Source organism: Pelophylax lessonae (genome assembly GCF_965119305.1).
Source record: "Pelophylax lessonae genome assembly, chromosome: 11".
Classification (NCBI taxonomy): domain Eukaryota; kingdom Metazoa; phylum Chordata; class Amphibia; order Anura; family Ranidae; genus Pelophylax; species Pelophylax lessonae.
Window position 1 is genome coordinate 135,125,875 of NC_138778.1, and position 72,089 is coordinate 135,197,963.

General features: G+C 45.5%; 2 protein-coding genes across 2 annotated transcripts in view; one reads left to right on the forward strand and one right to left on the reverse strand.

Moving 5' to 3' along the window:
• Nucleotides 1-23,994: 23,994 nt before the first annotated feature.
• On the reverse strand, nt 23,995-29,689 carry LOC309567573 (cis-aconitate decarboxylase-like). The gene is made up of 5 exons (XM_082272967.1): nt 29,620-29,689; nt 28,514-28,701; nt 27,613-27,717; nt 27,325-27,530; nt 23,995-25,110 (listed from the first exon to the last, which is right to left on the reverse strand). Exons 2-5 carry the CDS (start codon nt 28,589-28,591, stop codon nt 24,189-24,191), a joined length of 1,311 nt encoding a protein of 436 aa, XP_082129093.1. The 5' UTR covers nt 28,592-28,701; nt 29,620-29,689; the 3' UTR covers nt 23,995-24,188.
• Nucleotides 29,690-71,261: 41,572 nt separating this feature from the next.
• LOC309566230 (putative alpha-ketoglutarate-dependent hypophosphite dioxygenase) overlaps nt 71,262-72,089 on the forward strand; it is a 5,406-nt gene continuing 4,578 nt past the window's right edge. Inside the window, exon 1 of the mRNA XM_082271333.1 lies at nt 71,262-71,531. Within this exon, the coding sequence (XP_082127459.1) occupies nt 71,276-71,531 (256 nt within the window). The 5' untranslated portion in view covers nt 71,262-71,275. The remainder of the gene's footprint in view (nt 71,532-72,089) is intronic.

A 72,089-nucleotide genomic window follows, 5' to 3' on the forward strand; every position in this document is an offset into this window, starting at 1 on the left:
TCCCTTTTTCACCCTTACCCATCCATTTTTACCAGGACATCCACTCTCAGGCTTGAGAGTCTCTGTCTCGGCAGACTCCGAGGACGTAGTCTCCTTGGCAGGGGGAGTGTGTAGCACCCTTGTCTTTATGCAAGGTTGCTGTTAAATTTAGTTTGCTGAGCCTTAACTAGCTTGGTTGTAATTATTCTGTGATTAATTGGACTTCCCTTCTTGACCTGGTTTGACTGTGTTTCTCCCTTCCGTCAGTAGGTGGCACTGTAGCCTCTGGCACTAGAGTGAGAATTACAGTTAAACAAACTGTTAATGTCCATGTGTCCCTCAGCCAATCACAGTGTCACTACGGCATTGTGGGGGATCTTATTTAAAGGATGGGAGGTCCAATGATCGGTCTCTTCCTGCCCGGACCCCCCTTGGGGGAGGGTGTGTGCTGCTGTTTGCTGCTGACTAGGCCTGAAGCCTGAGGCCTGGTCAGATACCTGGGATTCTGCTGAGGAGAGCCAGCGACCCACAAGGGAAAGATCATCCACAGACATCCAGTAACCTGTGTGAGTAACCTGCTTGTATCTTATGGAGGACAGCTGTCCAGACAGTACAGACCACCAAAAAGGGATTGTGTCTAGTGGAGAGAAGATGTCTCCCAGATCAATCTGAAGCTCATGGATACCTAATAATTCTCAAGGTCTGCTATCCTGTACCGCTGTCTGAGTAACCTGTCTTTTGCAATAGGAGTCTGCCTAATAGACTGTTCTTAAAGGGTGTCCTGGACCCTACCCCTCTCTCCCCCGGTTTATTCTTGTCCTGTTGAGAAGAAATAAACTATTCCTTTACTTCAGCATAAAAGTGACTGGTGCCCAGCATTTATTTTACCTGCATCACTGCCCACCATGCCTGACAATCCACACCCACAGGAGGTATGTAGCCCTCTCTGCCTCTGAAGGTCATCACTAGGCCCTAGGGGGTTCTGGGGGTCCGCTACACTACCATCTTTTCACACCACCCTCCCTCCCATCACCATATACAGTATGTGGTAGTGAAAGAGTGGTGATGGGAGGGAGGGTGGTGTGAAAAGATATGTCCCTCACTGTCTATATCAAGCCTGCGACCTGCCCATCCTGGTCATGATCATCCCTCCACCACCTTACCAGACCCCAATTCTTGTCCTGATCTCATCACTGTACCTCATTTCCACTCCCCCCTTATATTGCTTTTATCCCTGTTTCTGCACACCACTCACCTGCTTTTGCCATTTCACCTGCCTATCAGTCGCCTACTCTTGTCACCATGCATGCAAGTCACCCACCCAGGGCCGCTGATAAGCAAGTACAATCGGTCCTCCTGTACCGGCCTGGCCCCCCTGTTAAGTCGATGTTAACCCTCAGCCGCCACTGCCGTACTGCATACTATGGTGTCAGTGCCTTTGTAGCATAAGGGGGAGTGGTTGAGTTGTGATAAATGTGGCTCAGCCATGCATTTTTTACTGCCCTGAAAACATAAATGAAAACAAGACCTAAAAGAAAGCATCTCACTTACTATGTATAAACCTGATAAGCCAAGTGTTGTCTGTCATATGGAAACAATCCATCAGCAGTGTAGCCACCAGATCACTTCCACACACCCCTGTTAGTGCCAGCCACCTCCTCTCCACACACAAACGCACCTCAGCCATGTTTCCTGGGCTCCATGCACCCATTTGCAGACCTGGGACTGGCATGACAGGTACCAACAGGTGGAGGGAAGGGAGATCAGCGAACGCCTGTTTGCTGATCTCCTCTTCCTGTTTGATGACCCAAAAGCAACATGTAAAAGGTAATTTCCCATACTGGTGTGTAATTGGCACTCCATTGGCTTCAGTGGAGGGCAGGTTAAACATCAGGAGTCTTTTAGACCCCTGATGTTGTATTTAAGAGGACCTGTCACCAACTAAATGCATCACATATGGGACTTTTCGTCCCACATGTGATAAAAAAAGTTTATTACAAAAAATGTAAAAATAGTGTAAAAATACATTTACACACAAACAGTTAAAAGCCCTCCACACTAACAAGCCCCTCCCATGTATGACATCATCAAAAAGGGGCGGAGCATGGGTGACCCTAAAATAATGTCCCCCACCCCTGAAATGCCCATGGGGTGGGGTATGAAGGGAGAGGATAGGAATGGGTGGGGTATGAAGGGAGAGGATAGGAATGGGTGGGGTACAAAGGGAGAGGCTAGGAATGGGTGGGGTATGAAGGGAGAGGATAGGAATAGGTGGGGTAGGAATGGAGGGGATGGATGGGGTAGGAATGGAGGGGATGGGGGTGGTTGGGTTAGGAATGGAGGGGATGGATGGGGTAGGAAAGAAGGGGATGGGGGTGGGCAAGGTAGGAATGGAGGGGATATGGGGGTGCGTGGCATAGGAAGGGAGGGGATATGGAGGTGGGTGGGATAGGAAGGGAGGTGGGTGAGATGGGAATGGAGGTGGGTTGGGTAGAAAGGGAGGGGAGGGAAGATGGGTGGGGTGGAAAGGGAAGGGATGACGAAGGGTGGGGTAGGAAGGGAGGGGATGGATATGGAGGATGGGTAGGGTAGGAAGGGAGGGGGTGGGCTGTGTAGGAAGGGAGGAGATGGGGGTGGGCGAAATAGGAAGCGAGGGGATCGGCAGGGTAGGAATGGAGGGGAGTAAATGTCATCTAATGGAATGGCATTGTGTCCTCTCAGATATCGTAAGCCAAGTCGGGAGAAGTTGGAGGCCCGAGCCGGAGGTCAGCTGAGGCAGAAGTCCTTGTCAGAAGTCAGTGTTCACATCGGGATCTCTGAGAACCGGCGGAGCTCCCCAAATCTCAGCCTGTTTGACCGCTTAATGAACTACAGCCATGCGTCTCTGAACTCCATCCTGCCCGACAGATATTCCCTGCAGAACATTCCGCTCAATGAGCCGGACAAACACACACTGCTCATGGAGGAGTTGAAAAGGGAGGAAGAAATCGACACATGACCACCCACCAAAGGAGTTCCGGGGTCATAGAGAGCTACCTAAGAGCCGGGGTCACCGGCCACTTATACTCCTCATAGTGACAACGCACCAATGAGCCTTTTGGCAGCCATGAGCAACGATGCTAAAATCCACCGACATGCTTCATGTGCCTTACTACCTGAGACAGCTTCTCCATCGGAGAACATTAAGAGTGCCGCTCGTTTTTCCCCTTTCTATGATTTGCCTTATTATTTGCTTTATTTCCCTATAAATGGGGGCAAATTCCCTCCACCATTCTTCCATAATACTCATATTCCACGGTCACCCCCGTGTGTGACACCTGAGATGTCTGGGCTCAGGGCTAACATATAATGCTGTCCACGCAGGGACACTAAACACAATGAGAAGATGATATCCATGCAGGGACACTAGACACAATGAGTAGAGGATGTCCATGCAGGGACCCTAGACACAATGAGAAGGTCTGTGCTCCAATGCTGTCCACGCAGGGACACTAGACACAATGAGAAGGTCTGTGCTCCAATGCTGTCCACGCAGGGACACTAGACACAATGAGAAGATGATGTATACGCAGGGACATGACACAATGAGAAGCTGATGTCCATGCAGAAACACTAGACATAGTGAGAAGATGATGTCCATGCAGGGACACTGGACACAATGAGAAGATGATGTCCATGCAGGGACACCAGACACAATGAGAAGCTAATGTCCATGCAGGGACACTAGACACAATAAGTAGATGATTTCCACCCAGGGACACTAGATATAGTGAGAAGATGATGCCCATACAGGGGCGCCGGACACAATGAGAAGATGATGTCCATACAGGGACGCCGGACACAATGAGAAGATGATGTCCATACAGGGACGCCGGACACAATGAGAAGATGATGTCCATACAAGGGACACTGGACACAATGAGAAGGTCTGTGCTCTGATGATGTCCACTCAGGGACACCGGACACAATGAGAAGATCTACTCGCAGATCATGTCCACGCAGGGAATGAGAAGGTCTGTCCTCAGATCTTGTCCATGACGGGACACTGGACACAATGAGAAGATCTACTCTCAGATCATGTCCACGCAGGGAATGAGAAGGTCTGTCCTCAGATCTTGTCCATGCAGGGACACCGGACACAATGAGAAGATCTACTCTCAGATCATGTCCACGCAGGGAATGAGAAGGTCTGTCCTCAGATCTTGTCCATGCAGGGACACCGGACACAATGAGAAGATCTACTCTCAGATCATGTCCACGCAGGGAATGAGAAGGTCTGTCCTCAGATCTTGTCCATGCAGGGACACCGGACACAATGTGAAGGTCTCCAATTAGTGTCTATGCAGACAGAGGACAGAAGATCTCCCTGAAGGTCACAAGTGTTGTATAAAAGGTGAAGCAAAAGTAATGTGAGCGCGTTCACTTTGTATGTAGGGGCGGGGCTTGTGTGCAATAGAATGTTCTATGTCTGGTGTTCTATATTCTAGTGGAATGTTTTAGGTTTTTCGGAGAGACGACACATTTTGCGGGACCTCGTCACCTTTCTCAGTGCTGGTTCTGGACTTTATTGGTGCCGACGGAGTGGAGAGCTTTCGGTCGGTGTCTTTGCTGATACCGTAACACGGAATGAGGGGAAATCTTTATGAAAAGCAGTAAAAAGCTGATCTGGATTCTCACCTTTCCCAGCTCCATGTAAACCCCGAGGTGGCTGAACTTCCAGAGAATCTTCCCTCTGCTGTACCTTCCATCCTTCCAGGGATTGATCCCTCCACCTGCCAGCACTCTGCTAAGCCCTTTTCACTGACATAGAAAACCCATCATGTCCAATCAGACCCTTGCTCCTGTTGTCTGCTGTCTCTCATTAGTTGGTTGAAGAAGACACACCCACTTTTGTCCAGTTTCCATTCTCAATACCTCCCTTGTGACTGGTTGGATCCGGTCTCTGACACACGGTCTGGCCTTCATCGCAGTCCAGTGATGGGGAAATGAACTTCCAGGTGGATTGTATTTATTGGAGACGTTTATGGTGTGTTGTCGCAGTAACACAACCGCCTTCCGTGCGTTTAGGATTCCGCTACCTTGTCTCAATGTTAGAGTTTAAATCCCAACTCCGGGCACGATTGCCTTCACAGCATTACAGCAGTCAAACTTTCATGTTCCTCAGGAGTACATCGCGTTCTCCTACGTCCTGCAATCCATTCACATGCTAGATTAGTGGAGCAACCCACCCCCCCCCTGTACTTCCTGCATTCAGGTCTCATAGCTCCACCCCATATCTCCAAACCCCCCACTTCGGCCATTTATAAATCAGAGCCTGGGGCCATGTGTTTGGCCAGTTGCAGAGGGGGGTGGAGACATTGCATCAGTGTTATGAGCTCTGCAGCGCCTGCATCTGGAGTGAGCAGGAAGTACAGTGGGAGCTCTAAACATCCCAGCATGTGAACTGAATGGAAGGACGTAGGAGAATTCCTGGATAAGGTTCTTCTGAGGGACACAATGGTTTGCCAGATGTAATTTTTCTCAGTTGGGCTTTAAAGGGCGACTTCTAGTAATGTCCCCTCCCACTTCCAGCCTCCTCCCAGTGCAGCCCTGCCCATTCACACCTGTATGTATTACAGAATTATTTTATATTGAGTGGTCCTCCAACACAAGAAGGGCGAACAGCCGTACACAATATACAGAGGTGTCTGGCACTGCTCTACAAGCATGCTGGGGCACCCCAACCGAAGATGTACCATGCATGGCAGTCACCCACAGTGTCATGTCAGGCTTCTTCTCTGCAGGCCCCGTGACTGAGCTGTCATTGTATTATCAGTCAGTTGTATGGACTCTGACATGGCTATTTACTACCGGGCTGCCGAGGGAAGCTGCACAGTACATCCAACGTACCCATCAGTCCCATCTCATGCCATGTAATTGGAGAGCGATTCTCTTTTAGTTCTGCAGAGCAGTATCTGGTGGGCCCGGGGTGCAATGTGTCTGAAAGGAGAAGATTTCCTTCTTTTGCCTGTAGAAACAAATCTTCATGTTCTTTTTCTACACTGTGTTGAAGTACGGGAGGTAGAACGGTCCATGTGAATCCACCCTAGCCCCGATGAGTCCCTGCATCGTCTTTTCTTGCATCCTCAATCCCTACTGAGCCCCCCAACACTGGTATTATGCAAATGCTGACCTCACCCAGGTGGTGCACTTTGCCTGACACCCTCCCTTCTTATGTGATCATGGTTGGCCACCCTGGTGACTGGCTGCTCAGTCACAGAGAACCACATTGGGGCAGAACATGCACTTGGTGCCCCATACCTGAATATGCCAGAGCTGCAGTGTGGATCTGGACGAAGAATGGAGGAAGGGTGGTAAAGGCACCAGAGGGCACCATCTACATTGTTCATTTTGGAATTATTATCTTTTCTACAGGTTTCCTTAAAGAACAATAAAATCCTTCTACAAAACACTGCCAAGAGTCTGTGGACATCTGACCATCACAACCGTATCCCCTTATTGGACATTCCCTTCCAGAACCATACTCATTAATATGGAGCTGACCCCCTCCTCCATGGCCATTAATATGGAGTTGTCCCCTCCTCCATGCCATTAATATGGAGCTGTCCCCCTCCTCCATGGCCATTAATATGGAGCTGTCCCCCTGCTCCATTGCCATTAATATGGAGCTGTCCCCCTCCTCCATGGCCATTAATATGGAGCTGTCCCTCTCCTCCATGGTCATTAATATGAAGCTGTCCCTCTCCTTCATGGCCATTAATATGGAGTTACCTTTCACTCCTCCATGGTCATTAATCTGGAATTGCCCCCTTTTGTGGCTATAACATCCTCCTATCTTCTAGGAATCTGTGCCCAATCAATCAAAGGAACTTTTGTAAGGACAAGTACCAATGTTGGATGAAAATACTTCTGTCTCACAAGCCATTCCAAAGGTGTTCAGTAGGGATTACGTCAGGGCTTTGTGCAGGCCACTGATCCATGATCTCAAACCTACTGAACACCTTTGGGATGGAAAGGCCTCATCCCAAAGGTGTACCGAAGGGTTAAGGGCAGGTGCTGATATTGGATGAGAAGACCTTAATACCAAAAGCCTTCCAAAAGTAGGGTTAAGGTCCAGGATCTATGCAGGCCCGGCCCCTTAAGTTCCTCCACACCAAGCAGTCATGTTTTGTACACGGGGTGGGGATTTTACAGTCATGTATTGTACACAAGGGGGGGGGGGAGGGGCACAGTCATGGGGGAACAAAATAGAGTCTTCACCAAACTTACCACAAAGTTGAAAGAGCACAATTGTCTCCAATGTCTTTGTATGGTGGAGGATTTCCAGGACCCTTCACTGGAGACTCCTGAACTCCATCACCTGGGATGGGGGGACCTCATACTTTTGGCCATACAGATGAGTGTGTTGGTCGGGTGTCCACAGACTTCTGTACGTTGAGACTCGTATACAAAAGGCCAATGGTATTCTTTACATGGAGTTGTAGCATCTGTTTGTAATGCATATTTATTTTACTTTTCAGGTATATGAGTACTATAGCTTTAATTATTTTTCATGATGTCATTTATTTTAATTTAAATTTTTATTCCATTTGCCTTAATCATGTCCAGATATTCAGAAAATATTTTGAGTAACGATAAAATTGAGATTACTCTGCTGATGGCTTTCCGGCATTATTATTATTAAAAATTCTTTGGGTCTGAGTGATCAGTTTATGAAAATACAGTAGTTCTGAAAGTGCCAAACCGTTGTGTGTTCACCCAATATGGGTAATAGAGGGACTCCTCCATTGTGTGTTCACCCAATATGGGTAATAGAGGGACTCCTCCATTGTGTGTTCACCCGATACGGGTAATAGAGGGACTCCTCCATTGTGTGTTCACCCGATACGTGTAATAGAGGGACTCCTCCATTGTGTGTTCACCCGATACAGGTAATAGAGGGACTCCTCTATTGTGTGTTCACCCGAGACGTGTAATAGAGGGACTCCTCCATTGTGTGTTCACCCGATACGTGTAATAGAGGGACTCCTCCATTGTGTGTTCACCCGATACGGGTAATAGAGGGACTCCTCTATTGTGTGTTCACCCGAGATGTGTAATAGAGGGACTCCTCCATTGTGTGTTCACCCGATACGTGTAATAGAGGGACTCCTCCATTGTGTGTTCACCCGATATGGGTAATAGAGGGACTCCTCCATTGTGTGTTCACCCGATACGGGTAATAGAGGGACTCCTCCATTGTGTGTTCACCTGATACGTGTAATAGAGGGACTCCTCCATTGTGTGTTCACCCGATACAGGTAATAGAGGGACTCCTCTATTGTGTGTTCACCCGAGACGTGTAATAGAGGGACTCCTCCATTGTGTGTTCACCCGATACGGGTAATAGAGGGACTCCTCCATTGTGTGTTCACCTGATACGGGTAAAAGAGGGACTCCTCCATTGTGTGTTCACCCGATACAGGTAATAGAGGGACTCCTCCATTGTGGGTTCACTCGATACGGGTAATAGAGGGACTCCTCCATTGTGCGCTCACCCGATACGGGTAATAGAGGGACTCCTCCATTGTGTGTTCACCCGATACAGGTAATAGAGGGACTCCTCTATTGTGTGTTCACCCGAGACGTGTAATAGAGGGACTCCTCCATTGTGTGTTCACCCGATACGTGTAATAGAGGGACTCCTCCATTGTGTGTTCACCCGATACGGGTAATAGAGGGACTCCTCTATTGTGTGTTCACCCGAGATGTGTAATAGAGGGACTCCTCCATTGTGTGTTCACCCGATACGTGTAATAGAGGGACTCCTCCATTGTGTGTTCACCCGATATGGGTAATAGAGGGACTCCTCCATTGTGTGTTCACCCGATACGGGTAATAGAGGGACTCCTCCATTGTGTGTTCACCTGATACGTGTAATAGAGGGACTCCTCCATTGTGTGTTCACCCGATACAGGTAATAGAGGGACTCCTCTATTGTGTGTTCACCCGAGACGTGTAATAGAGGGACTCCTCCATTGTGTGTTCACCCGATACGGGTAATAGAGGGACTCCTCCATTGTGTGTTCACCTGATACGGGTAAAAGAGGGACTCCTCCATTGTGTGTTCACCCGATACAGGTAATAGAAGGACTCCTGTCATGCCTCCAGCATAAGGAAATAATTAATGCTATTGGAACTTGTAATACCAATATTGGCCACAAGATGCCACTGTGACATAGACTGTTATACAGCACTTTATGGTACTTCCTGTTATCTATTGCTGGATTAGTTCCACCCCTCTCTGAGAAAATCTCCATTTTAGAACACCTTGTGACACAGCCAGACAGCATCTGAGGTTCCTGTGGGAAGATTTCTGAACCCCCCTTTGAAGCATCGCTGGTATGCCTATGAACTGTTGGTTATATACTCAATGCATATACTGTTTGTTTGTATACTGATTATATGCCTTTATATGTTTATTTACAGTTTCACCTCTATTCACAATCCTATTCACATATCCATTCTGACTTGTAACCTGTCATGTGACCACTATTCTATCTCTGGAATAAAGCCTTAAGTTACAAAAGGACTGGTTATTGCAGGATTAAAGGTTTAGCTGTATGTTGAGCTGCACACGCCTGGGGCATACGTGTAGTGAGAACAGAACAGTGAAACAGCGGCTATCCAGCAAGTGGGGTTTAGGACAGAGACTATACAGAGGCCTGCTACCCTGCCAGCGCAGTCATCTGCATATGCAATACAGCAGTCTCTACACAGTCAAGCATTCCTGCACGCAACATGTCACATAGCCAGACATCCTCACTCAAGACAAGGTCCCGAGTTTCCGGCTCCTCTAGATCTTCCTCCGCAAGCAATGCACTTGCCATAGCACGTGCAAAAGCTGAAGCCGCCAAGGCCCGTGCAGCCTTTGCTGAGCAAGAAATGCAGATTAAACAGGAGAAAGTGAAGATAAAGATGCAAGAGGCACAGTTAGAGGCCGAGGAATCCCTCCTAGAAGTAGCTCTCGAGAAACTGACTGTAGAGAAGGAAGTAGCAGCAGCCATAGCTGAAGCAGACGCCTTAGAATTAGCTGTATACCCGAGAAGTGAACGCAGCAGACGCAGCAATATTCTCGATCCAGCAGCTGAAACTCCAAATTCTCTACAACAAACTTCAGATTACATCGATCAACATTTTAAAACAAGCAGTGTCAAAGATGACGTCAAAGAGACAAGCCAAAGACACTCCACGATACCGCCGCAAGTCAGTGACAAGCCTAGAGCCTGCAAACGGGAGAAATCCGTACAAAGTGACGTCTCCTATGACAGACTCCTCATAAGTGAGATAATAGAATCACCTTCTAATCGCCCTCCAGAACGGTACATCAGAGGACAGCTCGGTGCCAGCAAAAGGTATGACTACACACAGCCATCTTACCATGACAACACACAACAGGCTAACCAAGCCACCATAGACTTTGCAAGGTTCTTTGCACGACGCAAGTTAGTCACCAAAAGACTTGAAAAGTTTAATGACCGTCCTGAAAACTACAGAGCCTGGCGGTCATCCTTTCAAAACACTACCAGAGACTTAGGGCTATCTTGCAGTGAAGAGATAGATCTCCTGATCAAATGGCTTGGAAATGAGTCTGCCGAACATGCCAGGCGAATCAGGACAATAAATATAAACTACCCAGACACTGGTCTTAGAACAATCTGGGATAGACTTGATGAGTGTTATGGTTCAGTAGAAGTAGTAGAAAATGCATTATTCAAAAGACTTGATAACTTTCCCAGAATACCTAGCAAAGCCTACCATAAACTTAGAGAGTTAAGTGACTTGTTAATGGAACTTCAAGTAGCTAAATCCGAGGGAAACTTACAAAGACTTGCATTCCTTGACACAGCCAGAGGTGTCAACCCCATCGTGCAAAAGTTACCCTATAACTTGCAAGAGCAGTGGATTACACACGGATCCCGATATAAAAGACAGCATGATGTTCCATTCCCTCCTTTTTCTGTTTTTGTGGACTTTGTGTGCCAGCAAGCTAAAACAAGAAATGATCCAAGTTTTGATTTTACGCTGTTGTGTGCTGCTCCTGTGGAACTTAACCCTCGCAAACCTCCAGTAGCAGTACACAAAACTAACGTGTCTCCTCCAGGTTCCTTTCACAGGTCTGCCAACTTCTCTAACTCAGAGACAAAGGTCAATGATCCTGGTAAGCAGTGTCCCTTGCATCGGAAGCCACATCCTCTCCTAAAATGCAGAGCCTTCAGAGAGAAAAACCTGCAGGACCGCAAAGCCTTCCTCAAGGAGAACCACATCTGCTACAGGTGCTGCTCTTCAACATCTCATCTCGCCAAGGACTGTAAGGTCAGTTTGAAATGCACAGAATGTGACAGCTCAGATCACAACACAGGGTGGCATCCTGGGGCAGCTCCATGGACTTTACAACACACCCTCAGCACTAGTGAGCACGGCGGGGAGGAGGAGCACACCACCACAACTACACCAGAGGTCACTTCACAATGTACAGAGATCTGCAAAGGAGCCATAGGTGGTAGGTCCTGCTCCAAAATCTGCCTAGTCAGAGTCTACCCAGCAGGCCAAAAAGACAAAGCTAGTAAGCTTTATGTAATCCTGGATGACCAAAGTAACAAGTCATTAGCCAGCTCAACTTTCTTTGACATGTTTGGCATTAAAGGCCCCAGCATTCCCTACTCCTTAAAAACTTGTGCAGGAATAGTGGAGACGGCTGGTAGGAGAGCATCCGGCTACCAAATCGAGTCCATCGATAGGCGATCTCGCTTGTCTTTGCCAACTCTTATTGAATGCAATCAGATCCCTGATCATAGATCTGAAATTCCTACACCAGATGTAGCTGCTCATCACCCACACTTGAAACGCATAGCACATCTGATACCAGAACTTGATCCTCAGGCTCAGATTATCCTACTCCTTGGGAGAGATATCTTACAAGCCCACAAATCAAGAGCTCAATTAATGGTCCCAATAACGCTCCTTATGCTCAGAAGTTAGACCTCGGATGGGTCATCATAGGAGATGTCTGTCTAGGAAGCGTGCACAAACCTAACTCCGTTAGCAGCATGCTCACAAATACCCTAGAGAATGGACGTCCCTCTCTTTTCCAGCCATGCCACAACCATTTCCTTGTTAAGGAATCAGCCTACGCCACCCACTCATCTTGTCCCTTCACAAACCCCACTAGTGACAACTTTGCCTGTGACAGCGACCAAGACCATTTAGGGTGCACAGTCTTTCAGAGAACTAAAGACGACAATCGTGTGGCAATGTCTATCGAAGACAAACTCTTCTTAGAAATAATGGAGCAAGGTCTAGTCAAAGACAGCACAAACAGCTGGGTCGCACCTCTCCCCTTCAGACCACAGAGACGCACAACAAAGAACAAGCGCTACAACGTTTTTCTTCCCTTAAACATAATTTGCAAAGAAAGCCAGAGATGAGGGAACATTTCTTTTCTTTCATGGGGAAGATCTTTGAGAACAGTCATGCCGAGGTGGCTCCCACCCCTAAAGACTCTGAAGAGTGTTGGTATCTCCCTATATTCAGAGTGTACCATCCTAAAAAGCCAGGTCAAATCAGAGTAGTGTTTGACTCTAGTGCCAAATACAAGGGTATCTCCTTGAACAATGTCCTCTTGACAGGCCCAGACCTCAACAACAAACTCCTGGGAGTGCTCTTACGCTTCCGCAAAGATTCTATTGCCTTCATAGCTGACATCCAGCAGATGTTCCATTGTTTCTTGGTCAGAGAGGAAGACAGGAACTTCCTAAGGTTCCTTTGGTTCCAAGACAATGATCCTTCCAAAGATATCTCAGAGTATCGCATGAGGGTACACATCTTCGGCAATAGCCCTTCACCTGCAGTCGCTATCTACGCACTCAGACATTCCGCCCAAGAAGGTGAACTTGAGTTTGGCTCAGATGCAAGACAATTCGTAGAGAAAGACTTTTATGTGGATGACTGTTTAAAATCCTTACCTTCCAGTGAATCTGCAATCTGTCTTCTTAAAAGAGCACAGGAAATGCTCGCTTGTTCCAATCTCAGGCTTCACAAGATTGCTTCCAACAGCAAAGAGGTAATGGAAGCTTTCCCCGCTCAAGACCATTCCAGTGATCTAAAGGACTTAGATCTGGGTACAGACTCTTTACCTGTACTGTGCAGTCTAGGTCTACTTTGGGACTTGAAATCCGATTCCTTTACCTTCCAAGTAAATGGAGAAGAAAGACCCTTCACTCGCAGAGGTGTCTTGTCTACAATCAATAGCCTGTACGACCCATTAGGATTTGCGGCACCTGTTACAATTCAAGGCAAAGCCTTACTTAGAGACTTGATTCGTGAAACATCCGACTGGGATGTCCCACTACCCCTTGATAAGAGAAACTCTTGGGTAGAGTGGAGGGACTCTTTATCAGTCTTATCTGATCTCCATGTTTCACGCCCATATGCTCCTGTTCCTTCTACAGACATACAGAGTCAAAACCTTTGCATATTCTGTGATGCTTCTGTCAAGGCAATAGCTGCTGTGGCCTACTTAAGGACTGTTGACACTACAGCACGATGCCACGTAGGATTCATCATGGACAAAGCAAAGCTTGCTCCACACCCTGAGCATACTATACCTAGGCTAGAACTTTGTGCTGCAGTACTAGCTGTTGAACTAGCAGAGCTAATAACCTCAGAGATGGACATTGACCTTAAAGATGTTCAGCTCTACACAGACAGCAAGGTAGTTCTAGGCTACATCTACAATGAAACCAGACGTTTTTATGTTTATGTCAACAACAGAGTGTTGAGGATTAGGAGATCCACCATTCCAACACAATGGCACTATGTACCTACTGACTATAACCCTGCAGACCATGCTACAAGAGCTGTTGCTGCATGTAACCTGAAAGACACAACATGGTTTACTGGACCTGCATTCTTGTACGATGCAGAACAGACTTTTCCTAAAAGTGACACTATTGAACTAGTAGATCCAGACTCAGATACTGACATCCGTCCTGAGATCTCAACATTTCATACTACAACTTCAGACTGCCAGCTTAAATCTGACAGATTTACCAGATTCTCAAAATGGAAGACACTTGTTCGAGCTATTTCTTGTCTTATTCACATAGCTCGCTCCTTTAACCACTTGCCGACTGCCTAACGCCGATCTACGTCGGCAGTCAGCCCCTCACAGGCAAAGTGACGTAGGGCTACGTCACTAGCTTGTGAGGGTCTAGGGAGCGAGCGCGCGCCCCCGGAGGCGCGCTCCCGCTCCCGCGTGGTCACGGACTCCCCCGCGCGTGTGACCGGCGGACCCGATGTCCGCCGGTCACTCGGCGATCGGCGGGGGAGAGGGAGAATGTCAGGCAGCTTGTGTAAACAAGCCACCTGTCATTCTCCTTGCTGTTAGGATACTGATCACTCGGATCTAGTATGTAGATCCGTTGATCAGTGTCCATACAGCTCAAGCCCCAGCCAATCACAGTAGAAAGCACGCCCCTAGGGATACACACAGCCCCTCCCTCCCAAATAAAGTTAACCCCTTCACTACCAGTGTATTTTTACAGTAACAGTGCATATATATAGCACTGATTACTGTAGAAATGTCACTGGTAACCCCAAAAGTGTGAAAAATGTCTGTCAAGGGTCCGATCTGTCCGCCCCAATGTCGCAGTACCGCAAAAAAAATCGCAGATCGCCGCCATTACACGTTAAAAAAAAAAACAACAAAAATGACAGAAATCTTTCCCTTTGTTAGTAAACGCGATAACTTTTGCGCAAACCAATCAAAATACGCTTTTTGCGATTTTTTTACCAAACATAGGTAGCATAAAACAAATTGGCCGAAAAAGTAAAAAAATTTTGATTTTTAAATTTTTTTTTTGGGGAATTTCATATAAAAAAATGTGAAAAATATTGCTATTTTTGCAAAATTGACGCTCTTTTTTTGTTTATAGCGCGTGATCAAAAAATCCCACAGGTGATCAAATACCACCAAAAGAAAGCTCTGTTTGTGGGAAAAAAAGGACGCCAAATTCGTTTAGGTACAGCGTCGCACGACCGCGCAATTGTCCGTTAAAGTCACGCAGTGCCGAATCGCAAAATACCCCCTGGTCGGAATGGGGGTAAAATCTTCCGGGGCTTAAGTGGTTAAAGGTGACTCAAACACCTGTGACCGCAAGGGATGGCACCATTGTCAAAAGATCAGTTCAGTATTAGAGCTACAGCAGTCTCAGAATCTTATCATCCGCACTGTACAGCATGAAGCATATGCTAAGGAGATTGACTGTATCTTGAACGGGAAACCTATCCCTAGAGACAGTGCCCTGAGGAAACTTGACCCATTCCTTGATCCAAATGGACTACTTAGGGTAGGTGGTCGTCTAAGGCAAGCCAACCTAGATCTACACATAAATATCAATCAAGTCCATATGTAGAAATTTTGCAAAAAAAATATTATCAAATAGTCCAGTGAATAGTGTAGATTTCAAACAATTAAATCAATAAATGAATAAAGTGCCAGTGTTCCTTTTTTCTTCTTCCCAATAAAATGTAGCCCTTCACCGTGGAGAATAAGTGAAATTCAGACTCACCAGAAGACGTAGGTCCTATATGCCTTACGGCATTAGGACCAACCTTGCTTTGGAGACAATCTCCAGATACAGGAACGTCCCTCCTGGCGGACCCAGATATCCCTTCTACAGTGCCACTTCCGTTGCTAGCTCTTTCCGAGGGGGTATGGTCCCAGCACGGCTCAGCGGGTAGATGGTCCTCCTGTGTAGGGTCAGCTCCAGCCACGGGGTAAAAGGGAATAAAAACCCGGATAGTGCAGTACTGTATATAAATATGATTTATTGCACACCCCCGGTTTACTTCAAATACATGCAGTCCCAAAAGGTTAAAAGTGTAAAGTGGGTAAAAAGTTACAAAAAAGTATCAAACCGTGGTAAAAAATCCAAACCAGCGTGATAAACCAAAGAGTAACAGTCCATACACATGCAGAAACGCCGTCATACACGAGGGCTTGTAGTGGAGAGCGGTAGTTCCGGCTTGCGTTCCACCAAGCGCCGTATGATGTCACGACGTGCGTTCCACCTAACGCGTTTCATCATTGGTTAGACGTCTTCAGAGGTCCTCTGAAGACGTCTAACCAATGACGAAATGCGTTAGGTGGAACGCACGTCGTGACGTCATACGGCGCTTGGTGGAACGCAAGCCGGAACTACCGCTCTCCACTACAAGCCCTCGTGTATGACGGCGTTTCTGCATGTGTATGGACTGTTACTCTTTGGTTTATCACGCTGGTTTGGATTTTTTACCGCGGTTTGATACTTTTTTGTGACTTTTTACCCACTTTACACTTTTAACCTTTTGGGACTGCATGTATTTGAAGTAAACCGGGGGTGTGCAATAAATCATATTTATATACAGTACTGCACTATCCGGGTTTTTATTCCCTTTTACCCCGTGGCTGGAGCTGACCCTACACAGAAGGACCATCTACCCGCTGAGCCTTGCTGGGACCATACCCCCTCGGAGAGAGCTAGCAACGGAAGTGGCACTGTAGAAGGGATATCTGGGTCCGCCAAGAGGGACGTTCCTGTATCTGGAGATTGTCTCCAAAGCAAGGTTGGTCCTAATGCCGTAAGGCATATAGGACCTACGTCTTCTGGTGAGTCTGAATTTCACTTATTCTCCACGGTGAAGGGCCACATTTTGTGGGGAAGAAGAAAAAAGGAACACTGGCACTTTATTCATTTATTGATTTAATTGTTTGAAATCTACACTATTCACTGGACTATTTGATAATATTTTTTTTTGCAAAATTTCTACATATGGACTTGATTGATATTTATGTGTAGATTTATGTTTTAGCCTTACACGTATTATATATATTTTTTTACGCATATTTATCACCATTTACTGATTTACAGCAAGCGCTATAGGTAATCGATCTATATTGATTACTATTTTCCACATTTGCACTAGCACTTTCTATAGCATCTGCTACTTATTTATTCATTCACTTATTTTTATTTATTGAATATCAACTAGGTTGTAACACTTTCACTTATTTAATTTTAATGATCTACTGCTCACCACAGAACTAGGCTCCTATATTTATTTAGATCCCCCTTTGGCGCAGGCAATATACTTGTATATTCTTGTATATTTATCTCCATACAAGCCAACCTAGAGTCAGAAGAGAGAAACTCTCTAACAGTTCCTGGTCACCACCACATTGCTGTTTTGATTGCATCACATCATCACTCCCATGTAAAGTAGAATTCAAGATCCACAGAAACAAGGAGACAAAGTTGTTCCTCAGACCAGTTTCTGAACTGATCTTGCTGTTATCATCTGAGGAATAAATAGTGGTATCTGATGATACCAGACGGGGAGTGTCATGCCTCCAGCATAAGGAAATAATTAATGCTATTGGAACTTGTAATACCAATATTGGCCACAAGATGCCACTGTGACATAGACTGTTATACAGCACTTTATGGTACTTCCTGTTATCTATTGCTGGATTAGTTCCACCCCTCTCTGAGAAAATCTCCATTTTAGAACACCTTGTGACACAGCCAGACAGCATCTGAGGTTCCTGTGGGAAGATTCCTGAACCCCTCTTTGAAGCATCGCTGGTATGCCTATGAACTGTTGGTTATATACTCAATGCATATACTGTTTATGTTTGTATACTGATTATATGCCTTTATATGTTTATTTACAGTTTCACCTCTATTCACAATCCTATTCGCATATCCATTCTGACTTGTAACCTGTCATGTGACCACTATTCTATCTCTGGAATAAAGCCTTAAGTTACAAAAGGACTGGTTATTGCAGGATTAAAGGTTTAGCTGTATGTTGAGCTGTACACGCCTGGGGCATACGTGTAGTGAGAACAGAACAACTCCTCTATTGTGTGTTCACCCGAGATGTGTAATAGAGGGACTCCTCCATTGTGTGTTCACCCGATACGTGTAATAGAGGGACTCCTCCATTGTGTGTTCACCGGATATGGGTAATAGAGGGACTCCTCCATTGTGTGTTCACCCGATACGGGTAATAGAGGGACTCCTCCATTGTGTGTTCACCTGATACGGGTAAAAGAGGGACTCCTCCATTGTGTGTTCACCCGATACAGGTAATAGAGGGACTCCTCCATTGTGGGTTCACCCGAGACGGGTAATAGAGGGACTCCTCCATTGTGGGTTCACTCGATACGGGTAATAGAGGAACTCCTCCATTGTGTGTTCACCCGATACAGATAATAGAGGGACTCCTCCATTGTGTGTTCACCCGATACGGGTAATAGAGGGACTCCTCCATTATGTGTTCACCCGATACGGGTAATAGAGGGACTCCTCCATGGGCGCTCAACCCGATATTAGTAATAGAGGGACTCCCCCATTGTGTGTTCACCCGATACGGGTAATAGAGGGACTCCTCCATTGTGTGTTCACCCGACAGGGACTCCTCCATTGGACATTCACCAGATATTGGTAATAGAGGGACTCCTCCATTGTGTGTTCACCCGATACGGGTAATAGAGGAACTCCTCCATTGGACGTTCACCCGATACGGGCAATAGAGGGACTCCTCCACTGTGGGTTTTCCCGATACGGGTAAAAGAAGGACCCCTCCATTGGGCGTTCACCCGATACGGGTAATAGAGGGACTCCTTCATTATGTGTTTACCGGATATGGGTAATAGAAGGACTCCCCCATTGGACGTTCACCTGATACGGGTAATATAGGGACTCCTCCATTGTGTGTTCACCCGATACGGGTAATGGAGGGACACCTCCATTGTGTGTTCACCCGATACGGGGAATAGAGGGTTTCCACCATTGGACATTCACCCGATACTGGTAATAGAGGGACTCCTCCATTGTGTGTTCACCCGATACGGGTAATAGAGGGACTCCTCCATTGTATGTTCACCCGATACGGGTAATATAGTGACTCCTCCATTGTGTGTTCACCCATGTCATAGAGAAGGATACAAGTAACAGAGGGATTCAGCTGAAAGAAGCAAACTTGATTTCTTCAAGGTAAGATAAATATGGGCTGGATGTCAATTGAACATCTATGAAGAGTCCTCAGAATTTTCATATGCATAAAGCAACAAATAGGCCTGTCACTTGAACATTGCCCATCAAACCAACAACACCTCATGCTGTTATCACATGCCTAGCTAATTTAAACCTAATAAATAAGTGGGAGACCCCACTACAGAGGAGGATACATCTCCTGGAGATTCCCTTTCACAAATAAGGCCGCATCTTCTGCGGTTCCACCTTCTGCAGGTGAAGACACATCTCTCAGGGATCCCCTAGTCCAGGGCAGGATTTATCTCCCGGAGATCTTTCCACTCCAGGGCAGGACTCATCTCCTGGGGCTCCCCCTACTCCAGGGCAGGACTCAACTCCCAGCGATCCTCCTACTCCAGGGGAGGACTCAACTCCCAGGGGATCCCCCTACTCCAGGGCAGGACTCAACTCCCGGGGATCCCCCAACTCCAGGGCAGGACTCAACTCCCAGGGGGAACCCTCAACTCCAGGGCAGGACTCAACTCCCAGGGGAACCCTCTACTTTAGGGCAGGACACAACTCCCAGGAATCCCCCTACTCCAGGGCAGGACTCTACTCCCAGGGGAAACCCTCTACTCCAGGGCAGGACTCCTAGGGTTCCTATATAACTCTAACCCATAAATTTTAGGGTTCCAACTCCTAATGCTAAGGTTCCTTTATAACACTAACCCATATTCCTAGGCTTCCTTTATAACCCTAACCATATCCCCAGGGTTCCTATATACCCCCTAACCCAAAGCCCCAGGGTGCCATTATACCCCCTACCCCATATCCCCAGGGTTCCTATATACCCCCTAACCCATAGCTCCCGGTTGCCGTTATACCCCCTACCCCATATCCCCAGGGTTCCTATATACCCCCTAACCCATAGCAGCAGGGTGCCATTATACCCCCTAACCCATTTCCCCAGGGTGCCATTATACCACCTAACTATTTCCCCAGGGTTCATATATACCACCTAATCCTAGAGTTATGGGTTAGGGAGGGCATAGGATTTGTTTTCTGTACATGTCTGAATGTTCATTTCTTCCCTTCCTCTGGTTTACATACTCATGCGGCAGGCTGAATGTTGGTGGGTTGTGTTTGTTTATGGCCTCAATGTCTCTCAAAGTTTTGAATATATTTAAAGTGGATTTCTAGTCCTCCTAGGCAATTTCAGGCTGGCCCTTTTGCACATATAGCTAAAACATATCAAATAAGTGCCTATATTGTGTACAATCCAGTAACATATTGTATCACCCTGCTCTGCACATGCTCAGTTGATCTTTATTTTTAGGCACTGTGCCAGAAATGTGGAGTCCGATCTGCTGACAGCCTAAAAATTTACTGCTGCTCAGGGGCTCTGGGCTTCAGCAAAATGGCCCCCTCTAGCAAGAAGAAATAGGAGCAATGCTGGAGTCAATTTACATCACACAGATTCTGGTAGAATTATTAATGAGGAATGGATCTTCCTTGCTAAAAAACATTTTTCAGTGAACTCTAGACGTAAAGAGTGCCCCCTTGTCCTCTGTGATGACCGTAAAGTGAACAACTCAACACCAAGTTCACTATATGGACCCCTTATGTATTTATACATGCAGATCATATCCCCCCTTAATCTCCTCTTTAAAGAGAGAATAAATTCAGTTCCTGTAATCTCTCCTCATAGCTGAGCTCCTCCATGCCTCTTATCAGTTTGGTTGCCCTTCTCTGCACTTTCTCCAGTTCCCGGATATCCTTTTTGAGAACTGGACACCAAAACTGAACTGCAAATTCCAGATGAGGTCTTACTAATGATTTGTACAGATGATGTCTCTCTTTCTGGAGTCCATGCCTCTGCTATACAAGAAAGGAAACTGCAGCCCTGCATTGCATGCTATTATTAAGCTTATGATCTACCAGAACACCCAGATCCTTCTCCGCTATGGATTCCCCCAGATCCTTCTCCGCTATGGATTCCCCCAGATCCTTCTCCGCTCTGGATTCCCCAGATCCTTCTCTGCTATGGATTCCCCCAGATCCTTCTCCGCTATGGATTCCCACAGTTCTACTCCCCCTAGTATGTATGATGCATTCATATTCTTACCCCCCAACTGAATAACTTTACATTTAACCAAAAAATAAATAATTCTATAAAAGGACAACATAAAAGTACAGCAGATAGAGAGGCAGAGGGTTACAAGGAGCCAAATGTTGGGCATCTGTCAGGACAGGCAACCATACCGGCATGAGGTTCATATGACCACTAAATGGCCCAGCTAGTCCTCGAAGAAGTCCTTATACATTTCAGAACAAACAGGATCATCTCTTATAAAGAAGAAATACCGATCTTCAATGAATTGTTCATCCTCAGCATGAACACAATCCTCAACCATTATGACCTGAATCCTCACGCACCATTAACCCAATCCTCACCCACCATACCCCGAATCCTCACCCACCATGACCCCAATCCTCACCCACCATGAACCCAATTCTCACCCACCATGACCCCAATCCTCCCCACCATTAACCCAATCCTCCCCCACCATGAACCCAATACTCACCCAGAATTAACCCAATCCTCCCTCACCATGAATTGAATCCTCACCTACCATGAACCCAATACTCCCCCACCATAAACCCAATCCTCACCCAACATGACCCAAATCCTCACCCACCATGAACCCAATCCTCACCCACCATGACCCAAATCCTCATCCACCATGACCCGAATCCTCATCCACCATGACCCGAATACTCACCCACCATTAACCCAATCCTCACCCACTCTTAACCCAATCCTCACCCACTATACCCCGAATCCTCATCCACCTCGACCCGAATTCTCACCCACCATGACCCCAATCCTCAACCACCATAAACCCAATTCTCACCCACCATGAACCAAATCCTCCCCACCATTAACCCAATCCTCCCCCACCATGAACCCAATACTCACCCAGCATGAACCCAATCCTCCCTCACCATGAATCGAATCCTCACCCACCATGAACCCAATCCTCACCCACCCTGACCCAATTCCTCACCCGCCATGAACCCAGTTCTCACTCACCTTGACCCGAATCCTCCCCCACCATGAACCTAATCCATCCCCCACCCTAAATCCAACCCCTCCCACCATGAATCAAATCCTCACCCACCATGACCCGAATCCTCAGCCACCATGAACCAAATCCTCACCCACCGTGAATCAAATCCTCACCCACTAAGACCCAAATCCTCACCCACTAAGACCCAAATCCTCACCCACCATGAACCAAATCCTCACCCACCATGAACCAAATCCTCACCCACTAAGACTCAAATAGTCACCCACTGTGATCCGATTCCTCACCCACCATGATCCGATTCCTCACCCAGTAAGACCCAAATCCTCATCCACCATGACCCGAATCCTCAGCTACCATGAACCCAATCCTCACCCAGCATGAATCAAATCCTCACCCACTAAGAGCCGAATTCTCACCCACCATGCCACTAATCCTCAGCCACCATGAAGCAAATTCTCACCCACCATGAACTGAATCATCCCTCACCATGAGCCCAATCCTCAGCCATCATGAACTGAATCCTCCCCCACCATGAACCCAATCCTCAGTCACCATGAACCCAATCCTCAGCCATCATGAACCCAATCCTCACCCACCATAAACCCAATCCTCAGCCATCATGAACTGAATCCTCCCCCACCATGAACCCAATCCTCAGCCATCATGAACCATATCCTCACCCACCATGAACCCAATCCTCAGCCATCATGAACTCAATCCTCAGCCATCATGAACCCAATCATCACCCACCATGAACCCAATCCTCAGCCATCATAAACCCAATCCTCACCCACCATAAACCCAATCCTCACCCACCTTGAACCCAATCCTCAGCCATCATGAACCATATCCTCACCCACCATGAACCCAATCCTCACCCATCATGAACCCAATCCTCAGCCATCATGAACCCAATCCTCACCCACCATGAACCCAATCCTCAGCCATCATAAACCCAATCCTCACCCACCATGAACCCAATCCTCAGCCGTCATGAACCAAGACTGTCTGTACCTTCCAGGTAATAAAAAACACCAATACGATTTTTTCTTATTCAACAAACATTTAATTATTGCATTCACATTGAAAAAGTTGTACACTGCCTTGTGTTCTTGTTCTTTATAGCTATCAGAGGTCATAGTGCTGGGGGTCATGGTGCAGGGGGGGGGGGGGTACTTTTGCAGATTGTGGTGGCTTAGACCAGACATCCACCTCCCCCAGCATTGATCACTCACCCTTTTTTTGCAATACATTGAGAATAGGAATACAGATTTTCAATTGATGACAGGCAGGAATCTATAAAAATATATTTAAATATAAATAGACATTACAAAATATATAATATATACAGAAGACAAATGAGTCCCAATAAATATTTGGCCCTACACCACTCTTACCATTCTGGTTCCCAATATTGGCATTTTTTTAAAATACTAATTGTTTTTTTTTCTGATCAATTAACTAGAAAAGTAAATTTTTTAATGTGACTTTTACATCGAATAATACCATCCCAAAGTCCAGCTTTAGAATTTTCAGTTGCCATCAGAAGAAATGTTCACGTTTTTTTAAACCATAATGAAGCTTTGGATGTTTTTGCTCCTAGATTGTTGTATAACAATTTTTTGGTAGTTTTGGGTGAAGTGTGGAAGGGTTTCCTCTGTCAGGTTTTTATTACTGTCTGGGTCCCCACTATGGAGATTCTCCCTCCCCACTTGTCCTGGTGACCACTATCACTTTGACTTTAATTGATGGGAAATCTAAAGTTTTGAGTTGTCACCAGAAGAGGAAGAGAGGGGAAATCTTCCAATAAGGACAATTGTTCTGGTGACACCTGTCTAAGAGGGAAGTCCCCTCATTTTGTAAGGATTTTTATCTCACTTTCTGTTGTATCTACAGGAAAAGTTTTTCCCCCAATGAGATGCTGATGGATAAATGAAAACCTGACGGAGGTTCAACCATTTCCCTCTCCACCTAAAACATAAAAACAGTTGAATGTTTAATGAGTGTCCTTTTCCTGGCTTTCACACACAGACATGTTCATGTTGACCACACAGAGTTATTGAAGTAGCAGAGGTAGCTGTGAACTGTCTGTGACGCTCTCCAGGTCGTCCACCATCTGGATGACACCTTGGATCTGGTCATCCTGCAGGACCTTTCTGGCATTGGTCACAAACTTCTTCAGCAGGGACTCTCTGCTCAGTGGCTTCCTCCAGTGGCCGTAGAAAGTGTCACATTTACCGACCATCACATCCCCGTTCTTCAGCAGCAAAGCCACTTCACCGTACATCTTGTCAAAGTTGGCTACATTGTCCTGAGGATGCTCCACCACCACCTTGCTCAGAAGATGCTGAAGGTCTTTGCGAAACATGTGATCATCATTGAAGGAAGCAATGGTAACCTCGCCATCAAGGAGAGCTGTGCAGGCGTTGAACTGGAAGGAGTGACGTGCCTGGTGCTCTGACTCTGGATAAGGCCTATTGATGTATTTGGAGATCGGGACTCTGAGAACTATAGATTGGATAGCAGATGGGTCAAAAGAACCATAGTGCTCCTTATATCTATTTCTGACTGAGACTGCAGCATCGGCTACCCAGTGCATCCCCAGATGGGCTGGGAAAGACTTAAAGGCAATGTCTTGCTTGGCTAGAAGGAACTCATAGTGTTTACCAGGCAATTCCAGTGACTTAGGTTGGTAGTCACCATAAAATGCACTAAACCCAGCGCAACCTGGGACATCATCCAATATGAGGGAATTGGCCTCCATTCCTTTACCAGCCAGAATAGCAGCTTCCAGGCCTAACCTCGTAGCATTGCCAATGTGTAAAGGCTTGGCCAGAGTGGCAGCATTGGCCATTGGGGCACCAGCAAGAGAGGCAGCAATTGCCAGGGCATGCATGCATTGTTCCTTATCTAATGAAAGAAGCTTGGCAGAGGCGGCAGCACTTCCCATGGTTCCAACTACGGAAGGTGGATGAAATCTGTAATGAGAAAACATTTCCAGTTATTATGTATTAAATAATACAAGATAGAAAAGCAATAGAATTGAGTAGAGAAGGGCTAAGGTTTTATTTCTTCCTTGGAGTGTATGAAGAAATAGTCTAAGGAAGGACCTTCTATTCTATTCCACCATGACTGTGCCCCCCCCCTCCCCATTTTCAAAGCCAGCTCCATAAAGGCATGGTGTGACCAGTTTGGTGTGGAGGAACTCCAGTGTCTTGCACAGAGCCCTGATCTCATCCCTATTTTTGGAAGACCTTTGGGATCGAGTCTTCTCATCCAACATCAGTACTTGCCCTCAACCCTACTAAACACTTTTGGGATCAGATTTCTTTCCAAACATGTTTAGTAGGTTTGAGGTCATGGAGGAACTTGACTGTCATGCACAGAGCCCTGACCTCAACCCTACTGAACACCTTTGGACCTCTACCCTACTAAACACCCTTTTCTGTTCCAGCATGACTGTGCCCCCCTGTGTACAAAGCCGCCTCCATAAAGACATGATGTGACCAGTTTTGTGTGGAGGAACTCGAGTGTCCCGCACAGAGCCCTGACCTCAATTACCTTTGGGATGAATTGGAATGCCGATTGTGAGCCAGGTCTTCTCATTTGACATCAGTACCCAACCTCACCAATTGGCACAAATTTCCACCAACACCCTCCAAAATTTTGTGGAAAGTCTTACCAGAAAAGTGGAGGAATTTATAGCATCAAAGTGGGGGCAACTCCATAAAGACATGGTTTGACCAGGTTGGTGTGGAGGAAATCGAGTGTCCTGTACAGAGCCCTGACCTCATCCTTACTGATCACCTTGGGGATGAATTGGATTGTGAGCCAGGTCCTCTCATCCAAGATCAGTACCTGACCTCACAAATGTGAAAAGTATGTCACCAGCGTACCAAGGATCTCCAGAATGTAGTGCTGGTGACATCCTTCTCACCTTGAATGTCTTTGGTTTCCAGCTGGTAATTGCTGCAGCACCCATTTACATTTACAGCCACTGTCAGGAATGTGTGCTTTGGGAATAGTATGCTTGACCTCATAAATGTGCAAAAATTCCTACAGACACTCTTCAAAATTTTGTGGAAAAATCTTCCCAGAAGATTGGAGGATGTTATAACCACAAAGGGGGCAACTCCATATTATTTTCCATAGGGGAATAGGGACAACTTCATATTAATGGCCATAGTTTTGGAATGGGATGACCAACAAGCCCATATAGGTGTGATGGGAGGAGGAAATTGAGTGTCCTGTACAGCGTCCTGGCCTCATCCCTACTGATCACCTTTGTGTTGAATTCGAACAGCGATGGTGAGCCAGGTCTTCTCATCCAACATTAGTACCTGACCTCACAAATAGGCACAAATTCCCACAGACACTCTCCAAAATCTTCCTATAAGAGTGAACAATGTTCTAGCTACAAAAAAGGGCAACTCCATATTATTGGTCAAGGTGTTTGGAATTGGATTTCTGACAAGCACATATACTATAGGTGTGATGGAAAGAGGGACAAGAGTGTCCTTCCTGTACACTCCTGACCTCAAACCTGCTGAACACCCTTTTATGTTCCAGCATGACTGTGCCCCCCATGTACAAATCCAGCTCCACAAAGACATGGTGTGACAAATTTGGGTGGAGGAACTCCAGTGTCCTGCACAGAGCCCCAACCTCATCCCTACTAACCACCTTTGGACTTGAACCCTACTAAACACCCTTTTATATTCCAGCATGACTGTGCTTCCTCCCTGTGTACAAATCCAGCTCCACAAAGACATGGTGTGACCAGTTTGGTGTGGAGGAACTCCAATGTTCTGCACAGAGCCCTGACCTCATCCCTACTGATCAGCTTTGGGAGGAATTGGAATGCCAATGATGAGTCAGGTCTTCTCATCTAACATCAGTACCTGACCTCACAAATGGGTACAAATTCCCACAGACACCCTCCAAAATCTTGTAAAAAGCCTTCCTAGAATAGAGGAGGATGGTGGAAAAGGATGTTCATATACAGTAGGTGTGATGGTCATTTCTACAATATAATGTAATTGTGGCATGAAAAAAGACGCCCTTGGTGACTACTCTTGTCTGAAAATAAGTAGGATAGGACCATGCCTGGGTGAAGATGCATTCACATATTAAATTGTAACAGAACAGTGATGGATACTTATATAAAAATGATGAATTTTGTACCAACTCACTTTTTAGGAATGTTATTTGCTTCCTTGGAAAAGCCCATCAGTCTTCCTTGAATCTCAATTCCAACATTGAAAGCCATCAGAAGCTCCTCTCCAGTGACTCTCCTTTCTTGGGAAACCATCTGTGTCAGTGCCAATAGAGCTGGAAGGACGGCACCGGATGGGTGGGTGGCAGGGTGCCACGTGTCATCAAAATCCATGGAGTGAACCTGAAGCAACAAAGACATACTTAGACACCTTCCACCATCTTCTGATCTCCAGGGCTTATTATTAGTGGTCGGGTATACTTACAGCCACTCCATTAGCATATGCGGCCATGGTGGGGGAGAGCTTCAAACCTTTCTGTCCATAAACTGAGCAATAAGCAGAATTTCCATACGTGGAAAAATGCAGATCCTGAAATAGAATCAATATGAAGGCTGAATATTTCCTGTGAGCTTCTCCTCAGACATAACACTGAACACAGGGATAACGTGAATCTGCAAAGTCTATATTCTCAAAAAGACCCAAAATAATCCATAATCTTTGGAAAATGGGGATTTTTTTCAACCTTTGATTCCACCTGGAAATTGGGTAATAAATGTGATGGTGGGGTTCTGGATGTCCCTGAGAATGAGTATCCATACCATCCCTTGGAGGCTGGAGGTCCCCAGAGCAATGTGAAAGTCTATATAGAAGGATGAGTGCCCCAAAACTCAAGATTTAGTTCTGGGAATGTTTGTTATTCATAAGCAAAAGATCAGAAATTATAATCAACGCGTTTCACAAATCCCTTCATTGGGGCCTAGGAGACAACCCATCTAGGGCCGGACTAAGAGGATCATGGGCCTGGTGCTGAGGATTTTGATGGGCCTTTTTATGTAAATAAATAGAATGAAAACACAATTGTTTGTTAAAAAAGATACTGGGGGTACCAGGAGGTTCTCATGCAGTGCAGTGCGGGATGGAATGTTCAGTCTGTCCCTGCTGGGCCTATATTAAGGTAGGGGCCTGGAGCTGCAGCTCCAATAGCTCCTAAGTTACCCGACCCTGAACCCATCATACTGTAAATGGAAGACATAAATACAATGGCCTATAAAAACATTGATACATTGTGTGTAAGTATATAAAATGTATCACACTGTGTATCAATACTCTATGTTTCTTTAGGTCATGGGTGGGGGGTGGGGTGGGCAGTAATATTGGGACATACCTGACAATATTTCAGGATGATGTTGAAGACGTGCGTTGTGCTTCCGATTAATCCAACTCCAATGCTGTCCAGGATCATGCGCTTACTTCTGTGGCGCACTATATTGGAGAGGTGCACGGGGCGGCTCCCGTGGATAAACGATGCAAAGCTGTTGGTGACCGTCTCCTCATCCTGGCTTCCGACAACCACTAAAACAGACCGAAGATAATTATCAGTGACAACTCTTTCTCTGACCTCTCTGATATCAATCTGTCCCTTTATATCACATGGGAAGAACCGGATAAAACCGGAGCAAGGAAACGGGAACAGACATTTGGCGGCTGCCCAAAGTAACCAATCCCTGTTTGTCTCTTGTGAGATGAAGTGTGATTGGTTGCTGTGGACAGTCTGTCTTTTCCACAGGGCCGGGACAAAGGGTAGGCAGGAGGGGCAGTGGCCCTGGGCTCTGGGGTATCATGTGAGGTGGGGGGGGGGGGGCACCATGAGAAGATTATGGAGGATTGGATGTGTGTTGGGAGGGGGAATTTGGTGGGGCAGCAGGGCGTAAGAATTGTTCTAGTAGGAGAAATTTGGGGGGGAGGTTGCTAGGAGTGGTGATTTAGGGGAATTTGTGTTTGGAGGTGAGATGGGGAAGAGGATTTGTTGTAGGAGGGGGGATTTTTGTTAGAAGAGGTGATATGGTGGGGGGGGAGCGGAATTGTGCTAGGAGGGGACCTTTATTTTGGGGTGGGGATTTGTGTTAGTAGGGATGATATGGGGGGGGGGTAGAGGATATGAGGAGGGGTTATGGTTAGAGGGTAAGCATGCAGATTAGTGCTCGATTTTATTTATTTCTTGGGGGGGGGGAATTTTTGTGTTGGGAGGGGGGATTTGTTCTAGGAGTAGAGATTGGGGGCGGGGACTTGTATGGTAGAGGATAGGAGGAGGGGTTATGTTAGTAGGGATGATTGGGGGGGTATTTGTGCCATGAGGTAAAATCTTTTGTTTGGGGGTGGGTGGGATTTGTGTTAGTTGGGATGATTGGAGGGGGGGTGCAGTTTGGCATGTTTGCCCGGGGCTCTAGGTGACCTTGTCCCGGCACTGGTTGCCCGGACTCAGAATATTACCTTTCACGGCTGACTGGTGGAGGTGTCTGGACAGAAGGTGGATCTTCTTGGTGTTCTGGAGGAGTAAAACAGAAAAGTTTGTTCAGATTTCATCGTCTGGCAAATGATTTCAGTTCTGCCATCAATTGATTTTCTTTTTTAATGTCTGGAAAGAGGTCATGCCTGGAAGGAGGTCACATAACCCACACAGGAATTGCAGTCAGGAGAGGGCCATAGGCTGAGCAAAGCTGTGAAAAAAATGTCTCAGGACGAGGACGGCACGGGCCTGCAGAGAAGATTGACCCCAGTGATTACAGAGGACATCCTTCTTTAAAGGTTGGCCTGATCACTCGTTTTGGGTTTGTCTGCCTGGCATTGGAGAAGTGGTCCATACACATTAACCTGATCCTCCAATTCCGATGCGGCTGAGAACTTATACAGTTGAGAACTCATGGGGCTTCCACATATCGATTTGGCCCATCTCTGGAAGTCAGGTTCTTCCTCCAGACACAGTGGTAAAGTGGGCCTTCAGCAGTCACAGCATCTGGTTTAGGGGTTCATCTCTGTTCCTCCTTTATGAACCTTTCATATTCATAATTTTGGCCTGCATCCAGGGGCGTAACTACAGGGGTTGCAATTGCAACCGGGCCCCATACTCCAGGGGGCCTGTGCAGCTCCCCTGTACACCTGGATAGGAGGGGCGGGGGGCACATGTAGAGAAACCACTGTCCTCCTTTTCCCCCTTGTTACTGCAGGAGGAAAATGGAGGATATTGGTTCCTCTGTATGCTGCCCTCACCACTCCTCCTATCCAGTTCCCTTGTGTTCTGCTGTCTCTGGGCCCCACTGTGCTGTGCTGCCCCCCCCCCCCCAATGTGCTCCTTCCCCTCTCCTGCCGGCTGCTGCAGGGGATGTGTCACAATAGAGATCAGGAAGGGGTCGGCAAATATGTAATTTACCAGCCCCTTCCTTTTCTGAATGGACATAGTCAGTCACATTGCAAAAAAAAATAAAATAAAATGATAAAAAATAATACAATACAATTAAAATACCAAAAAATAAAAACTACTGACACCAGTGGGTGAACTTCCAGAGTCACAAAGGTCACACTTGCGACTGGGCCCTGGCATTCCACCACCGTGGGGAGGCCCCAAGATGTGAAAGGGCCCTGCTGTAGGACCGTTTTAAAGGGCCCCACAATGACAGTAAAGGGCCCCAGGGTCAGTGAGAAGGGCCCCAGACTTGAAGTGAAGGGCCCCGGCCAGGGGTCAGGGGGGCTCTTCATGGTTTCTTGCACCAGGGCCCTGAAGGTTCTAGTTACGCCTCTGGCTGCACCCCTTTTGTTTTTATAGTGCTTTCTGTGGGTTACAATCCTATTGGTGCTCACAGCCTTTCATCTATTGGACTTCATACATTATTTCAGTCACTAAGCGCAGATATTATCCTTGTTTTTGATGTTTGTAATCTATAAATATTATGTACACCCAGGAAAGAATCCAGGACTTCCTTATAGCAATCTACTGAGCTGCCAGAACCACCTCTGGAGGGAGTCTATTCCACATTTTACAGCTCTTACTGTGAAGAAACCAGTGGCGGCCCGTCCATTGGGGGCGCAGGGGCGCCCCCCCTCTAATCTACATGCAGGGCGCCGGACGCATGGATTCCACTGGGGTTTTTTTTTTTAAGCACGTGATTAGAGCCAGAGGCTCTAATAGACTTCAAAAAAGGGTGGGCTTGGGGCTCAGAGCACTGCACCCTGAGCCCACCCAGTTGTGTGACAATAGCGAATGAATATTCGCTATTATATCACTGATTCTCCTCCCAGTCAATCAGCAAGCGGGTCCTGAGACCCGTTTCCCGATTGGCCAAAAGGAGAGGCCATGCTATTGGCCAAGGAGGAGGAGGAGGGAGGAGACGCAGGGGAAGCCGCCGCTGCCTGCCCTCCACGTCAGTCCAGGGTGAGTGAGCCGGCGATGGGAGGGGGGGCGGAGGGGGTGGTATGGCATGCGAGCAGGTGTGGTCCAGGGGGGGGGTATGGTGTGGTCCGTCTTCCCCCCTCCCCCCCTTACCCATGGAGCACCAGCCACCACTGGAAGAAACCTTTCCATATTGTTATATATTTATAAAGAATTTGGGTGCCAAGAAGTAAAATATTCTGTCCGCTCAGCATTACAGTGATTCTGATAAATTCTTCCCTTTACAGACAGGAAATGATCTGATCCAGAGGTGTAACTAGAACCTTCAGGGCCCCGGTGCAAGAAACCATGAAGGCCCCCCCCCCTGGACCTCTGGCCGGGGCCCTTTTCTTCAAGCCTGGGGCTCTTCCCACTGATCCTGGGGGCCCTTTACTTCGGTCTCAGGGCCCTTTATTATGGTCCCGCAGCGGGACCCTTTCACAAATCCTGCAGTGGGTCCCCTTCCTGCCATCTTGGGGCCTCCCCATGGTGGTGGAATGCCAGGGCCTGGTTGCAAGTGTGACCTTTGTGATCCTGGTAGTTCCCCCACTGGTGTCAGTAGTTTTTATTGTTTGGTATTTTCATTTTATTATTTTTTTAAATCTTTTTACAATTTTTATTTTTTTTTACAATTTTATTCATTCATAAAAAGAATGAGCCAGTAAATGAGGTATTTACGTACCCCTTCCCGGCTCTCCATCGTGACACGTCCCCTGCAGCAGCCGGCAGGAGAGGGAAGGGGGGAAGCTGGTAGCGCTGCAGGGGGGGGGACCAGAGGAGCACACAGGGGCCCAGAGACAGCAGAGGACAAGTGAACTGGATAGGAGGGGTGAGGGTGGGGTGTGGCAGCATATAGAAGAACCAATCTCCTCCTGCAGCTACAGGAGGAAAATGGAGGACATTCGTTTCTCTAAATGCTGCCCCCGCCTATCCAGGTGTACAGGGGAGCCGCACAGGCCCCCTGGAGCATCGGGCCCGGTTGTAATCCCCCTGTAGTTACGCCCCTGGTCTGATCTACAACAATGGTGCGGATTTGGATCATTGAGCTGTTTGTAATGCTCAATACATCCACTAGAGGGCTCTCTGACCTCAACCTCCTCTTACCGTCCTCCCGCCCGCGCTCAGCATTGCATTACTACAGTTTGTGACTTTATTGTAAGGGAAAGAATTCCGTAGAGAAATTCTTGTAATGTGATCACATTTAGCGGTAATCAATAATCAGAAATTTGTTTATTTTTCCAAAGCTATAAAAATCCTCCAACAATTCTTATCCTTGTTATTATCCCGACTCCAAACCGGATTATTATTTGTATGAAAAAATCAGGGAAACTCAGATTGTCAAACTCATTTCCGGATTGTAGGAAAGAATGAGCGACGCATTTCGGAGATTTCCGGGAGAAATTATAGATTTCACATCTGCCAAAATTTTACTAAAATTGGCTAGAATTTTCCTGGAATTTGGCTAAAATTGCCCTTTAATTTTGCCATGCAGCACTGCAATATAATCACCGTCAAGAAGCCAAAAAAATGTGAAATCTTTCCTTTCCTTTCCTTTGTCTTTTTTAATGCTGATGATTTTGTAAACTTTGTTATTTAATTTTTTTAGGCAATCGAGAAAAAAAAAAAGAAACTATGACTTGAACATAAGAATGTACCAATACAAAATGTGTGATTTTTTTTTTCTTAGCTTTTTTTGTGTAAGTTACTGTTAAAATATATCACATAACAATAAAGTACACTAGAAAAAAAGGAGAAAAAAACCCACAAAAAATGTTGTCTCTTCAAATATTTTAAATTCCTTTTTGTTTTATTTTTTTTATTACTCAGAACGCCTCAAAAACACCCAGGAACCATTAACGCTCACTCCTGCCTTAAAAAAATTCCTTCATTTCATTTTATTTTGTATAAATTCACTACATTTTTGTAAAAAATGTTGGTAAAATTTAATCAATGTGAAATCAGTGAATCTCACTCATTCGTACTTAATAAAGTAATACAAGTTAATGTCGTACTTATTTCCTTTTTCCCGTCCACTTGGAATTATTTTAAAGTTTTGGAATTATTTTGGGACTGCTGGAGGTGAGGATGTTTCTTTATCACCTTATTAAAGTCCAAAAAATAGGTCACTGAGGTTTTTTTTTATGGATTTTTGCATTTTTGGTTGGAATTGGGTATTACTGAATTTTTATGTACAACACAAAACATGCAATTTCATTTCATTTATTAATATTTTCTTCTTATTTTTACATTTTCTGCCAATTTTCTTTTTCTCTCATAATGATCATTTATAATGACTTAAGTGATACAGATAAAATAAATGGATGTGTTTGTATTTGATATAATGATAGAATATAAATTAATTATCATAACAATGATTAAAATAATAATAAAAATACAACAAGTAATAATAAATAATAACAAATAATAATACAATAATACTACCACTACTACTTTGAATAATAGAAATGATAATAATAGTAAACAAAAATAATACTACAAATAATAATAAAAAAATACTAATACTGCCACTACTACTGCTACTACAAATAATAATAATAACAATGATAACAATACTACAAATAATAAAAAAAAAAAGAATACTATCAATACTACTGCTACTACTACTAATAATAACAACAATACTACAAATAATAATAATACTATAAATAATAAAAAAATAATAATACTACCCCTACTGCTACCACTACTAATAATACTAACAATAGCAATAGTACAAATAATAATAAAAACAGTAACACTACCACTACTACTACTACTACTACTACTAAAAATAATAATAATAAAAAGACTACAAATAATAATAAAAACAAGAATACTACCACTACTACAAATAATGATAATACCAATACTACGAAAAGTTATAAAAACAATAAAACTTCGACCATTACTACTACTAATAATACTAAAAATAATAATACTGCAGATAATAACAAAACACTATACTACCACTACAACTGATAATAATAATAACAATACTAAAAATTATAATAAAAACACTAATACTGCCACTATTGCTACTACTACAACTACTGCTAATAATAAGAACAATACTAAAATTAATAATAAAACACTAATACTACCACTGTTGCTACTACTACTACTAATAATAATAATAACAATACTACAAAAAATAATAAAAACACTAATACTACCACTACTGCTTATAATAATAACAATATTAAAATTAATAATAAAAACAAGAATACTACCACTATTGCTACTACTACTAATATTAATAATAATAACAATACTACAAATAATAATAAAAACAAGAATACTACCACTACTACAAATGTTAATACCAATACTAAGAAAAGTTATAAAAACAATAAAACGTCTAACACTACTACTACTATGAATAATAATAATAATATTAATAATAATAATAACAATAACAATACTACAGATTATAAAAAAACCCACTAATACAACCACTACTACTGCTACTACTACAACTAATAATAATAATAATAACAATAACAATACTACAGATAATAAAAAAAACACTAATACAACCACTACTACTGCTACTACTACAACTAATAATAATAATACTAAAAATAATTATAAAAACACTAATACTACCACTATTGCTTATAATAAAAATAATACTACAAATAATAAAAATAATAATACCAATAATAATAATGAGAAGAAGAAAAATCATAGCAACAACAACATAACAAATAATAATAATAATAATAATATTTGGATGCAATCTCCTGCCTTGTTCCCTCAGTGGACATGCTATAATAATTATCTCACCTGAACGGCGGTGGAGAACATGGCGTGTATTGTGTGGTTGGTATCTGGGATGGATTCTCTCTCAGATGATTGTAAGCTTCCTGGGTCAGAGGGATATTTATTTGGCTTTCCTGACATCATCCTCAGGACTCAGGAAGTGGGAGGTTCTCAGGTGACACCCAGGAAATAAAACGTTGAATATTTGTTGGGAATTTTTGGCAGAGAAGAAGGAGATGAGAAGGATGACTCATTGTACAATGAAATCTTTTTATGTCACAGAAATGATGACTTTCTACATCTATCAGTCTATGGGGATGAGGATGGAGATTAAATCTGTCGTTACATTTTATCTTTTTCTGGGTAAACAGGAAAGAAAATTCCTCAGAAGTTTGCAGTGAAAAGGTCGTCACATTTTATTTGGATGAATAAACTTCTTAGATTTCATAAATCTGATCTGTTAATGATTACCTGAAACTAGAAATAGATTTTATTGTGTGTGGGCGGAGCTATGGAGAGATCATCCACATGGAAATTATTGGATTTTCACAACATGATTTAACCCTTCAAACTCCTCCACCTGTTACCCCCACCCTCCCCCTTATAGACCAGAGCGAGGGTCACAGTACTGCCATCATGGGCCCATTAATTAGTGATAACATTGATTAGCAATAGCATTGATTAGTGATAACATTGATTAGCAATAAGATTACCATCATCACTTATGGACCTTGCTTTGTGCACTGGTGTGCAGTCATGTTGGAACAGGGAGGGGCCATCCCCAAACTCCTCCCAAAAAGTTGGGAGCATGAAATTGTCCAAAATGTCTTGGCATGCTGATGCCTTAAGAGTTCCCTTCACTGGAACTAAGGGGCCAATCCCAACCCCTGAAAAACACCCCCACACCATAATCCCCCCTCCACCAAATGATTTGGACCAGTGCACAAAGCAAGGTCCATAAAGACATGGATGAGTGATTTTGGGGTGAAGGAACTTGACTGGCCCGCACAGAGTCCTGACCTCAACCCGATAGAACACCTTTGGAATGAATTAGAGCGGAGATGGGGTTACAGTACTGTGGGGGGTGATGTGTAGGGGGTACGGTACTGTGGGGGGGATGTGTAGGGGGTTCAGTACTGTGGAGGGTGATGTGTAGGGAGTACAGTACTGTGGGGGTGATGTGATGGGGGTACAGTACTGTGGGGGGTGATGTGTAGGGGGTACAGTACTGAGGGTGGTGATGTGTAGGGGGTACAGTACTGTGGGGGGCGATGTGATGGGGCACAGTACTGTGGGGGTGATGTGTAGGGGGTACAGTACTGTGGGGGGTGATGTGTAGGGGTACAGTACTGTGGAGGGTGATGTGATGTGATGGGGGCACAGTACTGTGGGGGGTGATGTGTAGGGGGTACAGTACTGTGGGGGGGGGGTGATGTGTAGGGGGTACAGTACTGTGGGGGGTGATGTGTAGAGGGAACAGTACTGTGGGGGGTGATGTGTAGGAGGAACAGTACTGTGGGGGGGGGGGGTGATGTGTAGGGGGAACAGTACTGTGGGGGGGGGGGGGTGATGTGTAGGGGGAACAGTTCTGTGGGGGGTGATGTGTAGGGGGAACAGTACTGTGGGGGGGTGATGTGTAGGAGGTACAGTACTGTGTGGAGTGATGTGTAGGGGCATTGTACTGTGGGGGGTGATGTGTAGGGGGAACAGTACTGTGGGGGGTGATGCATAGGGGGTACAGTACTGTGGGGGGTGATGTGTAGGGGGTACAGTACTGTGGGGAGTGATGTGATGGGGTACAGTACTGTGGGGGGTGATGTGTAGGAGGAACAGTATTGCGGGGGGGGGGTGATGTGTAGGGGGTACAGTACTGTGGGGGGTGATGTGTAGGGGGAACAGTACTGTGGGGGTGATGTGTAGGGGGAACAGTACTGTGGGGGGTCATGTTTAGTGAGTACAGTAGTGTGGGGGTGATGTGTAGGGGGCACAGTACTGTGGGGGGTGATGTGTAGGGGGAACAGTACTGTGGGGGGTCATGTGTAGTGGGTACAGTACTGTGGGGGGTGATGTGTAGGGGGCACAGTACTGTGGGGGGGTGATGTGTAGGGGGCACAGTACCATGGGGGGTGATGTGTAGGAGGTACAGTACTGTGGGCGGAGATGTGTAGGGGGCACAGTACTGTGGGGGGTGATGTGTAGGGGGTACAGTACTGTGGGGGGTGATGTGTAGGGGGAACAGTTCTGTGGGGGGTGATGTGTAGGGGGCACAGTACTGTGGGGGGTGATGTGTAGGGGGTACAGTACTGTGGGGGGTGATGTGATGGGGCACAGTACTGTGGGGGTGATGTGTAGGGGGTACAGTACTGTGGGGGGTGATGTGTAGGGGGTACATTACTGTGGGGGGTGATGTGTAGGGGGCACAGTACTGTAGGGGTGATATGGAGGGTACACAGTTTTGTTGGGGGGTGATGTGAAATTGGCAGAAGACAGTACTGTGTGTGTGTGTGTGTGGGGGGGGGGTGATGTGATGAGGGTACAGTACTGTGGGGGTGATGTGTAGGGGGTACAGTACTGTGGGTGGTGATGTGTAGGGGGTACAGTACTGTGGGGGGGGGGTGTGATGGGGGCACAGTACTGTGGGGGTGATGTGTAGGGGGTACAGTACTGTGGGGGGTGATGTGTAGGGGTACAGTACTGTGGGGGGGGGGGTTGATGTGATGGGGGTACAGTACTGTGGGGGTGATGTGTATGGGGTACAGTACAGTGGGGGTGATGTGATGGGGGTACAGTACTGTGGGGGGTGATGTGTAGGGGGTACAGTACTGTGGGTGGTGATGTGTAGGGGGTACAGTACTGTGGGGGTGATGTGATGGGGGCACAGTACTGTGGGGGTGATGTGTAGGGGGTACAGTACTGTGGAGGTGATGTGTAGGGGTACAGTACTGTGGAGGGTGATGTGATGTGATGGGGGTACAGTACTGTGGGGGGTGATGTGATGGGGGTACAGTACTGTGGGGGGGGGGGGTCATGTGTAGGGGGTACAGTACTGTGGGGGGTGATGTGTAGGGGGAACAGTTCTATGGGGGGTGATGTGTAGGGGGAACAGTACTGTGGGGGTGATGTGTAGGGGGTACAGTACTGTGGGGAGTGATGTGTAGGGGGCACAGTACTGTGGGGGGTGATGTGTAGGGGGAACAGTACTGTGGGGGGTGATGTGTAGGGGGTACAGTACTGTGGGGGGTAATGTGTAGGGGGTACAGTACTGTGGGGAGTGATGTGTAGGGGGCACAGTACTGTGGGGGGTGATGTGTAGGGGGAACAGTATTGTGGGGGGTGATGTGTAGGGGGTACAGTACTGTGGGGGTGATGTGTAGGGTGAACAGTACTGTGGGGGTGATGTGTAGGGGGTACAGTACTGTAGCGGGTGATGTGTAGGGGGTACAGTACTGTGGGGGGTGATGTGTAGGGGGAACAGTACTGTGGGGGTGATGTGTAGGGGGTACATTACTGTGGGGGGGGGTGATGTGTAGGGGGTACATTACTGTTGGGGGGTGATGTGAAATTGGCAGAAAACAGTACTGTGGGGGGTGATGTGATGTTATGGGTGTACAGTACTGTGGGAGGTGATGTGATGTTATGGGTGTACAGTACTGTGGGGGGTGATGTGATGGGGGCACAGTACTGTGGGGCGTGATGTGGAGGGTTTTGTTGGGGGGTGACATGAAATCGGCAGAAGACAATACTGTGGGGGGGGGAGTGATGTGGGGGGGGGGGGTGATGTGTAGGGGGGGGAACTGAGGACACAGAATGGAAGTATTGGGATATGGAAGGAGAGGATTCGGTTTGGATCTTTGGTGAAAGAACATTTTACTGTTTGGATTTGCATGAATTTGAATTGAATTCATCCGATCTCCATTATTTAAAATGATCATTTTATATTCACACCAAATATCTGTACAACCAATCAGAAAGTTCCCGACAACCGAGAGAAAGATTTTATTATTTTGTGTTTTTATCTCAATGTGTGACTGCAAAACATCAACAAAATGTGGAGGGAATCTCTGGTAAGAGAAGAAGGGGAGGAAGGAGTGGATTGTGCGCTGATTGGGGGTAATATGGAGCTCTTTGGGGGTTTTCCTCCTGTGGGATGAACATTATGGAGGGAATAAAAGTGTCTGAACCCGAGATCAGCCAATCCAAGCAGCTTTTACAATTTCATAGAAGCTGGTCGGTTGCTATGGGAACCCGTAGATACTTTTTATTCATTTCTCCAATGTATCAATTAAATGAAACTCAGCTTTGATATACAGTGGGTACGGAAAGTATTCAGACCCCCTTACATTTTTCACTCTTTGTTATATTGTAGCCATTTGCTAAAATCATTTAGGTTCATTCTTCTTCCTCATGAATGTACACATAGCACCCCATACTGACAGAAAAACACAGAATTGTTGAAATTGTTGCAGATTTATTAAAAAAGAAAAACTGAAATATCACATGGTCCTAAGTATTCAGACCCTTTGCTGTGACACTCATATATTTAACTCAGGTGCTTTCCATTTCTTCTGATCATCCTTGAGATGGTTCTACACCTTCATTTGAGTCCAGCTGTGTTTGATTATACTGATTGGACTTGATTAGGAAAGCCACACACCTGTCTATATAAGACCTTCCAGATCACAATGCATGTCAGAGCAAATGAGAATCATGAGGTCAAAGGAACTGCCTGAAGAGCTCAGAGACAGAATTGTGGCAAGGCACAGATCTGGCCAAGGTTACAAAAAGATTTCTGCTGCACTTAAGGTTCCTAAGAGCACAGTGGCCTCCATAATCCTCAAATGGAAGACGTTTGGGACGACCAGAACCCTTCCTAGAGCTGGCCGTCCGGCCAAACTGAGCTATCGGGGGAGAAGAGCCTTGGTGAGAGAGGTAAAGAAGAACCCAAAGATCACTGTGGCTGAGCTCCAGAGATGCAGTCAGGAGATGGGAGAAAGTTGTAGAAAGTCAACCATCACTGCAGCCCTCCACCAGTCGGGGCTTTATGGCAGAGTGGCCCGACGGAAGCCTCTCCTCAGTGTAAGACACATGAAAGCCCGCATGGAGTTTGCTAAAAAACACCTGAAGGACTCCAAGATGGTGAGAAATAAGATTCTCTGGTCTGATGAGACCAAAATAGAACTTTTTGGCCTTAATTCTAAGCGGTATGTGTGGAGAAAACCAGGCACTGCTCATCACCTGTCCAATACAGTCCCAACAGTGAAGCATGGTGGTGGCAGCATCATGCTGTGGGGGTGTTTTTCAGCTGCAGGGACAGGACGACTGGTTGCAATCGAGGGAAAGATGAATGCGGCCAAGTACAGGGATATCCTGGACATAAACCTTCTCCAGAGTGCTCTGGACCTCAGACTGGGCCGAAGGTTTACCTTCCAACAAGACAATGACCCTAAGCACACAGCTAAAATAACGAAGGAGTGGCTTCACAACAACTCCGTGACTGTTCTTGAATGGCCCAGCCAGAGCCCTGACTTAAACCCAATTGAGCATCTCTGGTGAGACCTAAAAATGGCTGTCCACCAACGTTTACCATCCAACCTGACAGAACTGGAGAGGATCTGCAAGGAGGAATGGCAGAGGATCCCCAAATCCAGGTGTGAAAGACTTGTTGCATCTTTCCCAAAAAGACTCCTGGCTGTATTAGATCAAAAGGGGGCTTTTACTAAATACTGAGCAAAGGGTCTGAATACTTAGGACCATGTGATATTTCAGTTTTTCTTTTTTAATAAATCTGCAACAATGTCAACAATTCTGTGTTTTTCTGTCAGTATGGGGTGCTATGTGTACATTCAGGGGGTGCTATGTGTACATTCATTCATACATGAGGAAGAAGAATGAACCTAAATGATTTTAGCAAATGGCTGCAATATAACAAAGAGTGAAAAATTTAAGGGGGTCTGAATACTTTCCGTACCCACTGTAAATACAACGTAAGAATGATATAAATACAATGTAACAATGACATTTGGGGGTCCTTTTTCAAACATTTTGGTGTTAAAAAAAAAAAGGCGCCGGAAAAGCTGAAGAAAAACGCATCCTCTTAAAATCAATTATTTAGGGGTGGGGAAAAACAATCCGGCATGCAGTATCTTTGGAGCGTGTTTAGGGAGCTACAAAAAAATGCCCCAAAAACGCTCCTCCCCATTGAAATGAATGGGAAGCAACTCAAAAAAGCTTCAAAAAAGCATTTTGGACGCAGTTTTTGAGTCATGTGTCGCACCGCAAACCCCTCAATGGCGTCTCAGCGTTTTTCTGTCTGATTTGGAGTCAGCCCTGTGTGAAAGGCGTCTCATCAATGATGCCAACAAACTCCTGGGGGAGACTTACTAAGACTGGGGAGCGCAGAATCCGGAGCGGCTGTGCAGCCAATCAGCTTCCAGGTTTTATTGGTAAATCTTCATTGAAGGAGCTGAAGCGTGAAGCTGATTGGCTGCACAGCCGCACCGGATTCTGCACTCTCCAGTCCCCCCCCCCCTCCCCCTGGTGTTTATGATTCTACAGAGCAGCCAATCCAGGATCTCCTGAGATACAGAGCAGCCAAACCAGGATCTCCTGAGATACAGAGCAGCCAATTCAGGATCTCCTGGGATACAGAGCAGCCAATCCAGGATCTCCTAAAATACAGAGCAGCCAATCCAGCATCCCCTGAGATACAGAGCAGCCAATCCAGGATCTCCTGGGATACAGAGCAGCCAATCCAGGATCTCCTGATATACAGAGCAGCCAATCCAGGATCTCCTGAGATACAGAACAGCCAATCCAGGATCTCCTGAGATACAGAGCAGCCAACCCAGGATCTCCTGAGATACAGAGCAGCCAATCCAGGATCTCCTAAAATACAGAGCAGCCAATCAAGCATCTCCTGAGATACAGACCAGCCAATCCAGGATCTCCTGAGATACAGACCAGCCAATCCAGGTCTCCTGAGATACAGACCAGCCAATCCAGGATCTCCTGGGATACAGAGCAGCCAATCCAGATCTCCTGAGATACAGACCAGCCAATCCAGGATCTCCTGAGATACAGAGCAGCCAATCCAGGATCTCCTGAGATACAGACCAGCCAACCCAGGATCTCCTGAGATACAGAGCAGCCAATCCAGGATCTCCTGAGATACAGAGCAGCCAATCCAGGATCTCCTGATATACAGAGCAGCCAATCCAGGATCTCCTGATATACAGAGCAACCAATCCAGGATCTCCTGAGATACAGAACAGCCAATCCAGGATCTCCTGAGACACAGAGCAGCCAATCCAGGATCTCCTGAGATACAGAGCAGCCAATCCAGGATCTCCTGAGATACACAGAGCAGCCAATCCAGGATCTCCTGAGACACAGAGCAGCCAATCCAGGATCTCCTGAGATACACAGCAGCCAATCCAGGATCTCCTGAGATACAGAGCAGCCAATCCAGGATCTCCTGAGACACAGAGCAGCCAATCCAGGATCTCCTGAGATACAGAGCAGGACAGGAGTGACACCATGGTGGCCCAGAGTCACTGATAATGGTGGTCTGGCAGGCACAGCGGGGGAGGAGGAGCAGGACATACCCAGTACACCCAAGGTGTGTTGTTGAAGTTTCCAGGGCATACCTCATACCTCCAAATACTAAACTGGATAAAAAAATAGATTTTATTGATGACCCTGATCAAATATCTCCAATACCACAGAGGACTTATCTGCTCATGTGCACCGTCATTCCTCGCACAGCCCGCACCATGGTTGTGTCACTGATTTTCTTACAGTCGTGATCCACGTGCCGTGAAGCCAGTAGTGAGAAAGTCATTTACTGATCTTCCCGAAATACCAATCTACTGGCTGTTTATTAATATTGGGGCATTGAGAATGGCGATTTCCTCGGGAATCAGCGGTGAGATCTGCGTGGAATCGGAGGAGGAAATTTCTCATTTTTCTCTATGCATTTTCTGCTGTCGGGGTGAGAAGGTGACGGTGAGCGGGGGAAGTCCGGCATTTCTCAGGTTCTTGTGACGTCGGTTTTCATTATTATGGGATATGACAATGTAACAATGAAATGACTTCATGGTCACAATCAGAAGGAAGGAGGAAACAGAAAATTCTCACTCTGAGCCGATATCTGTCCTCCACCTCGCCCATCCTTTGTGTGCCAAGTGCTATCCCATCCAGAGGTGATCCTACAGTCACATGGAGGGGTGTAGTACTGGTAACCAGGGGTCTGCATGGAGGGGTGTAGTACTCATCACTAGGGGTCTGCATGGAGGATGTAGTACCGCCGGTCACCAGGGGTCTGCGTGGAGGGCTGTAGTACTCCTCAATTGGAGTCCTGCATGGAGGGTGTAGTACCGGCCACCAGGGGTTTGCATGGAGGGTGTAGTACTTGTCATCAGGGACCTGAATGGATGGTGTAGTTCCGGCCACCAGGGGTCTGCATGGAAATGTAGTACCTGTCATCAGGGATCTGTATGGAGGAGTGTAGTACAGGCCACCAGGAGTCTGCGTGGATAGGTGTAGTACTCATCACCAGGGGTCCTGCATGGAGGGTGTAGTACCGGCCTCCAGGGGTCTGCATGGAGGGGTATAGTACCGGCCACTAGAGGTCTGCATGGAGGGTGTAGTACCAGCCAACAGGGGTCTTCATGGAGGGGTGTAGTACCGGCCACCAGGGATCTGCATGGACGGGTTTAGTACCGGCCACCAGGGATCTGTATGGAGGGGTGTAGTACCGGCCACCAGGGATCTGCATGGAGGGGTTTAGTACTGGTCACCAGGGGTCTGCATGGAGGGTGTAGTACCAGGCACAAGGGGTGTGCATGGGGGGTGTAGTACTGGTCACCGGGGGTCTGCATGCATGAAGGGTGTAGTAACGTCCACCAGGGGTCTTCAAGGAGGGATGAAGTACCAGCCACCAGTAGTTGGAATGGAGGGGTGTAGTAACGGCCACCAGGGGTCTGCATGGAGGGTATAGTACTGGTCACCAGGGGTCTGGATTGAGGGTATAGTATTGGTCACCAGGGGTCTGCATGAAGGGTGTAGTACCGGCCACCAGGGGTGTTCATGGAGGGTGTAGTACTGGTCACCAGGGGTCTGCATGGAGGTGGTAGTACTGGCCACCAGAGGTGTACATGGAGGGTGTAGTCAGTGGCAGCTGGTGCTCAAAATTTTTTTTTGGGGGGGGGGGGGTGCAAAAAAAATGTAATAGGTGTTGATTCGCGGCAAAAAACGCAGTAAAAAATTGCTGGACTTTGACGTCACACAAGTGTGAAAGGGGGCTTCAGTAATCAAGGAATAGTGCCTTGAAAAAGTATTCATAGTTACCCCTTGAAATAATCCACATCACAGTGCTTTGCAACCTAAAATGCTGGATAAAAACGCATGAATAAATACAAAACTATGAAAGGGTCTGGTTGGTATGATATCTCGGTGATCAGGGAGTTTTTTAAACCAATATGCAAAAAGTTTAAGCTGGAGTCTTGATAGAAAATAACCAACCAAATAATCACATCATGCAATCACATTTGCAAAAATCGCAGAACATTGTATGTACCGTACATAGTTTCCTGGATTGATGATTAACATACAATGTTCTGCGATGATCGCATGATGTGATTATTTGGTTGGCAGCCATTTACTATTAATAATAATAAATATGTAGTGCCAGGCCAGCAGCCTGCTTAGCAGTGTACACAATATAAGACAGTGTAGGCCAGGCCAATTACATTGGCCTTCCCCCCCCCCCCCCCCATAGCCAGCAGTAGGTCCGGCGCCCCTAGTGGGCTTCAAATGGTAATTTTTTTTTCTTTTCACAGATTGGGGGGGGGCGGCGCCCCTGCGCCCCCTATAAACCGGCCGCCACTGGGTGTAGTACTGGTCACCGGGAGTCTGCATGCATGGAGGGTGTAGTAACGGCCACCAGGGGTCTTCAAGGAGGGGTGTAGTACCAGCCACCAGGGGAATGTAGGGAAGGTGACTGTAGGGATGGTGACTGTAGGGATGGTGACTGTAGGGATGGTGACTGTAGGGATGATGGCTGATAGGGAAGGTGACTGTAGGGACGGTGACTGTAGGGAAGGTGACTGTAGGGAAGGTGACTGTAGGGACGGTGACTGTAGTGAAGGTGACTGTAGGGAGGGTGACTGTAGGGAAGGTGACTGTAGGGAAGGTGACTGTAGGGACGGTGACTGTAGGGAAGGTGACTGTAGGGATGGTGACTGTAGGGATGATGACTGGTAGGGAAGGTAACTGTAGGGATGGTGACAGTAGGGATGGTGACTGTAGGGAGGGTGACTGTAGGGATGGTGACTGTAGGGATGATGACAGTTGGGATGGTAACTGTAGGGAAGGTGACTGTAGGGATGATGACTGGTAGGGAAGGTGACTGTAGGAAAGGTGACTTTAGGGACGGTGACTGTAGGGAAGGTGACTGTAGGGACGGTGGCTGTAGGGAAGGTGACTGTAGGGACGGTGGCTGTAGGGACGGTGACTGTAGGGAAGGTGACTGTAGGGACGGTGGCTGTAGGAACGGTGACTGTAGGGATGGTGACTGTAGGGACGGTGACTGTAGGGATGATGACTGGTAGGGAAGGTGACTGTAGGGATGGTGTCTGTGGGGATGGTGACTGATGGGGAGCAGAAAAGAACTGTTAAATGACCTGAGTAACAAGGTAATGGAACTTTATAAAGATTGAATAGGATATAAAAATACACCCAACGCTTGAATATGCCGGTCTGTACCGTTCAATCACTTAGCCCCAGTTCACATTTGTGCGATCGCACTGCTCCTAAATTACATGCGATCTCATGTGTGGTGCAAATTTCAGCCATACACTTTGTATGGCTGAATTCGCACCGCACTAAACATGCACCTGACCCTTTTTTTTTATCCGCAGCAGAATCGGATCGCACAGTGGTTCACACGAGTGTGATCCGATTCTGTGCGAACTTGCAGATCGCACTGCGATATGCGATCGCAACTGGGGGTGCCGTTAACTATTAATTGACACCCCCTGCGTATCACATATGGCAGTGTGAACTGCCAGGGGTGCGGATGCGATGCGGGATCACTGTGCTTATTCGCAGCGTTCCCGCATCACACAAATGTGAACCGGGACCTATTGTGAAGTAGAAAATTCAGGGATCTCTTGATACCAAGCCAAGAAAGATTACAGCCACACAGCCACACAGAATTTAGGAGAAATACCGGCTGCTCTGGAAAAAGACGGTGATGTTGTTGCAGGGAGCACAATACGGCAATACTTGAATAAAAATGATCTGCATGGAAAGAAGCCTTCACTGCACCAATGCTACAAAAAAGCACGTTTACAATATGGCCAACATCACCTTGACACGCCTCCCAGCTTCTGGCACACGGTAATATTTATAATCTGCAGTGATGAGACCAAAATACAGCTTTATACTCACAACCATTAGTGCTATTTTGGGGGTGGAAGAATCCCATCCCCACTGTGAAGCATGGTGGTGGCTCACTGATGTTTTGGGGGGGGGGATGTGAGCTCTAAAGGTATGGGGGGGGGGATCTTGTCAAAATTGGTGGGAAGATGAATGCAGATCAATTATCAGAAAATACTGGCAGACAATTTGCATCATTTTGCAGGAAAGCTGTGCATTGGGATGCTCTTAAACTTTCCAGCAGTACAATGACCCCCTAGCACAAGGCCCCCTGGAGCTTACTCATGGGGATGAGTCTATACCGACACATACAATGATAGAGCACCTTCCATGATTGTAAGGAGATCTATTGAAGAGTCTGAGGAGGGACATGTCTAGGATATGAGATCCATCCATATGGGTGACAATTAGTCAATGTGTCTGTAAAAAGAAATCATGATAATAGTCGCATTTCTGGAACAATCCCTGAAAATTCCCCAGGAATTGTTGTCCGTGTGATAATTATAGATTTTAGTTTAATTGCCGGTACCACGCCCTCCGAGACCAACTTCAGTCTGCTCATCACCTCCCCGTCACTGGGTGTGGAAGAAAAACTTGACTCCTTCACCTACAACATGATATATATAAATAATAGAAGTCATATATAGAGTCCTATGATTTGGTTCTTATCATACCAGAAGACATCAATGGAGCTCTGATTCCAGGAGATGATGTCATCAAATCTGATCACGTTTTCACTCAACAGATCCGCCATGTTACTGTATTCTAATACACAGTCCTCCATAGTCCTCCATATACACAGTTCTCCACAGTCCTCCATATACACTAACCTCCATACTCCTCCATTTACACGATCCTCCATAGTCCTCCATGTACACAGTCCTCTATAATCCCCCATATACACAATCTTCCATAGTCCTCCATATACACAATCCCCCATAGACCTCCATATACACAGTCCTCTATAAACCCCCCCCCCCATACACAATCCTCCATAGTCCTCTATATACACAATCCTCCATAGCCCTCCATATGCACAGTCCTCCATATACACAGTCTTCCACAGTCCTCCATATACACAATCCTCCATAGTCCTTTATATAAACAGCCCTCCATAGTCCTCTATATAAACAATCCTCCATAGTCCTACTGAACCCCACAACTCACAAATTGGGTCTACTGAACTCCACAAATCTACCATGGGGCCTACTGAACCCCACAACTCAACTGTCCGGTCTACTGAACAACACAACTTAACCGTTGGGTCTACTGAACCCCACAATACCACTATGGGATCTACTGAACCCCATAACACAACCATTGAGTCTACTGAACCCCAAAACTCAACGATGGGTCTACTGGACCCCAAAAGTTACCCATGGGTCTATTGAACCTCACAACTCAACTGTTGGGTCTACTAAATCCCGCAATACTACTATGTGATCTACTGAACCCCATAACACAACCATTGAGTCTACTGAACCCCACAACTCAGCTGTTAGGTCTAATGAACCACACATCTCAACCGTTGGGTCTATTGAACCCCACAATACTACTATGGGATCTACTGAACCCAAAACACAACCTTTGTGTTTACTGAACCCCACAGCTCAACTATGGGTCTACTGAACTCCACCACTCAACCACTGTGTCCACTGAACCTCACAACCCAACCACTGGGTCTACTGAACCCCACAATTCAACCATGAGGTCTACTAAACCCCACAACTCAACTGTTGGGTTGACTGAACCCCACAACACAACCAGGGGGTCTATTGAACCTCACAACACAACCATTGAGTCTACTGAGCCCCACAACTCAGCTGTTAGGTCTAATGAACCACACATCTCAACCGTTGGTTTTTCTGAACCCCACAATACTACTATGGGATCTACTGAACCCCAAAACACAACCATTGTGTTTACTGAACCCCACAGCTCAACTATGGGTCTACTGAACTCCACAACTCAACTACTGTGTCCACTGAACCTCACAACTCAACCACTGGGTCTACTGAACCCCACAACTCAAACATGATGTCTACTAAACCCCATAACTAAACTGTTGGGTTGACTGAACCCCACAACATAACCATGGGGGTCTATTAAACCTCACAATACAATCAGTGAGTCTACTTAATGCCACAACTGAACCATCGAGTCTATTGAACCCCACAACTAAACTATAGGGGCTTCTGAGTCAATAAAACACAACTATGGGTTGTACTGAACCACACAACTTCACAACTCAACCATTGGGTCTACTAAACTCCACAAATGAACCATCAGGTCTACTGCACCCCACAACACAACCAACGGGTCTACTGAACAACACAACTCAATCACGGAGTCTACTAACCCATAAAACACAACCATGGGGTCTACTGAACCCCACAACTTCAAAACACAACCATTGGGTCTACTAAACCTCACAACTCAACCATTGATGGGGGGTAATGGATCATCACATAGAAATCAAACCTGCCCTGTGGATGACCTGTTTATTGGTGACCACATTTAGATGTCTATGGGGATTGTACATTTACCATTGTAGGGGGTAATAAAGATTAATATTTTGTGATATGACGGGAGCTTTAGTTGGGGTTTTTTTTTTTCTGTATTTGAAGTGGACCTTTTCCTCCACATTCAGCCAAGAAGTCTGCGTGTCGTCACCTGTAATTGCGGCAATAAACCAGCCGTGAATATACAAATAAAGATATTCATAGGACATAATCTCTCAGTACTCAACAAACATAAAGATTGAAGTGTCATATTCTCCGAGTGTTCAATACAAATAAAGATAAAACTCAGAAATAAAAATAGACATAAAGTAAAAGTACACAGAATGGATTTCCCCCACCCAACCCCTGCCGGAGATTCTGTCACAAGTCACAGGTTCAGGTTTCTATTCAGAATAAATGAAACTTCCTGACCTCCTTACATTGTGATGATGACGGGGGAATGATAAGATGATGATGAGGATACAATGTCAAGTTTTTTACCTGGGGTGGGGCAGGGGGTGCGGAATATTTAGTTACTTTAGAACTATCAGCGCTTCGGGGAAAATAAAAGAATTCAGGGAAATACCCAGACCTCATCATGTATCACAAGATATGGACTCCTCACGTACACAGAAGTGATGGCCTTATGTAGAGCAAAAAGCAAATCTGGTACAGCAAACGGTGAGCCCCCTACTTCAATCCAGAGGAACGAAGCCTAATAAAGGAGAAAATGGGCAAATCAAGGATGTTTTAGTAGATTATTGCAATCTAATCAACGCGTTCCAAGGATTCAGTGTCTCCCCTTCATCGGGGGATGATGTGTAATGATGAATTGGAGGGATCTCGGTGGAGAAGTACGAGGCGCCATTGTTAGGTGTTGCCATTGGTGGACTGGGACCGGCTCACAACGTTTACACAGCCAATACCGGCAGAGAAAACAGATCTATCGATAAAGAGAAATAATTTTCCACCACGGTCCTGAATGCCCACCGTCTGCATCTCAGGGCCCGCACCCACACCGATGGCGTATCCCAGTATGTCCCAACACCACAGTCATGTCCATTCAGCCACTGCATTCCAATTGACTTGAATGGTATTGCATGGATCCCACATGGATTGTACATCCCTATGTGGGTAAACACGGCCCCCTCATGGGTGGACACTGTTGTTTGCCCTGTGCGAACGAGGTCTATCTAGGATCACACCCCATAGATAGACTATAACTCTGACCCATCACTCACCATAGATAGACTATAACTCTGACCAATCACAGACCATAGATAGACTATAACTCTGACCAATCACACCCCATAGATAGATTATAACTCTGACCAATCACACACCATAGATAGACTATAACTCTGACCAATCACACACCATAGATTGGCTATAACTCTGACCAATCACACCCCATAGATTGGCTATAACTCTGACCAATCACACCCCATAGATAGACTATAACTCTGACCAATCATACCCCATAGATATACTATAACTCTGACCAATCACACACCATAGATAGACTATAACTCTGACCAATCACACCCCATAGATAGACTATAACTCTGACCAATCACACCCCATAGATAGGCAATAACTCTGACCAATCACACCCCTTAGATAGACTATAACTCTGACCAATCACACACCATAGATAGACTATAACTCTGACCCATCACACTCCATAGATAGACTATAACTCTGACCAATCACACCCCATAGATAGGCAATAACTCTGACCAATCACACCCCATAGATAGGCTATAGCTCTGACCAATCACACCCCTTAGATAGACTATAACTCTGACCAATCACAGACCATAGATAGACTATAACTCTGACCAATCACCAGAGATGTATAGTAACTAAGTAGAACTACTTCACTACTGTACTTAAGTACCGAAAGGCGGTATCTGTACTTTCCTAGAGTAGAATTTTTTTCTCCTACTCCCACTTTTACTTCACTACATTTTTTCGATGATTTCAGTACTTCTACTCCAATATTTTTTTTTTTTGTGCTGCATAGTTACTCGTTACTATTATAAAAATTACCACTGCCAGAACAGTAGATGGCAGGTTTCATGAAGCTCAAAACATGTGTATTATCAGCGCATACGAAAATAAATGCTACTGTATGCATAAATAAAAGCTTCATTTGAAATAATAAAAAACAATATGATGTTCAAACTTTTGAATTCTTTCTTTAATAACTACATTACACAGTACTTGTACTTTTACTTTCAGTACTTGAGTAGCATTTTTTTTCAAAACTACTGGTACTTTTACTTTCAGTACTTGAGTAGCAAAATTTTTAAAAAAACTACTTGCAATACTTAAGTACAAAAAATGTTGAATACTTTAGTACTTCTACTCAAGTCACCTTTTGATCAAGCACTTGTACTTTTACTCAAGTATGGGTTTTGAGTACTTTATACAACTCTGCCAATCACAGACCGTAGATAGACTATAACTCTGACCAATCACACCCCATAGATAGACTATAACTCTGACCAATCACACCCCATAGATAGGCAATAACTCTGACCAATCACACCCCTTAGATAGACTATAACTCTGACCAATCACACCCCATAGATAGGCTATAGCTCTGACCAATCACACCCCATAAATAGACTATAACTCTGACCAATCACAGACCGTAGATAGACTATAACTCTGACCAATCACACCCCATAGATATACTATAACTCTGACCAATCCCACACCATAGATAGACTATAACTCTGATCAATCACACACCATAGATTGGCTATAACTCTGACCAATCACACCCCATAGATTGGCTATAACTCTGACCAATCACACCCCATAGATAGACTATAACTCTGACCAATCATACCCCATAGATATACTATAACTCTGACCAATCACACCCCTTAGATAGACTATAACTCTGTCCAATCACACACCATAGATAGACTATAACTCTGACCCATCACACTCCATAGATAGACTATAACTCTGACCAATCACACCCCATAGATAGGCTATAGCTCTGACTAATCACACCCCATAAATAGACTATAACTCTGACCAATCACAGACCGTAGATAGACTATAACTCTGACCAATCACACCCCATAGATATACTATAACTCTGACCAATCACACACCATAGATAGACTATAACTCTGACCAATCACACCCCATAGATAGACTATAACTCTGACCAATCACACCCCATAGATTGGCTATAACTCTGACCAATCACACACCATAGATAGACTATAACTCTGACCCATCACACTCCATAGATATACTATAACTCTGACCAATCACACACCATAAATAGACTATAACTCTGACCCATCACACTCCATAGATAGACTATAACTCTGACCAATCACACCCCATAGATAGGCTATAGCTCTGACTAATCACACCCCATAAATAGACTATAACTCTGACCAATCACAGACCGTAGATAGACTATAACTCTGACCAATCACACCCCATAGATATACTATAACTCTGACCAATCACACACCATAGATAGACTATAACTCTGACCAATCACACCCCATAGATAGACTATAACTCTGACCAATCACACCCCATAGATTGGCTATAACTCTGACCAATCACACACCATAGATAGACTATAACTCTGACCCATCACACTCCATAGATATACTATAACTCTGACCAATCACACACCATAGATAGACTATAACTCTGACCAATCACACCCCATATATAGACTATAACTCTGACCAATCACACCCCATAGATAGGCAATAACTCTGACCAATCACACCCCTTAGATAGACTATAACTCTGACCAATCACACACCATAGATAGACTATAACTCTGACCAATCACACCCCATAGATAGGCTATAGCTCTGACCAATCACACCCCATAAATAGACTATAACTCTGACCAATCACACCCCATAGATAGACTATAACTCTGACCAATCACACCCCATAGATAGGCTATAACTCTGACCAATCACACCCAATAGATAGGCTATAACTCTGACCAATCACACCCCATAGATAGACTATAACTCTGACCAATCACACACCATAGACGGATTAAAGTTCTGACCAATCACACGGCATATTCGTCACTCATACTTCCTAAATAGGTACAGTATGAATTGATTTCCCCAAAAGTGACTTAGCTGGGAATCTACTGATTGTGCCTCAACTAAAATTAGCCTGCGATTTCGTCATGGCAGGCACTTTTCATGGCAGACACTTTGTCATGGAGGGTTCTGTTCATGGTGGGTACTTTGTCATGGTAGGCACTTTGTCATGGCGGGCACTTTTCCATGGTGGGCACTTTGTCATGGTGGACGCATTGTCATGGTGGGCACTTTGTCATGGTGGGCACTTTGCCATGGTAGGCAATTTTGTCATGGCAAGTACTTCCTATGGTGGACACTTTGTCATGGTGGGCACATTGTCATGGCGGGTACTTTTCATGGTGGACACTTTGTCATGGTGGGCACATTGTCATGGCGGGTACTTTTCATGGTGGACACTTTGTCATGGTGAGCACATTCTCATGGTGGGCAATTGTCACAGTGGGCACTTTGGCATGGTAGGCACTTTGTCATAGCAGGCACTTTGTCATGGAGGGCACTTTGTCATGGCAGGCATTTTGGCATGGCGGGAACGTTGGCATGGCATGCACTTTGACATGGTGGGCACTTTGGCATGGTGGGCACTTTGGCATGGTGGACACTTAGACAAACTTTACATAAATGAATAAACATCACATGGCTGTTTTACTGACAAATGTAATAATTAATTCAGGGCTTACCTTGTGATCAATGGCTTTGATTATTGACTTAAAGGGATTTATTTACTAAAGCAGAAGAAGCTGCTCACTTCCCATCCCCCAACACCCCTGTGCTGCAGTTCCCTATAATGCATGGTAGCACGCTGTGTTCAGTTGCGGTTTTAGATGTACCGGGTGCATTGGCCATCCATATAAAATTAATAGGCTGCCTTAGTGCAAAGCAACATTCCCACACTGGGAGAATATGACCCCCAGATCTGCCTGCAGAGGTCCAGGATCTGCTATTGTTTTACCGCCAAGAAACAGCCGTCTATCTGCAGGAAGAACGCTTTATAGAGCCGCACTGAGCACAAAATTCTGATTATTATTAGTTCAACTCTTGTGTGTCCTCTCTTCCCTCACATTGGGAATACACAAAGGGTGGGGGTAGGGCACTTTGGAACAGGACGGGTGGTGGAGGACCTTGTCCCAGAGCTGAGCTATGAAGAGGCAGAATTCCAGGTGAAGGAAGAAGGAAGAAGCTGAGAATGAAATCAGACAAAGTCCCTCGTCTCGTTATTTCCTCCTCAGGTCAGGCAGAAGGTTGGTCCTTTGTGTACGGCCATTACTCATAGAACCACTTCACAGGTGTCCAAGCAATGACTCATAGATACTGACTGGCCCATCCCCAACGGCGGCCTCTCCATCATGTTGTCTGCCATTCCTGCAATCCACATGAACATCACAGAAATGTGTTTTTGTTATAATGATGGCAGAGAGATGGGGGGTTTTGGCAAAATTGGTTTTCCTTGAAATGACCAATTTTAACGTCAACTAAATGTGGCAAAAACGCCATCTCCGTATCTCTCTCATAAGATGCACTGGCGACAGTACAATGGCCTCTTTTTTTAGAAAGCTTGGAGACCCCTGGATTAGAGAAAAGGAGCTTCTGTAACCCTCAGGAGTCATTTAATGTCCATCGTATACCTAGAAATCCCCAAAAAATTACCCTCATTTCACCTTCCTGATTGACTCCACCCAAAGTCCCCCATTTTGCTCATTCCTATAAAGAAGCATTGAACTGGGGTTTCAGAAAATTGGCTATATTCGTTCTGGGTGTTCATTCACTTTTTCAGGAGAATACTTATGCGATCTGTTTGGTTTGGACAGAGGTGGATCTGTCAGAATCTTCGAATCATAACGAATAGAATGAAATTAGTTCTGATTTATTAATTACATCATGATTTCGAGATTCTGATGGATCCATCTCCATCCAACCCAAATATAATAAGTAGAATCATATTTCACTTTTCTTCCTTCCTGTATTTATTGTAATAGTTTTCCATTTCATATGTACGCCATTTTTTTTAATAAAAATGAAAAAAAATAATTCAAAACAAAAAATTAAATGGATCCGAATCAATTCAGATCATTCGCTTTGTATTATTATATTTCAGACGCTTCAGACAAAAGAATGAATTTGTTGTTTCATTATAATTTATTTTGGATTAGTTGAAATTCATTACTATTGTGATTTGGAAATTTGGATACATCCAAGTCTCTGAATAACGAAAATTTTGCCTGAATTTCGATTTGTAACAAAACAAATCTCACATGTCTATTCAGGACCTTCAAAGTCCCTCTTGGTTCAAGTCTTGAATGTGAACATTTGGTGGTAGAGGACCATGGCTTGGCTGGATTAGTGTCTGTAACGGATCTTTGTACCCCAGCTGGGCACATCCGCCGAAACTGTGTCTCCTGTCCTCCAAACGCACCCACAGCCTGCGTAGAAGCCATACCCAGCCCGTAACCCCTCAATCACGAGACAATCCACACAGGTGTTGAGGGTTAACCATGCAGAGCTTAAACTGTTTATTACATTCCAAGACATACAGTTTTACATACAGTTAGGGAAACTCCCCTTAGCCTTGCCACAGAAGGGGGGAAGGGAACATAGACCAACCAATGAGAACTGAACATTTGTACATTTGAAACAGGCAGTCTTAATACACACCCCCTGCGGAGAGATGTCTCCAACTCAGACCATTGTCTGCCATGAATCCACACACTTAGACACAGAAACAGGAGGGGGGGGGGGTGGGGGGAGAAGGGCTGTAGCATTACATTCCAAACCCTTGGTTCTTAAATGTATACACATGCAATAAACATAATGCATAAAGGACAATATGCAGTGGCTGTGTTTGCCACACTGCTCCCCCAGAACCAAGCCGGCATACACAGTCTGATGCTAACAGATCGGCTTGGGGATGTCCGGGGAGTACTCACAGATCATTTGTCAATGTCTGTTTGCCTGGATAATTCATCGGCGTTGCCGTTTTGCTTCCCAGGGCAGTAGTGGATGATAAAGTCAAAAGGCTGCAGCGCCAAACTCCAGTATCTTCTGGCCCATAGTCTGTCGGTAGGAGGCTTGCGCACAGTCCCCTCCAAAACACACAGTGACAGTGGGTTCTGTCACATTTCTCCCCTTTTAAAAACAGACTAACGAGGTTCCTGACCCTCAACTGGTCTGGACTTGCGTTAGTCACAAACTTCCACCCCAGGCAACCAGGAAAAGTAAAAGTACGACTCTGGCGCTGGGGAGCAAAATTGCACATAGGGTCTCCCATGAATAAAAACAGCTGCTGCAGAGTGGCAACAGCTGTCTGCACTCCTCTGATCCAGGGCAGGGTTGCAGATATTGGGGGGAGCTGAATAATCCTCTGCCCTGATGCCAGCGCTTCCGCTGGTAGGAAAAGTAGGCTGGTAGGGCTATGCATTTGGGGAGAAAAAGGTACTTGCTTTTCTCCTGGTGTAGTTACCAGCCGCTGAGAAGGTATCTTGCAGGGACTGTCTCCCAGATTCTTCATCTCTGGTTCTGATGCTGGGCAGAGACCATCAGCGCTCTCTCCTGTAGCCAGCAATTCTGCTGGGGGATAACCACTGGGGTAGTGTCCAAGTGCTGGGGAAACGGCTCACTGAGGTCATCCCTCGGACTCCCTGGATCTAACTCTGAGGGTGGGCAGAGGCCAGCGGCAGTGGCGGCCCGTGCATAGGGGGCGCCAGGGCACCGCCCCCTACCCCTAAAGAAATGGAAAAAAAAGAAGAAGAAAAAAAAAAACGAACAAATAAAGTTTTGAAAAAAAAAAAATTACAAAACGAACAAATAAAGTTTTGGAAAAAAAAAATTGTGTTCGCCGCTACCCCGGCCTATGTGGTGGCTATGGGGGGGTGGGGTTTACGACCCAGAAGGGCGCCGATTGGCTGCCTTCTGGGGGCGTAACCTGAGCGCAAGTCATTGCGATTGGGCACCCCCACTTTCCTGATATCCTGGCTGTGATTGGTCCAGTCTACAGCCTGGACCAATCATCATCCAGGACATCCCATGGCCCCATGCTGACCCCGCTGACATTGCGTGGACCGGCATTGCAGAGAGCGGAGCGGAGAGGAGACCGGAGAAGAGGAGAGGGAGAAGCCGAGCCTCCAGGTAAGTGCACTGCTCTGTCGGGCACGCACGCATAGCTCTGCATTAGGGGACATATACTGGTGGTCACTGCATTGAAGGCACGCACGCATAGCTCTGCATTGGGGGACATATACTGGTGGTCACTGCATTGGAGGCACGCACGCATAGCTCTGTATTGGGGGACATATACTGGTGGTCACTGCATTGGAGGCACGCACGCATAGCTCTGCATTAGGGGACATATACTGGTGGTCACTGCATTGAAGGCACGCACGCATAGCTCTGCCTTGGGGGACATATACTGGTGGTCACTGCATTGGAGGCACGCACGCATAGTTCTGCATTGGGGGACATATACTGGTGGTCACTGCATTGAAGGCACGCACGCATAGCTTTGCATTGGGGGACATATACTGGTGGTCACTGCATTGAAGGCACGCACGCATAGCTCTGCATTGGGGGACATATACTGATGGTCACTGCACTGGAGGCACGCACGCATAGCTCTGCATTAGGGGACATATACTGGTGGTCACTGCACTGGAGGCACGCACGCATAGCTCTGCATTGGGGGATGTATACTTGTGGTCACTGCATTGGAGGCACGCACGCATAGCTCTGCATTAGGGGACATATACTGGTGGTCACTGCATTGGAGGCACGCACGCATAGCTCTGCATTGGGGGACATATACTTGTGGTCACTGCATTGGAGGCACGCACGCATAGCTCTGCATTGGGGGACATATACTTGTGGTCACTGCATTGGAGGCACGCACGCATAGCTCTGCATTGGGGGACATATACTTGTGGTCACTGCATTGGAGGCATGCACGCATAGCTCTGCATTGGGGGACATATACTTGTGGTCACTGCATTGGAGGCACGCAAGCATAGCTCTGCATTGGGGGACATATACTTGTGGTCACTGCATTGGAGGCACGCACGCATAGCTCTGCATTGGGGGACATATACTTGTGGTCACTGCATTGGAGGCACGCACGCATAGCTCTGCATTGGGGGATGTATACTTGTGGTCACTGGCTGCACTGGAGGCACGCACGCATAGCTCTGCATTGGGGGACGTATACTGATGGTCACTGGCTGCACTGGAGGCACGCACGCATAGCTCTGCATTGGGGGGACGTATACTGGTGGTCACTGGCTGCACTGGAGGCACGCACGCATAGCTCTGCATTGGGGGACGTATACTGGTGGTCACTGGCTGCACTGGAGGCACGCACGCATAGCTCTGCATTGGGGGACGTATACTGGTGGTCACTGGCTGCACTGGAGCCACGCACGCATAGCTCTGCATTGGGACATGTATACTGGTCACTGCATTGGGGACATGTATGCTGGTCACTACATTGAAAGGGGGCATTTATACTGGTCACTATATTGAAGGGGGCATGTACTGTGGGGTTTGTGCTAGGGGCCTGTACTGTGAGGTTTGTGCTTGAGTTGTCTGTGCGGGGTTTGTGCCTGAGGGGTTTGTGCTGGGGGGGGGGGGGGTCTGTACTGTGAGGTTTGTGCTGGGGGGTCTGTACTGTGAGGTTTTGACTGGGGGGTCTGTACTGTGGGGTTTGTGCCACTCTCAGTCCATGTATCCCATAATAGGATGTCTCTCACAGTATATCCCATAATAGGGCCCCTGCTCCCTATTATGGGATATACTAGTACTGATGGACCCCTTAATATGTGATATATTGGGAGAATTGGTTCACGCAAGCAAAATACAGGGGACAAAATGGGTGGAGTCTATAAGGGGTGGGGCTTCTGAGAAATGGGAGGGGTCAAAATGGAAGGGCGGGGTCTTGCGCCCCCCCCCCATCTTAAAACTTCACCAGCCGCCACTGGCCAGCGGCACTCTGCCCCGTAGCCAGCGCTTCTGCTGGGGGGATGAACATTGGGGTAGTGTGCAATTGTTGGGGAGGGAGAATTGCTTCCTCTACTCCCGGTGGGGATATCTGCTGTTGGGAAAACAGCTCACGCAGATACTCTCTCAGACTCTCCGGATCCAACTCTTTTTCTGATGCTGGGCAGATGCCAGGGGCACTCTGCCCTGTAGCCAGCGCATCTGCTGGGGCGATAAACACTGGAGTAGTGTCTAAGTGCTGGGGAAACGGCTCACTGAGGTCATCCCTCGGACTCCCTGGATCTACCTCTGAGGGTGGGAAGAGGCCAGCGGCACTCTGCCCCGTAGCCAGCGCTTCTGCTGGGGGATGAACATTGGGGTAGTGTCCAATTGTTGGGGAGGGAGAATTGCTTCCTCTACTCCCGGTGGGGATATCTGCTGTTGGGAAAACAGCTCACGCAGATCCTCTCTCAGACTCTCCGGATCCAACTCTTTTTCTGATGCTGGGCAGATGCCAGGGGCACTCCGCCCTGTAGCCAGCGCTTCTGCTGGGGCACCAGATGAGATACTCTGGACTTGCTGCTGATCACCATTTCCCAGCCTTCCAGCGCCGGTCTCAACTCCCCCTTCTGAGACCTTCATGCTATTAGCTTGTCTCGCTGCCTGGGGGACCTCCGGTGAGTTTTGGCATTCTAGCGCTCGCAATGCCCTCTGTATCATCGCTGCTTCTTCCATTGCAGTTAGTACAGGAAAACGCAGGGTCACCCCTGGCCCCATTTGCTTCTCATCTTTGTGACTGTCTGCTATTTCTCTCGGACAGTCCCAGGCAACGGAAGCCATGCCAGGCTGCTGATCACCGTCAAACAGCCGCTTGTAGGCAATCTCGAGCTCCCATTCCTGTTCAACCAGGAACTCCAATTCTTCCAGGTCACACGCCTCGTCGGGGAGGTCCAGCACCTCATCTCGGAAATCCAGAATGTGTTCCAGCTGCCACTCCTCATCGCTCCCAAAGTCTGGGTCTCCGTACATTCTTTGATGGAGCAGCCCCATGCTGCCATAGCCTTCTGTCGGGCTGCCATCTGCTGTACCTGGCCACAGTTGAACCGCGAACCACCGGAGGGCTCTGTAGCTGGCGTCCAGCCTCATTTCCTCCTGGACCAATCTTCCGAGCTCCGTCTTCCCTTCATCTTGCGGTCGTTCCCTCAGGAACACCTCTCGCGCACAGTACTGCGTCCGGTACATCTCTGTGGAGGAGGGAAGGATCTTCCCCTGATGGTGCCGCTCGTGTCTTAGCGCCTCATGCCAGAGTTGCCAGCGGATCACATCCTCCCAGCCGAGCCTGGTGTGCTCTGTCGCCGGTCCCCGATGGTGCTTCCGCATGCCTTGCAGCCTCCTCCCGAACTCCGCTCTCATGCTGGCTGGTCCCCGTATCACTCCTCGGCAGCTGCCCAGTTCTTGAATCCTGGTGGTGGTTTGGATGTCCTGGACTGCAGGAGACATCCCACCGCTGCCAACCAATGTAACAGATCTTTGTACCCCAGCTGGGCACATCCGCCGAAACTGTGTCTCCTGTCCTCCAAACGCACCCACAGCCTGCGGAGAAGCCATACCCAGCCCGTAACCCCTCAATCACGAGACAATCCACACAGGTGTTGAGGGTTAACTATGCAGAGCTTAAACTGTTTATTACATTCCAAGACATACAGTTTTACATACAGTTAGGGAAACTCCCCTTAGCCTTGCCACAGAAGGGGGGAAGGGAACATAGACCAACCAATGAGAACTGAACATTTGTACATTTGAAACAGGCAGTCTTAATACACACCCCCTGCGGAGAGATGTCTCCAACTCAGACCATTGTCTGTCATGAATCCACACACTTAGACACAGAAACAGGAGGGGGGGGGGGGATGGGGGGAGAAGGGCTGTAGCATTACATTCCAAACCCTTGGTTCTTAAATGTATACACATGCAATAAACATAATGCATACATGAAGGACAACATGCAGTGGCTGTGTTTGCCACAGTGTCCATAGACTGTGATTTTATAGTAAATATGAGGAGGATATAAAGTACCTCTGGCTGAGTGGGGAATGACGGTACATGTCCTGGGAATCCACGAGCGGCACTCGTAGGTAAAAACTCATCCCAGTGCTCCTCATTCACTTTTACTTGTCTGGTAAATACGGGTCTTATCGGTCCATTGTCCGTATAACAGAAGAATGTTTGGGGTATAAACCTAATATGAGGACATCTCCAGCAGTCAGATAATTAGCCAACATCCACTATGTGTGCACGAGAAACAGAAGAATTTCCTCGTATTAGTAAGAGAAAATAACGGAAATGTGCCAACAGTATACTTTCCCAACACAACAAAACAAGTGACTCTACATGGAAATGAAACTGAAATAATGTCAGAACTGCTGCTGTCATGTCATGCTGCATGTGATACTTCCTATTATATAATTACTTAATGAATGTGACAGGGATGCCTTTGGGGAAGAATATTCTACATTTCAAGAAAAACAAGTCATTCCAGGTAATGAGTCTTACATCGGCACATTAAACGGCTCTATAACTCTGCAACACCAGGTGATGGAGAAGCCATCTAATACAGGGAAACTATGAGACATCAAAAACCACACAGATATGTATTTGACCTGGAGGTTTCTCTCTACAGAAAAAAAATGATGGGTTGTCAGTTCAAATCCCAACCATGGCACTACCTGCCTGGAGCTTGCGTGTGCCTGCGTGGGTTTCCAAAGACATGCTGGGAGGTTTATTGGCTTCTCTTTAGATTGGCCCTAGTATGTGTATGTATGAATTTGAGTTAGGGACCTTAGATTGTAAGCTCCCTGGAGGCAGGGACTGCTGTAACTGTACAATATATACTGTACGTAAAGCACTGCGTAAATTGATGGTGCTATATAAGTACCTGTAAAAAATAATAATAGAGACCAGAGGCTGATGTAAGATTACACACTCATTTATGACCAGAAGAAGACTTGGACAATGTGAGATCACACACTCATTTATGACCAGAAGAAGGTATGGACAAGGAAGGATCACACACTTATTTACGACCAGAAGAAGACTTGGACAATGTAAGATCACACACTCATTAATGACCAGAAGAAGACTCGTACAATGTAAGATCACACCCTCATTAATAACCAGAAGAAGACTTGGACAATGTAAGATCACACACTCATTAATGACCAGAAGAAGACTCGTACAATGTAAGACCATACACTCATTAATAACCAGAAGAAGACTTGTACAATGTAAGATCACACGCTCATTAATGACCAGAAGAAGACATGTACAATGTAAGATCACACACTCATTAATAGCCAGAAGAAGACTTGTACAATGTAAGATCACACACTCATTAATAACCAGAAAAAGACTGGGACAATGTAAGATCACACACTCGTTAATGACCAGAAGAAGACTTGTACAATGAAAGATCACACACTCATTAATAACCAGAGGACATGGACAATGCAAGGTCATACACTCAATAATGACCAGAAGAAGACATGCCCAATGAAAAATCACACACTCATTAATAACCAGAAGAAGACATGGACAATGGAAGGCCATACACTCATTTATGACCAGAAGAAGATATGGAGAATGTAAGATTAAACACTTATTTATGTGCAGAAGAAGACATTGACAATGGAAGATCACGCACTCATTAATATCAGAAGAAGACATGGACAATGGAAGATCCCACACTCATTAATGACCAGAAGAAGAAAAAAAAGTACTGTGATTGATTGGCCATCATCCCAAAATAGATTGTGAAAAAACCAAGTGAAGAAAAAGCAGGACTATAAGAGGCCAAAAATGAAAGGGATAGTTACAATTAAAGCACACATTTAAATGAAAACAACATCTTTATTAATACAAGATAATAAAACCTTACATACACAACATAAAAACAATGGTACAGAAAGACTCCATATAGGAGTACCAATACATAGGTGCCATGTCAATGTCCATGGTTTGGTATAGGCGCAGTCTGACGGTCCCCGGCAAGCCGACGCATTTCGCACTTAAGGTTTCCTCAGGGCCCAAGAGACCAGAAAGACCGACATACTACAAAAGTGTATACTAAAACATATTATAATTTGTACAGACATTACATTTAACAAGTATTACACATAAGGCAATCGTATCATGTATTGTACCTTTAATTAGTGCCACAAGGTCAAAGGCAGGTAGAAATGGATATCCCTGGGCAGGCGTCGGGACCACTATACGGTAAAGGCAGTAGTATCATAGAAAGGTATATCCTCGATTTAGAAACTGCAAGGGGCCTAAACAACCTCCGTAGTGCTGGAAAATATAAGTGCTAGCAAAGCACCTGCCCAATCACCATAATATCCTCCTAGGGTCATAACGTCTATAGTCCACATGAAGGTATTATACTGCGGGAGTGTGAGGGCTGTTGAAGATCTAAGTAGAGAAAACATAATGAGAGAATAGTATAGGGAAAGAAGAGGGCATTATAGGATCACTATGGTATAAAACGAAATTATCAAACACATCCTTATTATAAAGTACCTACCGTATCTGGGTGTATCCCTCCAAAGCTCATATGGTCTAAACGGGGCAGATATTAGATCCCAATTCCCCAGATTCCCAGGACCCAGGTAGTAGAGGCAAAACAATGTACCATTTTTTTTTATGTTGTATATGTAAGGTTTTATTATCTTGTATCAATAAAGATGTCTTTTTTATTTAAATGTGTGCTTTAATTGTAACTATCCCTTCCCTTTTTGGCCTCTTATAGTCCCTCTTTTTCTTCACTTGCTTTTTTGACCAGAAGAAGATTAGGACAATGTAAGATCACACACTCATTAATGACCAGAAGGAGACATTGCCAATAGGATCACACACTCAATAATGACCAGAAGAAGACATGGACAATGTAAGATCACACACTCATTAATGACTAGAAGGAGACCTGGACAATGTAAGATCACACACTCATTAATGACCAGAAGGAGAAATTGCCAATGTAGGATCACACACTCATTAATGACCAGAAAGAGACTTGGACAATGTAAGATCACACACTCATTAATGACCAGAAGTAGAAATGGCCAATGTAAGATCACACACTCATTAATGACCTGAAGAAGACTGGGGCAATGTAAGATCACACACTAATTAATGACTAGAAGAAGACTTGGATAATAGAAGATCACACACTCATTAATGACCAGAAGAAGACTTGGACAATGTAAGATCACACACTCATTAATGACCAGAAGAAGATATGGCCAATGTAAGATCACACACTCATGAATGACCAGAAAGAGACATAGCCAATAGGATCACACACTCAATAATGACCAGAAGAAGACATGGACAATGTAAGATCACACACTCATTAATGATCAGAAGAAGACTTGGACATGTAATAGCACACACTCATTAATGACCAGAAGAAGACTTTGGACAATGTAAGATCACAGACTCGTTAATAACTAGAAGGAGACCTGGCCAATGTAAGATCACACACTCATTAATTACCAGAAGGAGAAATGGCCAATGTAGGTCACACACTCAATAATGATCAGAAGAAGAGTTGGACAATGTAGGATCACACACTCATTAATGACCAGAAGAAGACATGGACAATAGAAGATCACACTTATTAATGTCCAGAAGAAGAGATGGCCAACGTAAGATCACACACTCATGAATGACCAGAAGTAGTCATTGCCAATAGGATCACACACTCAATAATGACCAGAAGAAGACTTGGACAATGTAAGATCACACACTCATTAATGACCAGAAGAAGACTTGGACAATGTAGGATCACACACATTATTAACCAGAATAACACATGGCCAATATAGGATCACACACTCATTTCATGTGTGTGTAAAGGCAGGCGTCCCAATACTTTTGACAATATAGTGTATATGTAAAGCGCTGCATGAATTGATAGCACTTTATAAGTACCTGTAATACATACAAATAGAGACCAGAGGAGAACTTGGCCAATGTAGGATCACACACTCATTAATGACCAAAAGAAGACATGACCATTGGCAGATCACACACTCATTAAAGACCAGAAGACATGGCCAACATAAGATCACACACTCATTAATGACCAGAAGAAAATATGGCCAACGTAAGATCACACACTTATTAATGACCAGAAGACATGGCCCACATTAGATCACACACTCATTAATGACCAGAAGAAGATATGGCCAACGTAAGATCACACACTCTTGAATGACCAGGAGACATTGCCAATAGGAGCACACACTCAATAATGAACAGAAGAAGACTTGAACAATGTAAGATCACACACTCATTAATGACTAGAAGGAGACCTGGACAATGTAAGATCACACACTCATTAATTACCAGAAGGAGAAATGGCAGATGTAGGATCACACACTCATTAATGACCAGAAGAAGACTTGGACAATGTAAGATCACACACTCATTAATGACCAGAAGGAGAAATGGCCAATGTAAGATCACACACTCATTAATGACCAGAAGGAGAAATGGACAATGTAAGATCACACACTCATTAATGACCAGAAGGAGAAATGGCCAATGTAAGATCACACACTCATTAATGACCAGAAGGAGACTTGGACAATAGAAGATCACACTTATTAACGGCCAGAAGAAGAGATGGCCAACGTAAGATCACACACTCATGAATGTCCAGAAGGAGACATTGCCAATAGGCTCACACACTCATTAATGACCAGAAGAAGACATGGACAATGTAAGATCACACACTCATTAATGATCAGAAGAAGACTTGGACAATGTAATAGCACACACTTATTAATGACCAGAAGAAGACTTGGACAATGTAAGATCACACACTCATTAATGACTAGAAGGACACCTGGACAATGTAAGATCACACACTCATTAATTACCAGAGGGAGAAATGGCCAATGTAGGATCACACACTCATTAATGATCAGAAGAAGACTTGGACAATGTAATAGCACACACTCATTAATGACCAGAAGGAGAAATGGCCAATGTAAGATCACACACTTATTAATGACCAGAAGGAGAAATGGCCAATGTAAGATCACACACTCATTAATGACCAGAAGGAAAAATGGCCAATGTAAGATCACACACTCATTAATGACCTGAAGAAGACTGGGGCAATGTAAGATCACACACTCATGAATGACTAGAAGAAGACTTGGATAATAGAAGATCACACACTCATTAATGACCAGAAGAAGACTTGGACAATGTAGGATCACAGACACATTAATGACCAGAAGAAGACTTGGACAATGTAGGATCACACACATTATTAACCAGAATAACACATGGCCAATGTAGGATCACACACTCATTTCATGTGCGTGTAAAGGCAGGTGTCCCAATACTTTTGACAATATAGTGTATATGTAAAGCACTGCATGAATTGAGCACTTTATAAGTACCTGTAATAAATACAAATAGAGACCAGAGGAGAATTTGGCCAATGTAGGATCACACACTCATTAATGACCAAAAGAAGACATGACCATTGGCAGATCACACACTCAATAAAGACCAGAAGACATGGGCAACATAAGATCACACACTCATTATTGACCAGAAGAAGATATGGCCAATGTAAGATCACACACACATTATTAACCAGAATAACACATGGCCAATGTAGGATCACACACTCATTTCATGTGCGTGTAAAGGCAGGTGTCCCAATACTTTTGACAATATAGTGTATATGTAAAGCGCTGCATGAATTGAGCACTTTATAAGTACCTGTAATAAATACAAATAGAGACCAGAGGAGAATTTGGCCAATGTAGGATCACACACTCATTAATGACCAGAAGAAAATGTGGCCAATGTAAGACCACACACTTATTAATGACCAGAAGACATGGCCAACATTAGATCACACACTCATTATTGACCAGAAGAAGATATGGCCAATGTAAGATCACACACTCATTATTGACCAGAAGAAGATATGGCAAATGTAAGATCACACACTCATTAATGACCAGAAGATGACTTGGACAATGTAGGATCACGCACTCATTAATGATCAGAAGAAGACTTGGACAATGTAGGATCACGCACTCATTAATGACCAGAAAGAGACATAGCCAATAGGATCACACACTCAATAATGACCAGAAGAAGACATGGACAATGTAAGATCACACACTCATTAATGATCAGAAGAAGACTTGGACATGTAATAGCACACACTCATTAATGACCAGAAGAAGACTTTGGACAATGTAAGATCACAGACTCGTTAATAACTAGAAGGAGACCTGGCCAATGTAAGATCACACACTCATTAATTACCAGAAGGAGAAATGGCCAATGTAGGTCACACACTCAATAATGATCAGAAGAAGAGTTGGACAATGTAGGATCACACACTCATTAATGACCAGAAGAAGACATGGACAATAGAAGATCACACTTATTAATGTCCAGAAGAAGAGATGGCCAACGTAAGATCACACACTCATGAATGACCAGAAGTAGTCATTGCCAATAGGATCACACACTCAATAATGACCAGAAGAAGACTTGGACAATGTAAGATCCCACACTCATTAATGACCAGAAGAAGACTTGGACAATGTAGGATCACACACATTATTAACCAGAATAACACATGGCCAATATAGGATCACACACTCATTTCATGTGTGTGTAAAGGCAGGCGTCCCAATACTTTTGACAATATAGTGTATATGTAAAGCGCTGCATGAATTGATAGCACTTTATAAGTACCTGTAATACATACAAATAGAGACCAGAGGAGAACTTGGCCAATGTAGGATCACACACTCATTAATGACCAAAAGAAGACATGACCATTGGCAGATCACACACTCATTAAAGACCAGAAGACATGGCCAACATAAGATCACACACTCATTAATGACCAGAAGAAAATATGGCCAACGTAAGATCACACACTTATTAATGACCAGAAGACATGGCCCACATTAGATCACACACTCATTAATGACCAGAAGAAGATATGGCCAACGTAAGATCACACACTCTTGAATGACCAGGAGACATTGCCAATAGGAGCACACACTCAATAATGACCAGAAGAAGACTTGAACAATGTAAGATCACACACTCATTAATGACAAGAAGGAGACCTGGACAATGTAAGATCACACACTCATTAATTACCAGAAGGAGAAATGGCAGATGTAGGATCACACACTCATTAATGACCAGAAGAAGACTTGGACAATGTAAGATCACGCACTCATTAATGACCAGAAGAAGACTTGGACAATGTAGGATCACGCACTCATTAATGATCAGAAGAAGACTTGGACAATGTAGGATCACGCACTCATTAATGACCAGAAGAAGACATGGACAATAGAAGATCACACTTATTAATGCCCAGAAGAAGAGATGGCCAACGTAAGATCACACACTCATGAATGACCAGAAGTAGTCATTGCCAATAGGATCACACACTCAATAATGACCAGAAGAAGACTTGGACAATGTAAGATCACACACTCATTAATGAAAGCCATTGGTGAAAGAAAGCCATAAGAAGTAAAGTTTGCAGCTTGTGAGAAGCCATGTGGGGGACACAGCAAACATGGGGAAGAAGGTGCTCTGCTCAGATGAGACCAAAATCCAACTTTTTGGCCTAAAAGCAAAATGCTATGTGTGCTGGAAAACTATCAATGCACATCACCCTGAACACACCATCCCCACCGTGAAACATGGTGGTGGCAGCATCATGTTGTGGGGATGCTTATCTTCAGCAGGGACAGGGAAGCTGGTCAGAGTTGATGGGAAGATGGATGGAGCCAAATACAGGACAACAACCCAAAACATCCAGCCAGAGCTACAATGGAATGGTTTACATCAAAGCATATTCATGTGTTAGAATGTGATAAAGTGCAAGGGTTGTTGGTGTCGGCGCTACCACAATTTTTAAATGTGAAGGTAAAAAAAGTGTTTACTGTGCGTTTTAGTGAGCATAAAACTGTAAAAATTCCATCCATAAAATCATAAAAGGTGCATTAGTGCGTTTGATAAAAGCATGTAGTGTCACCACATAAAGATATACAAAGTGCTTAGTGCTTTTTATATACAAAACGCTTGTTGAAAACGTGCCAGTGCACCAGGTGCTCAGTTATATTCATATGCAGTTATATGGGAGGTAATGCACCCGTGGTGCCCCACTAGGTACAAACGCTTACCGTACACTTGTTACAGGTAACTTGGTCCCCACTTAGATGCCTCAGGTACTGCAATAAAAAGTAGCCTCCATTGCGTAGTATGTAGTATGAAAAATGAAACAAGTGCTATAGTCACTCACAGTTGGGGAGTTCACTTTCAGCGTGCAGGGTCTGCCAGGCTATGCCGCTTCCGCGTTCCACCGGTCAGGAACCACCGCTACCGGAAGTGACGTATTGATGCAATAAGCCACACCCTACGTGTTTCGTCACTACCACGTCATCTGGAGCGATGCTCCAGATGACGTGGTAGTGACAAAACGCGTAGGGCTGAAAGTGAACTCCCCAACTGTGAGTAACTATAGCACTTGTTTCATTTTTTTTTTTTTAAATTGATTTAATGAAACCCTATTTTCCATCTGTCCAACGGATCGGATTGGATGGGATCGGATGAGAGAGGACAGACGTGTAGATATATATATATATATATATATATATATATATATATATATATATATATATATATATATCTATATATACATGTGTGTGTGTGTGTGTATATATATATATATATATATATATATATATACACACGTATATATACATACAAATACATATATATATATATATATATACATACACACACACACACCTGTATGTATGCATATATATATATATATATATATATATATACATACATATATTTATATATATATATATATATACACACCAAATTTTAACCGCCTCCCTCCAGGGGGGATAATCGGATTGGTCGGGGGCGGGCCTGTCCGGTCCCTCTATAAATATTCATGAGGTCGGCATGTATCGTAGCAGAGTGCAGCGCTGGGAGTGCGGTATGTGATCGGTGAGATCCCGGGGCTGTCAGTGTGGATTTACTGCAGGTGTGTGGGAAGTTTGGTGGACTCCGGTGATTTGCTGGAACTTATGGCGGGGAGGTGATCGGAGGAGCCGGGACAGATCGGAGAGACTGCTCGCTATGATGTACCTTCTGCTGTCGGATGATGCCTGTGTCATGTCGGATAATGCCTTCGAGGCATCATCCGACAGGCCTCTTCCTCCGGAGCCGCGCTCTTCTGAGGAGGAAGTGAAGTGGGCGGGGATCCGCTCCTGTCTAACACGCCCACCCAGCGCCGCCTGCCCGACGTCTCTCTGCGTTCGGCTGTTCGTGCGGCACATGCGCAGTAGCGCATTTCCACGGACACAGGGACGGACGCAGGGACACTTCCATTTTATTAATATAGATATAACAAAGTTATATAACGTTGTCTTTTATTTCTGATGAAGTGGAATTCTCAGTTACTCTGATGTCCAATAGAAATATATTATTGATGAATACAGGAAGACAAAACATAATAAAATATGACAAATAAATACAAAGTTATGTTTTATCTCCTGGAATTCTCGGCCACTCTGATGTCACCATCCGGTGATCTCTGTACAGTCATACAGACAGAATGAAACCAGGAAATTCTTTTCTTCTAAACTGATATCTCTTATTACAGAACACATTCAGAGGAACACTTCAGACTTCTCTCTGAGACACCCAGGAAGTGAAAATTAAGAAAGAAAACTTCCCTTTTGAGGGAATTGTTCCTAAAAATAGCAACAAGGTGGAGCTTTACTCTGAGATTCTGTATATAAGTCAGCACTCAACCCAGACAGTTATATCTCATCCATTCATCTCCATACAACTCAACAATGAAGGCTGACTCCAACCAGGTGAAGGCTGACTCCAAACAGATGAAGACTGAATCCAACCAGATGAAGACTGAATCCTACCAGATGAAGACTGAATCCAACCAAGTGAAGGCTGACTCAAACCAGATGAAGGCTGACTCCAACCAGATGAAGACTTTCTATGATGAGAATGGTTACCTGACCTCCGTAGACGTCCTAAAGGAGGAACAGCTGCTGCACGCCCGCCAAGAGTATGCAAAGCTGGAGGAGAAGTTTGGTGAGTGCGGACATTGCTTGGTGTTGTGTTGAAGGTTGTGAACAATTTTTCCTCAGATGATAATATTATGATTAGTTTAAATCCTTCCTCCATCCTCCCCTTCAGTCTTGCACATTTGTGTCGACTTCTCTCCTGATCGGAAATGGCTTACTCTGTTTCTACTGCACACTGTGAGCTTCTCACAATGTGCATTAGAACCTGCAGCAAGACAGATAGAGCCCGCCTCATTTCCTGGGATCCAGCACCATCTAGCTCTTTCCTCCCAGCCTGGCTGTCCCTAGACCTGCCCCTGCCCCTTTGATTTATTTCAGTTCTTTCAATTATGGAGACTCAGCATCACTTGTAGGCAGGCCCGCAGTGGAACAAAAAATAGGCCTTGGCATTTTAAACTGAGCAGCCCATGACAAGTTATCTAGCTCCTTCCCTACTCTCCATCCTGATTGATCCCCCGGGAGGGGGGAACCCAGGAGAGCTGCGGGGGGCAATGGAGGCATGGAAAGGCCGTATAAGGGCCAGAGAGTATAGGGAGGAAGTTGGAGAACACAGGGGGGAACCGGA

What these genes read in the sequence shown, in the direction of transcription:
- LOC309567573 (XM_082272967.1), bottom strand. Translation starts at nt 28,591, where the DNA reads ATGATCCTGGACAGCATTGGAGTTGGATTAATCGGAAGCACAACGCAC. An exon ending in CATATGCTAATGGAGTGGCT is followed by an intron (nt 27,531 to 27,612) that starts GTAAGTATACCC and finishes TTGTTGCTTCAG; the next exon opens with GTTCACTCCATGGATTTTGA. An exon ending in GCAAATAACATTCCTAAAAA is followed by an intron (nt 25,111 to 27,324) that starts GTGAGTTGGTAC and finishes TTCTCATTACAG; the next exon opens with ATTTCATCCACCTTCCGTAG.